This window comes from Pinus tabuliformis, chromosome 7, assembly GCF_031772625.1.
Source record: "Pinus tabuliformis cultivar Carrire ecotype Pingquan chromosome 7, CPIR1, whole genome shotgun sequence".
NCBI lineage: Eukaryota > Viridiplantae > Streptophyta > Pinopsida > Pinales > Pinaceae > Pinus > Pinus tabuliformis.
In genome coordinates, this window is record NC_142293.1 from 936,569,201 (window position 1) to 936,641,289 (window position 72,089).

Genomic DNA, 72,089 nt, shown 5'->3' on the forward strand with positions numbered 1-72,089 from the left:
ATTAAGAGTAGAAACCAAGTCTACTCCTTACTTTCACACATCCAGGCCAAAGATAGAGAAATACAAAAATCAGCTAGAATGGGTTGAGAATACCCTACAAGAGGCAGAAGAACAGCAGGTATCATCATCTACAGTGCAGACTCCTACCATGCAGGAGAAAATAGCCAAGAGAAGCAGAGAGGAAGATTCCCCTTTATGGACTGACATTTTCAATGAATGATTTAAGATAATGTATAGAAAGAAGACCAAGATTAGTTCTAAACTAAGCCTCAGCAAGGACTCAGAGCAGCAGACCATTATCACCACTAATGAGCCACTTGTTTCCTCATTAGTGGGTGATCATACCACACGGTCTACCACCACCTCCACGACTTCACAAGAGCAGCAGCAACTTATGTAGACCAACACATCTACTACAAGCTAGATAGAGAAGAGTATAATGGACATCTTCAAGGAGATAAAATTCAAGAATGAGGCCTTGAAGATTAATACCTACAACCAGTTCTGGAAGAAGACTTCCAGTGCTCAAAGCAAGTTGTTTTCAGCCTTTGATTCAGAAAAAGGAAAAATGAAAATCGCATTCCTCCAAGCACATGTTGCACGGCCCAAGGCACAATAAGAATAAAAGAAGACAACCTTTGACTTTGATGTAAAAGATATACATCCCATTAACCAAATGGATATGCATAAGAAAACTGGGGAAATAATATTTTCAACTATCACTAACACTATTATGAGTTTATCAAAACCACAGGTTACCTTAGTAAATGTGCAATCACAGGTGTGGATAAGGTCTCTGCACTTTCCAAAAACACCAGGATTAAAACCCTGGAGGACTTGGTAATCAAACTCGGTTATGACCCTTCAAACATCAATGCTGCAGAGGAACTTGTGAAGAAAAATAATTTAGACATAGCAGCATTAAGGAAGTAGTTAAAACTGCCATCTACAAAAGATCCTCTAGCCAAGGATATTGAAGAGACAGAGACACAAAAGGTAGATATGATGAAGCTCATCATGGAGTAGACTGCACAGCTGAAACAAATGGAGACAAATATGGAGAAGTTGATTAAAGAAAAGGAGAAAGCTGCTAAAAATATTGTTGTCCATTTGGAAGCACTTACTATCATATCCATTCCTACAGCCATATCTGCTAAAACAAGTACAAGAGATGTTGCAGATCAGTTGGCCAATGCAGTACAAAACTTGTCTGTCTGGACTGAAGAGATAAAAAGTTGCAGGATCAAGTGAAACTTCTAAAGGATCTTCAAAAGAAAATTGAGACTTTTCATGCAGTAGAGCTTCAAATAGCTCAAAATTAGATAGAGGCATGGAAGAATTCAGCAGTTGAGTATTCTATTGGCTCTCCACTGTGTCATGTTAAAGAAATCATTTGGAATAATATTATTGAAGAAATAGATGAAATCTAGACATGTATCTAGTCTATTTTTTGGCAAAAGGAACTCATGGAGAAATCAAAGCAACTATCAATGCTCAACTGGGAGAAATTCCTGCTATAGCCAACAACATCATAAAGTTCCTTAATTCGAAAAACAGATATGAGCTAGATGATCGAGGAGTGGATGAGAGAGCAGAAACCATCCTAGAGGTGAAGAAAGTTCTAGCAAAGAAGAACTTAGTTGTACAGCTGATAAAGAAGTGTCACACTCTAGAGGTAGCTGTTAACACATTTTTCACTAGGATTGATGCATTGAACCAAAAAGGTTTTCCTTCATTGTTTGTAATTAATGAAAAATTAATGACCAAGGAAGACTACATGAAGAAGCTTTAGGACATTGCCAAGGATACAGCTACGTCCTCCAACATCAATGGTTCTATGACAGGAAGAGTTTTTTACGAATCCATCAACAACATAAGTTTTATTCAACATGAGATAAAACACATTTTTACTGTAAAACCCAATTTTTCTCAGTATACTGAGGTAGATGAAATCTACCGCAAGGTAACCAAGATCGTTATTCTAGATGAAGAGTGGTGGGATAAGTTGTGTGAATTTAAAGATTAAAGGACAGATCAGCTTCACCAATGCAGCACCTGAATAGTGGCCACTCAGCAACTGTTCTCCTTCAAAGCAGGGCCATATGTTCAAATTCACTCATTTTGATCGAATTACTTCTTTTCTGTTAATTTTGAGTTAATAATAGAATGTTGTGTCACTTAGGCATTTATTGTAATATTTTTGTGATTTTTTTTAAATACTTCATTCTGTCGAAGTATTCAGGGTTGAACCCTTGAACCAGCTATCAAGCAGATTTGTACTACACTGGAGCATTTTGAGATAATAAAAGATTATGAATTTTCCTCATATTGTTTGTCTCTCAGTGAGTTGTTTTCATCTTATTTTTCATTATGTCTTCTTCATATAAATTAATTATTTTACAGTCATCCGATTTAAAATTTAATTGAATATCAGTTTTATTTTGAATTTGTTGTGAAGTTGTAATTTAAATAAGAGATTAATCTGCATAACTATTTGTTATTGTAAATTCCTCTTTGAAAGTAAATTACACTAGATTTCTGCAATAGTTTAATTATATTATGTTGATCAAGGAAACACTGCTTTCTTGATTTCTTCTTATAAATGATTATATACTCAGTTTGAATATTAAATCACTTATACCTCTACACATTCTTCTTATCCATCCACATAAAATCAAAATAAACATGTGTATGTAATGAAAAACCTTTTATTTTATTAAGAATATTTCTAAGTTTAAATCACTTGTTTATAAATAGTTCATTGGTCATCCAATCATTAAAATCAACAAAACATTATAGATGCTTTGGCATAACCAATTGACCTTAGGTTATCTCAAAGGACAACATCAGATTGGCGTCATTGTCGGGGAGTGAAGAATTGAAAGCTAAATTTTCCCTAGGGCAACGATTCTCCCTTTCCTTTAAGGTGAATAAAGGATAAGGATATATGTCAAAATATGTCACCTGTTGATTCCACTGGTCCAAGATGGCGGATTTTAAGCACACTAGATCTCGTTTTGCTTCTGAGATTGTTAAACCTCTACTGAACCCAAAAAGACTTATTAGAGGAGCCTCTTTAAGGAGAAGACATAGAAGACCTTCTTCTTCTTCAACTTTAAACCCCGAAGACATCTCATTTGTAGATCCTTTTACTTTTGTACCATCCATCCTGATTAGAGTGAACTACCTCCTAGGGTTTTTGAACTCCATTCTAGAGGAATATATCTTCAATCATCCTTTTTAATACAGTCACTTGAGTCATATCAAGTCCCTTCCATTCCTATCAAATCACATCTGAGGAAAAATTTGGTTTGCATTTACCCGAATTCAAGCCTCAAGATTTCATTACTCCAACTCCTTATTCTATTCCATCAACCTTTACTCATCTTGAAGAGACATTTTCTATCTATTTGAATCCTTTGTTTGAAAATAAGGAATACTTTCCACCAGAAATTCAGAAGTTGGTTATTAAAACCCCTTTGAGATCCTCAAAAAGGTATCCTCCCTCTTTCTCTCCTCCACATACTAATACCCCTATGGATTCATCTTCATCTCCTAAATCTTCATCTTCATCATCCTCCTCTTCTTCATCATCATCCACTCAGTCACCCCATACTCCTACTGTAATGGGCTTTCGACCCATTGTACAAGCAAGGTATGCTGCTTTAGTTCTCCCTGCAAACTTGGGAAATTTTTCTGATGGATATCTAAAACATCTACCAAGATTTAATGGAGAAATAGGTCCCTCAGCAGAAGATCATGTATCATCTTTCCTAGACTTTGCTGACAATATGAACATAGAAGAGGAAAATGTTTACATGAGATTATTTGTACAATCTTTAGAAGGAAATGTTAGGATTTGGTTTAGGCAACTCAGAGCTAACTCTATTAGAACATGGAATGAGTTCATAACTATCTTTAAAAACCAATGGGGGGTAAATAAAGATCCTGTCTACTTTCTCACTAAATTTGAATAATTGGAGAGAAACCCCAGTGAACTAGTTGTTGAATTCATCAAAATATTTAACAACATATATCATAAAATGCCTATTGATTATAAACCACCAGTAGCAGCTGCAAAGGTCATATTTTCCAAAGCATTTGATAATGACTTTGTAGTCATGATAAGGGAAAGGGTTTCTAATACATTGAAATACATGCAGACAAATGCTATAGAGGTAGAAGCCAATAGGTCAAATTTTGGCAAACTCAAAGCTAAAGCAAAGAAAGAAGAAAGAAAACTAAAAGCTAGGGTTAATGACTCATCCTCTTCCAAATCTAAACTTGAATATCAAAAAATTGATGAAATTGCATCTTTAATTATAAAATTTTCTAATAGGATTTCTAAAATTGAAACACAACCTAGAAATGTTCAACAAAATGCTGTCAGACCTCAAGCTCAAACTCAATTTTGAAGAACTCCTCAAATGAAAATTCTTCAGAGACCACGTTCTGATCAAAACATTCAACCACCTTTGTTGATTCATGATCAATGGCCACAGGATATAAGCCCTTTAATCACTGAAGATATCAATAATATTGATTCTTCAACAGTACAAATGGCAATAGTTCCTTCACCTCAGTCTTTTGAACAAGAACGAGGATATGCTCAACTTTCAAAATACCTAGCATTATCTAACTTTTTGATTGTAGAATTGAATAAGAGATATGATCTAAGACCCAGATCAGGTCCTGGTAGACCTCCAAAATCTACCACCATAATTGAACCTGCAATGAAAACCATTCAATCACGAACTTTGGCACCTCAGACTACAGATTCATCCACTGAAACCTCTTCATCTGACAAGACTATTTTGACAACTTTTAATATTGAAAAGGAATTGGAAAGGGTCAAAATTCCTATACCTTTAGCTAAAATTTCCAAAAACCCTGGTTATAAAAATCAAGTGTCTAAATGGATTCAATATTCTAGTGTAGATGTTGAGGGAGATGTTATTAGTTTGCAAGATGAAAATCCCTCGGTTGTATTGGGCCCTAGTTCTGATATGATCAATGAAATTGTTCCACCATTTTATGTAACTTTAAAGGCTCATGACTTTCTTTTGTATAACTGCATGTTGGATTTTGGAGCTTCTCATAACCTTATGCCAAAGGTAATTATGGATCAGCTTCAGTTACAAGTTACCCATTCTTATCATGAGCTTTACACATTTGATTCCAAGAAAGTACCATGCCTAGGATTGATCAAAGACCTACTTGTGACCTTAGCTCAAATACATGTCAAGAGTATAGTTTTAGACATAGTTGTCATTGATATTCCTGCCAAGTTTGGCATGCTCCTATCTAGATCATGTTGTGCTAAACTTGGAGGATGACCTTAGCTCAAATACATGTCAAGAGTATAGTTTTAGACATAGTTGTCACTAATATTCCTGCCAAGTTTGGCATGCTCCTATCTAGATCATGTTGTGCTAAACTTGGAGGATCACTTCAGATGGACATGCCTTTTGCTACTATTCTAGTCTATGGAGGTGAACATTTAAGGTTATATAGGGAAGTCAGATTCCTTCATACTATTTGTAGATCTGATCAAGCAAAAAAATACCCTATCTATGCAGTAGATCAGGATTTTGGTTGCTTTCAGTTATCTTCACAAAATGCATAAAACACTCAACTTGCTATTGAAAATATAGTTTCCATACCTAAAGTTGTAGAATTAGATATCTGGAAACTTTATTTTGATGGATCTTTCTCAAAAGAAGGAGCAGGAGTAGGAATTGTTTTAATTTCACCAAATAAAGAAAACATAACTCAGTCATGTAAACTTGAATTTGAGGTCACCAATAATGTGGATGAGTATGAGGCTTTTCCTCTTGGTGTTGAGCTAGCTAGGAGTTTAAAGGTTCAAAACTTGAGTGTCTTTTCTGATTCTGAGCTTATAGTGAACTAGGTTAGAGATATTTGCCAAATGAAACACCTAAGGCTTAGGTCCTATAGAAATGAAGCTTGGGACACAATTGAAAATTTCTTTCAAGGATTTAACATAACTTCTATTCTTAGAGATGAAAATATGCATGCTGACTCACTAGCTATATCAGAAAACTCTTTCAAAATCCCTCAGCCAGTATTGTTAGAATACCAAATTCAAGTCAAGTATAGACCATCAATCCTTGATAACCTTAAACACTAGCAGATTTTTGAAGATGATGAACAATTAAAATCTTTTCTTCAAGTCATTGATGAATTCTCAAATATGCAAATTGAAGGAGATCAAAATGACATTCAAGAATTAAATCAACAAAATCCAGAAACTTCATTCAGTCCAAAAATTCTTGACCATGATATCATCCAATTACCTAATAATTTTATCCCTAAAGGATTGGTTTTGTTGGAAAAAATATTTGACAATAATGATGTCTCTAAAATTCCCTTGTTTAACCCACTTGAAGAAGAAATCGAAGAATGAAATATTGGGACTTTGGATGATGTGAAAAATATTAAATTGTCATAAACCTTTCCTTCAGATGTAAAAATAAAATAATTGAATCTTCTTAAAAATTATAAAGATGTTTTTGCCTAGTCTCATAATGAGTTAAAAACTTATGATACATCTTTGATTGAGCATAAGATTCCTTTGAAACCAGAAGAAAAACCCTTTCAGCAAAAATTAAGAAGAATCAATCCCATAATAGTCCGGTAAATGCAATGATAGTCGATCTCTGTAAAGAAAACATCTTTATCTAAAATCTGCATCCATATAATAAAATTCCACCAGTTCATATTTCCGCAAGCTTGTTGTGTCATTTATCGTTGTAGAGGTCCTGTAGAAATGGTATCAGAGCCAAGTATTGTTTGAGTGGATTTTGATGTGAGATATTGTTTGAGTGGATTGCGAATTCGCTTGAGTCCTGAATAGCGTTTGAGCCCGTTGTTGCCGGTGTTGCCGTTGAAGGGTGTTGAAGACGTTGGACGAGAATTCATACTTCGGTATGCGAGGAAGCCGCAATTTCTCTTTCAGAAGAAAGCCGCAATTCTGCTTTCATCATTTTCTGCAAGTCTTTGAACGGGTATTTATCTTTCTTAAATCTACAATGGATGCATCTAGAAATTCATCTGCTGAATCTTCTGAGTCTATGGGAATGTTTGGAACAAAGCATTTTAAATCTATAAAGACTGAAGAAGAACTAAGATCTGGTTTAGAAGGTTTATGTCGATCTGAATCTACTTCTGGTAATTCTGCAATAATTGAGCAAGAAGAAACAGACCCTACTGTAAACTGGAAACTTCCACCAGTCTCTCCTCAGGATGTTTATCGAGGACTTTCCTCTTTTAATTTTTGTGCCCTCATCCAGATAAAAATCAAAGAAAAATCCATTAAAGCTGATTTAACATTGAATGCTATGTTGACCATCTCTCTCTTAGAAGCCAAACATATCAAAGCAGCTCTCAAATCTGGTTATCAGTACGCCCATCTGGGGATGGTGAGGATAGGACTGAATGCATTGCATAGAAAAGGCCAAAAAGCCTATGTATTCTCAACCCTATTTGATAATCGATGGACTACATTTACACAAGCCATGATAGGTGGCATTGAGACAAGCCTTGCTGAAGGCCCTGTACAATATGATGTTTTTCCAGACTTTTCTGTTGCATTAGATGACCCAAATGTCCTGCAATGCCTAACATTAGGTATTCAGACTGCAGGATATGAAAACTTCAAAACAAAATCAAAAAAATTGGCCATCTTTTATATTACTTGCGTCCGATTTTATAATACCACAATTCCTGCTGTGTTACACACCCGTGACAAAGATGAAGTCCGAGTCACTCTCATCTAGTATGAATCATCCTGTAATCCTATAGCACCAGTCTATGTTTCCCGCAACTATTTGTGTCCTCCCGACGACTGGGTAACCAATTGGGGGAAACCCATAAAAAAACCTGTTGCTGCAGCACAGTCAATCATTACAGAGATTGACGGTAAAGTTACCACAAGATTTCCCAATGTTAACGCAGTTCAGCATGGTGGACCCTCTGCTTCTGTCTCTTCAGTTCCAACCACAATTAGCCAATTACATCCTGCTCAAACCTCTGCACCTCCGCAATTTGTAATTGACCAAGTAGTATATGATTCCATCAGAAGATTATTTTCACAGCCAGGCCCATCTCAGCCATTCAGCTCAGTTTGTGATCATCCACACTACTCAAAAACATTTTGCCAATTCTCCTCAGAGCCGCCTACACCACATGGTGAGTCATCAGACCGTCACAGGATCAATATGATCAGATTCACTCCTCCGTCTGATTCCTCCGAGGAAAGTTACAAAAAAGTGGTATTCTTTAACCCAAAAGAAGAACTACTTGTACACAGAGTTTCTAGTTCTTCCACTTATGGTTTGGGTTATGTTGATTCTTCACCTATTCCTGAATACAGAAGAAATCCTATTGATAGGAGTCCAAAGCATGTAGAAATTCCTTCTGATTCAGAGATAGTTGGTTTTTTAAAGATTTTTAAAGGTATCAGTCCATATGATCCAGAAGATCAATGGAAAAAGAAAATGTTCAATTGGGATATGTTTACACATGAAAAAGAACATTTGTACTTCGAGGAAGTAATGCTTCTTCCAAGAGATGATCACCCTGCCTTCAACAGACAAAATGTTGAGAAATGGAAAAAATGGATGAAGGCAGAAAACCAATGGATATCATTCTATGAATGGTATTATCCTTCTGCAAATATAATAGAGCAATCCTTGATAAAACAATTCAGAAATCAGGCCAAGCAAAAAAGAATCAAGGATCCAGAAAAGTTTGTAGAAGAAAAATTGAAAGAAAATCCAGTAGTAATTCCTCCTCCTTTGAAATCCCATATTTTTCAGCCAAAAATTCAGAGCATGATGAATAAGCCAAATATTCCTAGATCTTTGATTACTGTTCAAATTGAAGGATAAAAATTACTAAGAAAAATTTGTTCCCAGCTCCATGTAAATATGATACGAACTGGAACACCAAATAAACATAAGTGGGAACTTCTTGATGGAAACCTTTTGGAAACAGATACATAATTTCCCCCTTGGAAAATTTTTGTGATAAGGAGTCAAGATGGAAAATTGTACAAACTACTTCCATCTCATGCTGATGACCCTTCATTAGCAGCAAGAGACTTAGTTGCTACTACCAACTGGACCAATCTAGCTCTGTCTAGTCTTGAGAAATTTGTCAGTTCTAAATTTGAGAGTATTGAAATTGCTAATTATGAAATGAGGAGTATGCTTGAAAGTATTTTAAGGAAACAAGATTATAACACAGTTTGCTTGAATAACAGTGTAACTACTCTAGCAGAAAATGATAAAGCTCTTGCTAAGAGCCTTGACAGGTTGCCTTTTACAGATAGGATAGATAGAAAAGAAGACCCATGAAGCTACCTCTACTCATGGAAAAGAAATAGTGAAGATCAGTAATTCCCTAGATATTGTCAAAAAACAAGTCTGGGAAGTATCTCAAGGAATTGAATCTTTGAAAAAGAAGCCTAGGGTCGAAGCTTATAAATCTGCAACTATATTTTCAGAACCCAAGACTTCTGTCCCTTATTCTATTACTCCCTCTGTGGAAAGCCTCATCAGGACACCCAGTTCTATAACCTTTCCACCTCCTACTTCCTCTCATCCATATTCTTTGTTTGTAAATCCCAATTTCTTTAGCCCACATCCTGACACAAAACAATCCAAAGAAACTGAAGAATCAAGCAAGCCTGAATCCTCTAATTTCATGTTTGAATATTCATCCACTAATGATGAAAAATAAAGTTTTGATACAAGTATTCATAAGATAGAAGCATCATTGTTTGACATGAGTCTTCATAAGATAGAAGCATAACCACAAATTGAAGATCTTGAAATCTGTATCAATAACTTCTCTGTGACAGACCAAGAACAATCTGATAATGATAAGATCAGGTCAATGCTACATCTTCCAGATCGAGATGGGAGACTACATGGAATCCTGCTCCTGACCGTAAAGACCTTATGAAATCAAAATACCATAAGGATTGGTCTGCAAATTCTACCTACTCATGGAATATTGAAAATTGCACTGAAGCTGAAATCATGTCTGTATTACATTCCATGCTTGTTTGCTATAGGACTTATCTTGCAGATGATATAGGTCCTACTAATGCCATGAGAAGGATAATTGGAGGATTTGAGGGTACATTAGATTCTTGGCTAAAAGCTAAGACATTAAAAGAGCCAAGTCTCCTTGCTGATTGGGAACAAGTTGTTGTCCTAAATGAGGATGACACTACTCACATAGACCCTGTCACTCATATGCATGTCAGCAATATGATAGGAAAACTCCTCTATGCCATTACTGTCAATTTCATTGGTTTCCCCCAGATAACCAATAATATTACGACCATTACTCTGCTGGCCATGAAATTTCATAATATGCAGCACTTTGATGAATACTTTAATGAATTCCTTCACAGATTGCACACATTGACTCCAGATCTCATTCTTGAGCCAAAATAGAAGGAAATTTTTGTTGCATCCCTTCCCCAATGGGTTTCTTCTGTTATTGTCAATAAATTACCAGGGAAGGTTGGTGATTATAAATTTGGTATAATCAGACAAGCTGTAAAGGCTATCATTGATGAATTATGTTCAAAAATGAAGATCGCTAGAGCAGCTACTAATCCTAAAAAGCCTCATGGTTACCAGCAGCTCTGTAAGCAATGACACCTTGGTAAAGCTGGAAATTCTGAGGGGCATAAGAGAAGAAAGAAAAGAAATTTCAAAAAGAATTACCAGATTTCCCAAGAAAAACCAAAAGGAAAACATCACAAAGCAAAACCTTATAAGCATACAAAAATGTTTTCCAAAGACAGAGAAATAATTTGTTACAATTGTAACAAAAAAGGCCACACAGCTCCAAACTATCCAAACAAAAAGAAGGATTCATCTAAGAAGAAAGTTCAGTATAGAAATAAGAAAGGAAAGATAAATTCTTTTGATCTTCCTAGCAGCTGTGATGAGCTTGTATCTTCTGATTCTGGGTTTGAAAATGATTTTAACTTTGTTGACTCAGAAGAGTCATCTGATGAAGAATTTTGTAATGACCCACATTGTACAGAATGTAAATATTGTGACTGTGATGATCCTGATGTTTGTACATGTAATGCAGTCAGAATGATGAAGACTGATTATGATGAGACCAACAAAAATATTTTTGCACAGATGATGGTTGCTACTGATCCACAGATGAAAGATATGTACAGATCTTTGCTAACAGAACATTTGAAGAAAACACCTTCTAGTCTGAAGAATTCTCCAAATAAAGGGTATGTACCTCCTGCTACTCTTTTCTCAGTAGAGGCCTTAACCAAACAATTTAGAAATGAAGATTTTGGAGAAGATCTTCCACAGACTTTGCCTGCAGTTCATCAGGCAATTAAGGAATTGAGAAAAACAATCAAGGAGAACAGGAGACTGTGTGTTGAAAAACACAATGAACTAAGTCTAAGGATATTGAATGCACAGGCATATCCTGCCTCTTCATCACAAGGCCCTGTTTCAGGAAAAACAGAAAACTGGACTTATCATCCAGGACAAGTTCAACAGCAGTACAGCCGGGAAGAAGGAGAAGAAGAGGAAAAGGCAAGAACAGATTTTGGATGCAATAGCATGAATAGAGATGTCATGTATTGTGTCAAAATGAAGGTAAATATTGGAAACCAGTATGAGTTCTGGAAAGTTCTTATGGATACTGGTTCTAGCTTAAATATTGTAAGTGATACTGTAGTTGGTATGCATCATCGAAGGCCAACAACATGTCCGAGAGTGATTACTACAAGTTGTGATATCCCCACTAAGTATGAAGCAGAAATAGATGTTCTGCTTACAGAAAAGATCGAAGTTCATTTGGTTTGCCCTGTTGTCCCAGGACTAGATTGTGCAATGTACCTTGGGACCCCATTTTTTCAGAATTTTAGCATGCATGGAGAAAAATTTGATACAAAAACCCAGAGGTATGGATATTTTATCAGCCTTGAGAATAAGGAAGTCTTTTTTCAATTTATTAATTCTAATTCTCCAATTATGATTAAAAGACTGGAGAGAATGGAAAATCTTCTGGCAAAAATGGAAGTAAAAAGAGAAGTATTAAAAACAGAAGAACATTTAGATAATGGAAAATATGCCTCTGAAATAGCAAATCTCATTGCTAAATTCAAAGAGTGTTGTTCAGACGATCCAAATTCTTTCTGGCATATTAAGAAACAGGAAGTAGAGCTTCCTCTCAAAAAAGATTTCAGTGGAAAATTAAGGAGATCCAAAGCAGTGGCAATGAATGAAGAACAGATGAAGCTTTGCAGACAAGAGATAAAGGATCTCTTAAAGAAAGGGCTTATCAGGAAAAGTAAGAGCCCCATAGCATGTTTTGCATTTTATGTTAATAAGCATGCTGAAATTGCCAGAGGTAAGCCAAGGCTAGTTGTGAATTACAAACCTCTAAATAGTATTTTGGATTATGATGCATACCCTTTGCCCAAGCCATCCTCCATACTTGCCCAGATATCAAAATAAAAAATATTCTCCAAATTTGATCTCAAATCTGGTTTTTGGCAAGTAGGAATCAAAGAGGAAGACAAATGGAAGACAACATTCTCTGTACCTGAAGGGCATTATGAATGGAATATCATGCCATTCGGCCTAATCAACACTCCTTCAGCCTTCCAGAGAATAATGGATGAAACTTTTGAAGGAATGGAGGAATTCCTGAAAAAGTATATTGATGATTTACTGATTCATTCTGATAATATTGCTGACCATGTTAAACATTTGAAAATCTTTCTCCACAGGATCAAAGAAATGGGAATAGTATTATCAGAATCCAAAATGAAGTTGTTCCGACCAATGATAGATTTCTTGGGTTACAATATACAATATGGATCCTATATTGTAATCCAAAGAAGTTTGAATTTTGTTGATCACTTCCCTGATGAAATTAAGGATAAAACACAGTTGCAAAGATTTTTGGGAAGTTTGAATTATATTTCTAAGTTTCTGAAGCATTGTGCACAAGAAAGAAAGCTATTAAATAAAAGGCTTCAGAAGGATCCAATTCCATGGAATGATGACTGCACACAGGTAGTCAGAGCAATAAAAGAGAAAGTCAGAAATATTCAGCCTCTCTCCCCTATCAGAGAAGAATGGGAGAAAATCATTATGACAGATGCCAGTTATGAAGGATGGGGAGCAGTTTTGTGCCAAAAGAACCCCAGCAGCAAAAGTGAGATTGAAATCTTTTTATATGCATCTGGATTATAGGCCAAAATCAATTGAATTGGTCAAGTCTGAAGAAAGAACTTAGAGAATTTTGTTTGGGAATAGAAAAATTCAGGGACTTTGTTATCTACACCAAATTCACTGTTAAAACAGACTGCCAGGCATTAAAATTTGCCATTCACAAATGTGATTTTGAAGACGCTGCTATGGTAAGATGGATTATGCAGCTTAGCCAGTATAATTTTGATGTTGAATTTGTTAAGGGTGATAAGAACAATTTTGCAGACATGTTGAGTAGGGAATTTCTGTCCGAACATTCAATACTAAGTCTACATTGCAATTATATCAGGAGAAGAGAAAGCACTGTTGAAATAGAAACACCAAATGGTTGGGTAAGTTATATGCTTGAAATTCCAGTACTTATCCATGATGTAGATTGGTACCCGATCAAAGAGATTAGGCACCGAGAAGATATTCCCTATCTATGGACAGAAACAATGCAAGATGAAATGAATCAAGAATCAGTGGAAGCTTTAGAGTATCTGGAACACATTGGCAGTATACTCTATACTCTTGAAAGAGATGATGAGGATGATGATCGAATGACAAGTTGCCACATCACACTTCGAAGGTTTGATAACCATCTTCATCGGGAAAATTATAACCCCGACAGACAAAAGGAATCCTTCTTTACAACTATGAACCTCCAAAATTGCTCAACCAACTTATTTTATTCTATACAGTCCTCATTCCTATTTGAAGGTATGACAACAGAAGCCTTAGAACGAGAAGACCCCACGCTAGATTGGTTCATTGAGTGGTGGAAAATATATGGACTCTCGGCCTTGGTCATTAAGCCGTATACACTACACATGCTTAAAATTCCTGGTTTTAGTGAACCAAGATCCCACATGAATGGTATAGTATACAAGATTGTCAAAGACATTGCTGACATAAATAGTTTTTCTTTCTTGCAAGCAATCCGACGTTGTGGTCACATTAGATGGTTTGTCACAAACCAATACAAGGCAAGGACGATATCTTCCAGTACCAATTATGAAGATTTCCACCATCAGGTTGATATCTCATCAAATCCTTTCCAGCCCATCAACTTTTTGGAACCACCTAATAGAAACAGTTCGCAAATGTGGGAATCAGAGAAAGAAATAAGAGTGCAGTACTTTAATAATTCCGTGGTTGAAAGGTTCAGATATCAGCATTACACACATACACAAATAGAATATTACACAATGGATTAAGTGTTGTCTTTCTGGCCGACTGTGGTGTCGGACGAGCTTTCGTGGATTCCCTCGCCCTGGAATCTCCACTTTGTACAAACTGAGATTTGCATATCTCGTCCTTTAGTCATTTCAGTCTTTCGAGGGTTCTCGTTTGTAAACATCCTCTGTGTAAATAATGTGTGTACAAAGATTCGGTCCCCACATGCCTACGACTCTCTGTAAAAGAGTAGGGACGAGATAACATAGGATGATATTGTCCTATGCCCGAATCTTGTTTTCGGCAGACAAGTCCAGACCTGTCCAATTTTTCCACTTTTGAGTCATCAGTCTGTACATAGTCCATTCATGGATGTTTGTTCCCTTCCAGCTTATAAATAAGAGCTAGCTGCGAAGTAAGATTCATTCGTGTTTGGAAGGAGTCTTGAGTCTTGTGTTTAGAGTTCGTAGTTTTGAGTCGAGGGATTTTCCTGCTCTGCATCTGTGGACCATAGTGTCTGATCTGCTTGCATCATGAAATATTCACTCAGGTCTTATAGGTTTGGTTTGGAAGCCTACGCATCAGTGTGCTCGGCACTGGTGAGAACCTAAAGTGGCTGAACCAATAAGAAAATTCTGTAAATCTGTGAGTCTGTGAAATTTCTGAGGCAGAGTCTGTTTATTTCCAGGTAGCCTCTAGTAATACTTGTTCCTTGCGGACGGTAGAAAGTCCGGTAAATGCAATGACAGTCGATCTCTGTAAAGAAAACATCTTTATGTAAAATCTGCATCCATATAATAAAATTCCACCAGTTCATATTTCCGCAAGCTTGCTGTGTCATTTATCGCTGTAGAGGTCCTGTAGAAATGGTATCAATACTTCCAACCATTGAGAAAGAACATAAAAAGATGCTTGATTCTCATATCATTGTGCCTTTAAGGTATTCTAATTGGGTATCCAACCTAGTTCTTGTCAGAAAGAAAAATGGTCAGATTAGGCTATGTGTAGACTTCTGAAATCTAAACAAATCATCTTTAAAGGATAATTATCCGTTACCCAAAATGGATCATCTACTTCAGAAAGTTTCAGGTGCAAATAGGATTTCTATGCTAGATGGATTTTCTGGTTACAACCAAATCATGGTAAGTCAAGCTGACCAAGACAAAATTTCTTTCACCACACCTTGGGGTACATTTATATATGCCAGAATGCCATTTGGGTTAACCAATGCTAGAGCCACTTTCTAGAGAGCCATGGATCTAGCATTTGTAGGTAAAACATTTGAATTTACTGTCATTTATTTAGATGATTTAACTGTTTTCTCTGATTCTAATGAAAATAATTTAAAACACTTAAGCAAGGTTTTTGAGAGGAGTAAGAAATTCGACATATCCATTAATCCGAAAAAATCCTTATTTGTTGTAAAGGAGAGAAATTACTAGGGCATATAATCTCCAAGGAGGGAGTTATAATTGACCCAAAGAGAGTTTCAGCTATTCAAACCCTATCTCTACCAAGGAATAAGAAAGAGATACAAACCTTCCTTGGAAAGATCAATTTTCTTAGGAGGTTCATCCCAAATTATGCTGAGATAGTTAAAGATATAATAGATATGTTGAAGAAAAACAATGAAGTGAAATGGATAGTTCGTGCTAGATATGATTTTGATCAGGTAAAAAAGGATTAATCTAAGGCCCCTACCTTAGCTAGCCCTGATTATTCTTCACCTTTAGTATATTTTCTTTTGCATCTGAGACAACCTTAGCTACTGTAATTTTACAGAAGAACACAAATGGTGATGACCAGCCTATAGCCTTCTTTTCCAAAGTTATGAGGGATGTTGAACTTAAGTATGATATTATTCAAAAACAAGATTATGCCTTAATCCAAGCCCTCAAAGCTTTTAGAAACTATGTCTTGCATTCACACATTACAGCTTATGTCCCTAATCATGTTGTTAAAACTATTTTGACCCAACCTGATACTGATGGAAGAAGAGGGAGATGGATTGCTAAAATCCTTGAATTTGACCTTGAAATTAAAACCACAGAGCTAGTAAAAGGCCAAGGCTTGGCCAAATTGTTGGCTGAATCCCACTGTAAGGTATTAGGAATAAATCTGGTTTCTAAAATTTCATCAAGGGAGAATCCACAAGAACCTTCCTTAACATTAGGGGAGAATCCACAAGAACCTTCCTTGATATCTGAGGGGAATCCACAAGAATCTCCTCCTCTTAGAGAAGTCGAGAATCCACAACCTCTTTCTTCCGATAAATCCATTCTTGTTCACATAGATCAGAAATACCTACTCTTTGATTGGTACTCTGATATTGTGCAATTTCTTAGGGATTTTCAATGTCTAGCTAATCTTAACTTGAAGTAGTGAAAAGCCCTGAAGATTAAAGCAGTGAAATATTGCATTATCTATGTTAATCTATACTGGAAAGACCCTCTTAATATCCTTCTTCTTTGTTTAATTGAAATGAAATGGAGGAAATTATAGATCAGTTCCATGCAGGGTTTTTTGGTGAACACTATGCCTGGAGAGCAACAACCTACAGAATTTTAAAAGCAGGTTTCTATTGGCCCACACTTTTCAAAGAAGTTGGAGCAAGAGTAAGAAGTTGAAAACCATGCCAATTATTTGTAGGAAAACAAAAACTATCAGCACTTCCTTTGGTTCTAGTGTTAGTTCATGTTCCTTTTCTACAATGGGGATTGGACTTTATAGGGGGAATTCATCCACAATCAAGTAATCAACACAAACGGATTTTAATTGCTACATACTGTTTTACAAAGTGGGTAGAAGCCATACCTGTTAAAAATACAACTGATATTGTTGTGATTAAATTTCTTGAAGAAAACATCCTGTCAAGATTTGGGTGTCCTCAACAGATTGTTACAGATAATGCAGCAACTTTCAAGAGGGTTAAAATGATTGAACTCTGTCAAAAGTATTCAATCCTATTACACCATTCTACACCATACTATCTACAAGGTAATGGCCTAGTAGAGTCTTCCAACAAGAGCTTAGTTGAGGTCATTAAGAAGACTCTTGAAGACCATAAAAAGAGTTTGGACAACCATCTAATCCATGCAATTTGGGAAAACAGAGTTTCTCCTAAGAGATCAACAGGCAAGTCTCCTTTCTAGTTAGTTTATGGCAAGGAAGAATTTTTTCCTACTCATTTAGCTTTACCTGTTATGAGATTCCTTCAGGAATCCTATGAAGAAAAAGATGATTTCTCAAGAAGGATTAATCAAATTATTGAGTTGAATGAAGACATGGATGACATTCAGTATAATCTAAGGAAATACCAAAACAAGATGAAAGAAATGTTCGACAGAAAGGCTAGAGAAAGAAATTTCAAGAAAGGTGACCTAGTGCTTAAATGGGATACAAGGAGAGAAGATAAAGGCAAGCGAACCTATTCCTCTGCAGATGAGCCTTAGACCTGTGCGAGACAAAAACCAAGATAGGAGAGTGTCTCATCATTGTTTTTAAATGAGGTATAGTACACTTGTATTTATAGCCTTCCAAGGTGGTCCACTTTGCCTTAGGGCTAACCTTATCAAATATGCACATGTGGGATTTTCTTCATAAGTACACTTTCCTTTATCTGAGTGGAGTGATATTTAGGTCGATTTTGGTCCTCTCGAAAAGAGGAATCCAATGAAATAATTATATCCATCAAGTGAGTTTTCCAAAGTGAAATTTTACCATAATTGCATAATTTTAACAAAAAGAGCTCGTAATTATTGCTCTTATAGGACTACAAAATTCTTGGAGTGCTTTTGCATCAAGAATTAATAGTTGGAAGGATACTCCAACATTTGAACAAATGTGGAATGTATGTTGTCAAGAATAAGCCTAAATATCATTAGTAAACAACAAGAAGGAAGAAGAAGAAGAAAATACCTCTAATGCCTATTTTTCTCATCACAAGAAAAAGGGAACCTTCAGGAAGTTCAAAGGACCAAATAGGAAAGTTGACCTATCAAAAATTGAATGTTACAACTATAATAATATGGGTCATTACAAGAATAAATGTCCTGAGAATCGAAGGAATAATAAGAGAGATAGGGAACAAGCAAATATTTCCAATGGAGCTCCACCTAGGAAGAACAAGACTAAGAAATCGTAAGTCAAGGACTTATACTACTAAGTCCTCTCCTAAACATCCTTCTTAGTATTATATTGTTTTCCTTTATGTTTTGGTTTCTATAGTTTGTAGGTCTAACATGTCTTGTTAGAACATTTTTGAATGATTTTGATAAGTTGTAGGTATCCCTCAAGATTGGATTAAGAGGGAGCCTCCGCCTTTTCTTACCAAAAATATAAGTATTTTGTTCTTTGTCTCATCTTTTCATGTTTGTCTTCCTCGTCATATTAAGATTTTCTTGTATTGTATGCTAATAACCTTTTTCTTTATATTTTCCTTGGTTAGGAAATCTTGTTGGATGCTCAAAGGTTATGGAGGAGACTTCAAAGGATAGACTTGAATCGTGGAAGAAGTTTTGTTGCAAAGGAAGCCCTTCAATAATTGATGTCCTACAAGGTTTGTTAAGGAAAAAATCAAGGTAACTCTTAGACTATAAATTTTGGTCTAAAGTTCTCTTCATGTAAAAGGTACGATCATTCTTCTTTTGAAATTTTCTTTACATTATTGACATCATTATGTCTAGGGTTTCGAATCTTAAATTTTCTTGTTAGGGTGATTAATCATTAGATTAAATCTACCCTTGTCATACTATCATTTTGATAATTATTGTGAAACCCTAACCTTTATGGTTCACTATAAAACCCTAGCCTCTTGATGCTAAGGGTATGTAAGTAATGTTGAAACCCTAGTCCTCTTAGGGTTGTTGATAAAGTCTATAAATCCTATTATTTTTATATTTAAATTTTTGGTATTGTTATGATAGAAACACTATATATTTAGGGTTTGGCGAATTAGGGTTTATGAAAAAAACCCCTGTAATATTTATAGTAAGATCCTAAGAATAAAACCCTAGGTGTATATTCATATGTATGATCGAAACCCTAGCTTGAAGAAATTTTTTTTCTATCTAAGTTCGATGTATTGATAAGAAATGCCAGTGCATGAAATCATAGAAATATATATGCGAGTATGCTAACCTAATTGTTGATACTCATGTTCTATTTTGTGAATTATAGGGTTTGTAACAAAGCCCTAGTAGAGATTGATATTCTAGGATATGATGATATTGTTTTCAATATAATTTAGTTTTGATGATAAAAGCTAGGGTTTGCAACAAATCCTAGTAGGTTTTGACGTGTAATCCCAAAAGCATATTGTTGAAACCTTAGATGTATAGTACTATGATTGGATTTTTATTTGATATAAGGCTTTGTGTCTTGAAGATGGAGTCTAGGGTTTATGACAAAACCCTAGAAAATTGTTAAGGTCTAGATTATAAAAGGATGTAACCTTTGTTTATTATGAACCCAACTAGGTTTAGGTATTTGATGTTTAAAGTCTAAGTGCTTCCATTATAGTAACATGATAATGATATAGTTAACTTCATTCTTTTGTATGTTTGTATTTGGTTGTACTTGCTATTAAATTTTTGCAAGTACATAATCTTCAAGATGATGGAGATGTTCATTTGATAATAATAAGAATGATGAAGGAAGTTATATGAATGATGATGATCAAGATGACCTTGATGCCATGAAGCTATGAAAGGTTCTTCGATATTATAGAAGAAGCAAGTGGTTGATCTCCCTAAGTTGAGAGGGAGGGCATATTATGACAGTGAATACCTTGAAGTAAGCACAATTACTACAGATGAATGTTCATGAAGTTTGTGATGGTCATTTTTTTAGTGTTCCTTATGGCATGGTGAGGATGGACTTTTAGGGTTGGAGGCAGACAAGTCACAGGTGCAGGTTTACGTCACTAGCGAGCCTAGTGACTTTTGGAGATGTTTTATGGGGTCTGGAGGAATTCACTTGCCATCTTCCATCATCGGGATTTCTTCCACACAACTCACTTCTCGTTCCATTGCATTTTTATCATTCCAATAAAACTAGGTTATTATTGTGCCTAACTCAATTAATTATTCTCAAGGTGGCATTCTAGGAGGAATACTTGATGGAACACCTTAGTGTAATAGCTCGTTGGAACTGGAACGAGAATATATACAAGATGAGATTATTAGTGGGGACTTTTAGTGGCCTGAGGAGGCATGATAGACAATTGACCATTTTCCCACTTTAAAAATATATTTTAATTGAGGGAATTGTGCTCAATGATTAAAATAATGATAAAATAGGGGCTTCTAGAGGGGTTCATCGGATATATAAAAGAAGAGGAGGCCATTAGAGGAAATCTTGGATTTGATCTTTCTTCTTGCATGAAAGGTTTGAGAACCTAGTTCTCTACCTCAGTGTAGCCCCAGGATGGAAACACTCGGGTGATTTAGTGATATTGGGTGAGTACCCATCTCCCTTGGTGAATTCACCCAAAATTCACAGGAGAGATTAGCAGTGGCAGTTCAGTTCAGTCTTGGTGGAGGGCCCATGCAGCATGATAGCATATTTTTGAAACCTATTCTATCTCAGTTATATCAATTGTTTTCAGCATGTAAAACCTCAGTTTATATATTATAAATAAAGTTATGATTATTTCTGCTCATTATTGTTATTTGTAGTCCTATGTTGCTAAATTTTACATGGCACTCTTTTGTTTAATAAATGGAAATTTTATTTGAAGTATTTTTGAGTAAAAATTTTGAGAAACCCCTAAATTTTTGCATTTGGTATATTACGGTGGTATCAAAGTTGGTCTTCTTGCCAACTTGAGGGTTTATTGCAAAAGATCAGGGTTTATCAAGATCAATGATTGCAAATTTGCTGCATTTGTAGTAATTTCTCTATAAAATCATGAAAAAATTGTTGTTGGCACAATCAATGTTTGATAAATTTGAATAAGATGTTATTCAAATTATTAAGGAACCTGACTCCTATTATTTATTTTAAAGTGGGAGTCATAGTTCATTCTAGAAGGGCTGAATGTTAGATCTTTTAAAAGGGTCATGAATTTATATAAATTCCTTGATAGAAAATCAAGGTGAAATTATAAAAAGGTCGCATTATTTGGGGAGCGTGGAGTATTATTAAACTTTTAAAAGGGGCCAAGTTATAAATTATTAGAACATTGTGGCAATAGAGTCGGAGCCGAATTTTATTTGGTGAAAGCCAAAATCTGTATAATTTCCAACACCCATGAACATCATTTTAGAGCATAATAATTCAGGTCAAATTCTTATCATTCAGCAAATGCGCGAGGCAAGGAGGAAATTATTATCAAATGTGAGAGCCAAGGGGGAATATTTTATAATGACTGAGAAAGGTGGAGCACAAGGATTGAAGGGTCGATTCTAAAAAAAATTCTCAAGCAACAAACCCTTAAGCCGAGATTCAATTCTAGAGAGGAACAAAATATCAAAGGCCAAATTCTTCATCTTGGCACTGTTAGGTTCCTATACCAATAGGAGTCATAATTTTTGAATTTCTGAGATTAAACCCGTAATATGTACATACCTTTGCTTTCTGCAAATGTTTTCCATATTCAAAAAAATTAAAAAATGTAAAGAGGGTATGTCCTAAAAGAAAAATCAAAGAGGCTCAGAGCATTTCTCTGACTTTTGGAGGGGTCGGACCCTCGGCTCAATGACTTATAGGCAATAAGTACTAAAAACCCCCTCATAAAATTCATCCCCCCCTTCACTTCATTCGTTTTCCCTAATAATACTCCTTTCCTAAGGTTAAAATAATTTTACCTAGGAAAAGTATTTATTCCCCCACATAAATCATTTTCATATCAAAAACCCACAAAAACATCATATTCTAAGTATTTATGTTATTATGGGAAAAGCATTAAAAGATGAAAAACATTTACTTAGGGTATGGCGCCCCTTTCTGCTCATTTTATTAATTACTAATTTTATTTATTAAATCACGTAAATAAAAACCCTTTTCCCCATATATATTTAACTCCCACATATTAACTAGCCCTATACCTTAGTTTAAATATAAACTATGATGTTCTACCCAAATTCCGACAAACCCACTAACTAATTGATCCATGATTAAGTTAGGTAAAAACCCAATTAATCCCTCTGTTAATTACCCCAATGCCTTAACCCTGCTTTAATCCCTCATTAATCAAAAAAGCATCGCACTTAAGCACTCGCCGGGCCCCCCACTACCCTCCGTGCAACTTCCCCACTCGATCACCATACGATTGCTCCCCTTCACATCTGACAGCCCTTATCCATTTCGAGCGGGACTGATGTCCGAACATTACCTGCCTGAAAAAGTTGTTTTTTGCTGGTCCCCCGATGCTACATGTCGCTCAATGTATGGAATCGGGCAGCCTCCCCCCCAATACCACCGAGCACCCAAAAGCGGTGCGATGGAAACCACTTACTGCCCGCTCGCTACACGCCAAAATAGTTGTTGTTCACCTCGCTACATGACAAAATGACCACTGTTCACCCGTACCCGCCAAAATTGACTTTCGCACATAAAGCCAAAAAACCCCAAATCATTTGTTTTTATTGTTTTTTCAACTGTAAACCCCCATGCATGCACCTGTGAACATCGAAGTTGTCAACCTACATCCAATTGCACCCTAAAGATTACACAAAGCATCTAGTTCACCTTCCAGCCTACACAGAGCCTTTTCGACCGTTCGTAGTTACCAACCAACCTGTTCAAAGCTAGTTTTCCTTAAGTTCCAGGTATTTAAGCCATAATTCACTAGAATCCTGTCAATTTTAGAACCAGTTACTGAGTTTTATTAGTTAAAGTAAAAAATTAATTAAAGAAACTCCGGCAACTCAAACCTACTCTGCACTGAACCACCATTGCCCTAAAAAACTAAAAATCACGTCCCCCACTTTCAAATCCACAAGAACTGAGAATGGCTGCCCCAATTGCCATGGATGTTATACCTATTTCCACTCCTCATCTGGACCTAGACCACCTCCCCCTGGCTGATAAGGATTTCTAGATAAAGGACACCTCTGTCCATGAATCCCCTCTCAAACTATACTACCGATACAAAGACCAATACCTGAACCATGCTAATAAAATTGGTTTTTGGGAGTCCAATTTGCCCAAGTAATAATTCCCTAAAGTTCACATTTTCCCAGAAATAGTCCATTACTACCATGCAAATTATATCCCTAGTCAAAGAGTAGTGATGTCCCCTAACCAAACCATACTTTTCACCATCACTGTTGAATCAATCAATGAAATGCTACAAATCCAGCATAGCCAAAACTTGACTCCCCTCTCCATTAGAGATCTGTTGGACTTATTTCCCAAGCTCAGCCCTGCTAGATTGGCCCAAATAATCCAAACCTTCATTGAACAATAAAAGTATACCCCGAAATAACCCCCTCCATATGTGTATACCATATTTTCCCCATTTGGCCAAGAAATTGTAGCAATGATATTTGATGTCCTAGGTTATACTACCAGTGAGTATATAGATGAAATCATCTTGGATTTTATGTCCATATACACTCTAGGACAGCCTCCTACTATTATTTATGATTATTCCAAGTTTATAGCCGATAGGATGCATGACCAGTTTCTCAGAATGAGCAATGAGAGAGTCTTCAAATACTCCTTTGTTTTGTACCACCTTTTTCTATATTTCCAGTTAGACAAGTTTCCATTCACCTTGTAGAAGCTTGATACAAAAGGTCAACCCAGATCAGTGATTTTCTGGACTCCATTGATCCATAAATATCACTCCCCATATTCATATAAAAACTTCATAGACTTATTTGTACATCCCATTGTGACAATGCTGATAGGAAGCCCTCCTCCAAGAATCAGTTCAGATATAAAGAGAATCTTGCAACTCTTAAAACAATCCAAAGTGGGTGATTGGTACTTGTACCAAAACCACACTAAGATCAGGATTTATGGCTGTGAGATGGCCCCATAAAAACTACCTAAATACCTCCCAATGAGGTTATTTACTTTGGAGTACTATAGGCGGCTAATAAATCTAGATGAGGTACACTTTTTTAAAGCCAAAAAGAAAGCCCAACTCAAGATGAAATACCAATTAGGTCCTTTTATTTGTAATAGAAGAGAAGTTGGAAAGGAGGCAGACCTAATCATTCAAAGGTTAAATCTAAAACAGAGCTTCATATGGAGATATGATCCCTTGGACTTCATCTGCAAAAGAAGGCAGAAAAACAAGATGGCTCCCTATATTCATCACTACATCCCTGAAATAGAAAAGTATGCCATCCAATAGTAATGAGTGGAAAATACTTTAGAGGACATGGATAGTACTAAAGTTGTTGTGGAAAACACATTTATTGACCTAGAGAAACAACTCGATGAGGGTTCTTTCCTACAAGTGCCAGAATGATCACAGGTACCAGAAGAATTAGAAGTATTAGAAGAATTAGAAGTACCAGAGCAATCAGAGAAAACAGATAGAACAGAGGCCACCATGAGTACCCCCCTAGTCTTACAGACTCCTTTAAATGAGGTGAAAAGCCTCAAGAGAAATAAGGAAGGGACCACTACTTTAGAAAGAGAAACATCACAAGCCTATGCAGAGACAAGCCAGGTTAAGAGACAAAGAGTCAATCCTATCTCTGAATAGGAATATACAAAGGAGAGAGCTGAGGTTACAAGCACAGAAAGAGATGGGAGTAGGCTTGCCAATCCATCTAGAGGCACCCTAGAACCTTCCACATCACACACTCAGATGTTGGAAAGGTAGCAAAGTGTTGAGGTATCCTCTTTCAGAATGCCAGTAGATAAAGACCAAGACATCAAAGAGAGATACAGAGAAATAAAAGCTAGAAATGAGAGGCTGAAAGCCAAACCTATGCACAGTATCTAAAAATGACCCCTACCAATAAAACAAGGCTTATGTTAGCCTATGATGTTAAAGAATGGAAAATTCAGATGACCTTCATCAAGTCGACCACTCAGCAGCCAAGGACAACAACAGATTTTAAAAGAGTGGATTTTGAAGTACTGGCAAGGGATATTCATCCCATTGACCAGATTGAGCTGCATAAGCAAACAAGTGAAATGATTTATTCTACATTGACAGGGAAAGCCATAATAGCCGACCAATTGCAGAACTCTTTAAACAATATGTCAGCTCAATTTTAGTTGGAGAAAGCCTCCTCGCAGGCCAAAGATACAAGAATCAAGTCCTTAGAGGACTTAGTGATAGGGTTGGGGCATGATCCCAAGGATGTGAAAGCAACAGAGAAGCTGATTAAAAAGAATAATGAAGACATTGTTGCACTGAAGAAGCAGCTCAAAATTCCCCAGCTGCATCACCCTCAAACAATGGAAGTCCCAGAAGCACAAAAAGGACATGAAGAGATTATAGACCTAGTCTTAAAACTAAATTATCAGCTTAAAGAAATAGAGAAGGAGTTGGACACTTTGATTCAGTACAAGCAAAGTGACTTGGCCACAACTTCCACAACTTCCATCCCCACAATGACAATAGAAAATCCTGCCACAATGGAAACATCATTGGCACCTACAACTCCACCTGCCATAGCACTACCAATTACAATTGAGTCCACTACAGTGGAAGATATTTCAACTAAGAAAATAGCATAACTGGTAAAAGTTATGGAGGAGATGTCCAGCCAAGCTATAGAGCTCAAAATATTAAAGGAGAAAGTGGCAAGTTTAGAAACTGACTATAAACTTGCCCAAATTCAGCAAAGAGAAGAAACACATAAATCCCTAAGGATGGGTGAGAAAATCAAAGTCTGAGAGAAAGATTTGACACTGCAGAAGCCACTAGGAAAGACTAAAGAGATGATCTAGGCCAATATCATTGACTCTATCAATGATATTTGGCCTTCAATCCAAGTCATATTTGAGCAGATGGAATTGGTGAAGGTAGCCACTGAAGCTATCTAGAAAGTAAGGGAAGAATTAGGAGATAAACCTGAGGATGCAAATCGACTCATCCACCTCCTGAACAGTAAGAACAGATATGAGCTCCATGAGCTTGGCATAGAGGATAGGACTGAAGCCATCCTAGAAATTAAAAAGGTTCTTTCCAAAAGAAACCTCATGCTTAACTTAGAAGAAAAATGCCATAACATGCAGGTAGCCACTGACAGATTCATGGCTAAATTTCAAATTTTGAGGGACAAAGGCCTTCCCAGTCCTATGGTCATTAATGATAAACTCATGACCCAATTGGACTATAGTGATAGACTCAGGAGGTTGGCTAAGGAACAAGCCAGCTCTTCAGGCATTAAAGCCCTGCCAACTGGAAAAGTATTGTATGATACGTTGGAGAACCTGTTTTTCCTAGAACATGAGGTGAAATACTTGTTTATCACCAAACCAAAATTTTAAAAATACACAGAGGCAGATGAAATTTACAGAAGAATGTTGAAAATGAGATTGCCTGAGATAGAATGGTGGGAGAAAATGACAGATTTACTATGAAAAGTTTTACATCAGAAAGTTACCACAGTAAATCTGAAGGTAGGTGAAATAGGTAAAAGATAGATCAGCAGGGTCAAAGGGTAATAGAGTCAAAGAGTATCAGTAAAAGATCAAAGTAAAGAAGATTCCAGTGTAGAAATACCACAACTATCATCCAACTTAAAGGGCTCCAACTCAACAGAAACAACCAACAACACCATAATAAAAGGGATAACAAGAAGCAGTTTTACATCTGTCTCTATCTTTATGCAAGAAGATATTCATATTCCCTAGATTAAGTCTCAAGTTGTTTTGAGATATTTTGTAAATATTTTTGTATAAACACTTCAAATTTCGAAGTATGTAGTGTGGATTCCAAGACATTTCTATAGACTTTTTCTCTCAAATCAAAATTCTAGTGTATCAATGACTGGATTGGCTTGCTAGATCAAGGAATAAAGATCAGATATTTTACAGGATTCTTATGTAAAGCGAAATACAAATAAGTATTCTCTCATGTTTATTTTTGTTTTCTCTTATGTTTCTTCATAATCTTATTTGTTTCTCTAAAATCTAAATGTATAACAAGGAATGATATTTCAGAAATTGCTTGAATGCACTCTGCTTTGACTGTTTTACATTCTGAATGTTTTCTCCTAAACTATCTTAGCTAAGGAATTCTTAATTGCTCCTTAGCTTCCGTAGTTTCTCCTCTGGTCTATAACAAAGGATTCTTAATTTCCCTTTGTTCATGATCACCCTCTATTCTTCATTTTGATCCCGGTCCAAGGATTCTTAAGTGCCCTTTCACCCTGGTTAGAATCATTTCATCCATTACACCTGAAGCTTTGTCTTTTGCTTTGCTAGCCTACCCTGTGAAAATTCCCTTTAATGATCTGGTCCAGTTATGCTAGCCATTTATTGACTACATAGCCCAATGGCTTGAAGACCTAGGTCTATCCATCTGCTCTAAGAATTCCACCACCCAACCTTCAATTCAAAACAAAACCCCATGAACACTAAGAACTAGCCTAAAATCCCATAAAAACAAAGCTAAATTATAAAGAGAGAGCCCTCTCTGGACTTAGGTTGGCTAGAACCTAAGCCTAAAAGATTGGTTTGTGGTTACCTCGAATGATTCCTTCTTTTGATAACTTCTAGGGAAAAATTCTGAGTGATAACATAGTGGCAACCATATTGGGGATTTCAAACCCTCAATCTTAATAAACCTTTGAGAAAATTTCAAATATTTATTTCAATTCTCTTGAAGGGTTTATTAGAAGTTATTTACAAAATTTCACAAAAAGAAACTAATTAGAAAATCTCGAAACTCTAGCTTCAAGGAGAACTCACTATACTAGGGCCAATCCAGATCCAAACCCTGCCCCAGTAGTGGATAATCCCAACTTGATTTCGAGAAGATCCAAAAGACAAGAGAATTTAGTCAGTCCAACACCTTCAATCAAAGTAGATTCATGCCCTAATGAGTGGTTGCTTTTAGAATATCTCCCCTTTTATGAGTCATTTGACCTTTCCCTATTTAGAACCAGGTCTGAAAGTGCACTTGATGACATAGTTATAGATCCAGAGTTTATTGCAGGCCTCGAAGTCCAAAAGGCAAACCAGTCAATTGATGAGTATATTATAAAGTCCCCTTAGTCATCCCTTACTACTGCTAAGATCCCTGAACCTTTTGAACCAGTGTCAACTAGCCTTAGTTCACCATTATTCCCTTCCACCTTTGAAGTTTATTCCTCACCTCCATTTATACCTTCACTTCCCTACCAACCTATCATTACCCATCAATCACCTATTACTCCTAGTTATCCATCAACTATTGTATCATCTCTTGGTACCCCAACCCCACTTCTTAGCCCTGCCAAACTTAGAGGCATGACAAATAGATATGCTCCTCTTATGTTACCTGCCCCACTTGGTGCCATGCCACAAGATTACCAAAATAAAATTGTCCAATTTGATGGTATAGGACCTTATACAACACAACATCATGTAAACAAAATGACAGACTACTTTGAATTGCATGAAATTGATATTGGAGATGTTCAGATGAGAATTTTTGCTCAGACTCTAGTTGGTGATGTGAGGAAATGGTTTAGGTCGTTACCTGCTAATAACATAGATAGTTTAGATATATTTTATTAGCAATTTTTAATTAGATGGGAAAAGAAAAAGAACCCTCTGCAGATCCTTTCAGAATACGAAAACATCAGGAGGGGATCAAATGAAACAATCCAGGATTACTGTACCAGATTTAACAATATATACAATGCAATACCAGTCAATCTTAGACCCCCACCTGACTTAGAACTGATAAATTTTCTTGATGGGTTTGATACTGATATGTCCTTCCAACTCAGAGAGAGAAATCCTCCAACTTTAGAAGACATGCAGAGTGTAGCAGTTAGTGCAGAAGCCAACTTGCTAGCAAAAAGAGCTAAGGTTAGGAATGAAATGAGAGGACCTACCAAAGATGAAGCCTCGCCCTCTAACCTCAAAATAGATGTTCTAACCAAGGGTATGAAAAAACTGATGGATAGGATAGAAAACATTAAGAGGAAGCCTCAACGGGATAATCAACAAGCACATCCTGTGAGAAATCCAAACTTTAGAAAGACTCAGAATCAAAATACTGGAAATAATCGACCTGATCAGAATATTAGGCATCCATTTCAAGAAAACTATGTTGAAACATCCCATTCAGATGATCTCAAGAAGACACACATATTAACTTGATGGGATTAGATGATGAGGAAACTGTCTTCTTGACCCAAGATGAGCAAGCACTGCATATGTTGCACCAATTGCAGACCCAATCCAGGGAATCATTTGATTATAAACAAGGGTATGATTCTGCCATTTTTGAAGTACACAAACAACAATTTAAGGAGTAAAAAAAATTTTGATACTCCTGACCAAACAAGGAAAACATTGCCAAATCAACCCAAGAAGATCCAAGCAACTCCAGTTACTAAAACTCTTCAAATTCTCCCTAGACCAAATCAGAATTCTCCTAGTCCCACCATTGTAGATATAACCCATGACCAACCCCCTAATGATCAACCATCCACTTCAATCCCCTCCACGGAAACAGTGGAGAAATCTCCAGACACCATATTAGAAAATCCACAGAAAATTACCTCAAATGCAGAAAAAGAAGAGCAACCTACTCCAATTCCTGCTATAAAAATTCCAAGCACTCAAATAGAGAAAGCCCCTTTGCCTTTCAATTTGGGAGCAGAGGTAGCTAAACTGAAAATTTCAGTTCCCTTAACAGAGCTGATTAAAAGTGAAACCTATAAGTCTCAAATAAACAAAACCTTAAACTTTGTTGAGAATGAAGACTTTGTCAACTTGTTTGATGATCAGCCTGAGCTTATATTCGGTCCTGATGTTAATGGAAAACCATTAGAAGGAGGGATACCACCCTTTTATATTAGCCTTAGCATTCATGATAAAATCTTACATAATGCAATGTTATATTTAGGAGCTTCACATAATTTAATGCCTAAATCGGTTATGGAAAAATTAAACTTGGACATTACTAGACCTTACAAGGACTTATTTTCATTTGACTCAAGTCAAGTAAAATATCTAGGGTTAATCAAAGACCTATGTGTTTCTTGTATAGTATCCTGATAAGACCATTCTCATGGATATAGTAGTCCCTGACATCCCACCTAAATATGGCATGCTTTTGTCTAGATCATGGGAGGCTAAACTCCAAGGGTCTTTACAACTTGACATGTCATATGCAACTATCTCAGTCTTTGGACAACCTAAAAAGTTATACAGAGAGACCCTAATGAAATATGTGGTGAGTAGCCGGGATAGACCTCAAAACTTTCCTATCTACTCCCTACATTCTGACATTGATTCTTTTATTTTGTATAATGTTGAACAAACACAACAAACCACTTCAAACAATATTATTTCAGAACCAAAAGAAATTGCAGTTACAGCTAAAAAAGAAACTGTCCAAACTCAAGAGATTTCCAATAAACAAGATAATCAAAATGCAGCAAACAAGGAAAATTTTCTTCCCCCTGACAGTGAAAATTATGAACATGAGATATTGTGGCACCTTGAATTTGATGGATCAGTGAATAAGTTAGGAGCAGGAGCAGGAGTGTGGATATATAATCTGGAGAATGATCACTCAGAGGGCCATGCTTACAGACTGAATTTTAAATGCACTAACAACATGGCTGAGTATGAAGCACTTCTTTTAGGTCTTAAATTAGTTAGGAAGCTAGGAGCTATAAGAGTTTCTATCATAGGAGACTCTAAATTAGTGATAAAACAGATTAAATCTCTATATATGACGAAAGACCCTAGATAAATTTGTTACAGAGGAACCATTATAGAAATACTAAACACTTCCCTAGAAACCAAAGTTGTTGTAATTCCTAGGAAGCATACTAAGTAGGCTCATAGTTTAGCAATGTTTGTCAGCACTTGTAAGTTACCATTTCAACCTAACCATCAGTACATTGCTAAGGTCAGGCACAGACCTACTATCCCAGATAACTTGAAAAACTCGCAAGTATTTTCCAATGACCAATAGATAAACAATTTTTTAACCTTAGAGGAAGAATTTGTAAATAGTAATATAGATACTGACATAACATTAGATCCTGATTTTAAAGATAAAATAGAAATTAATGAAATAGAAGATGAAAAGATAGATAGATTCCGTCCTACTAAATTTACAAAATTTGATGTACAAAACCTAAAACAAGTTGAAATTGATGAGATAATTAACGAAGACCCTGAAATCATTAATCTCAAAGACAACTTTTTGCCCAAAGGATTAACCCCTTTGGAAGACTTTCTGATTCAAATGATGTCCCTAGAAAACCAAAGATGGAACCCTTAAAATCTGATATAGAGGAGTGTAATATAGGAGTGAAATACCTTGAACTATTAAAGAAATTCCAATATGTCTTTGCTTGGAATTATGAGGACCTCAAATCCTATGACACCAGCATCATACAACACACTATCCCCATAAAAGAAAACTAGAAACCTTTCAAGCAGAAGCTTAGGAGGAGCAATCCCATCCTATTGCTTTCTATTGAAAAGGAAATCAGAAGGATGTATGAGTCCAAGATAACAACAGCAATTAGATTCTCTTATTGGGTTTCAAATTTGGTGCCAAAAAGGAAGAAAACTGGTGAGATCAGACTTTGTGTTGATCTCATGAATCTTAATAAAGTTTAACTCAAAGAAAATTACCCTCTCCCTAAAAGGGATCATATCTTACAAACGGTAGTAGCGTCAACCAGAATCTCATTATTAGATGGGTTTTCTGGTTACAATCAGATTTTAGTTCACCCAGATGACTAGGCTAAAACTGTCTTTACAACTCCTTAGGGCACATTCATGTATGTGAAGATGCCTTTTGGATTAAAGAATGTAGGAGCCACTTTCCAAAGATCCATGGACATAGATTTTGCTAAGGAAATTCATGACTTCCTATTAGTATATTTAGATGACATCACTGTATTCTCAAAATCTGATAAACAACACTTTGATAATCTAAGGCAGGTTTTCATCAAATGTAGGAAGTATGGAATTTATTTGAATCCCAAAAAATCTTTATTTGGGTTAGAAGAGGGAAAGTTATTAGGCCATATAATCTCTAAAGATGGTATCTGAATAGATCCTACAAGAATTGAAGCCATCTTATAGATACAACATCCTAGGAGCATTAGGCAATTACAAGCCTTTTTAGGAAAATTAACTTTCTTAGGATATTTATTTCTAACTTAGCAGAATTAGCAAAATTAATTAGGTCATTAAACAATACGTTGAAAAAAGATTCGACCATAAAATGGACCACTGAGGCTAAGAAATCCTTTGAAGATATTAAGCTAGCCTTAACTAAAACACCAGTTCTGATTAGTCCAAAGTTTGATAGAGATTTCATTATATTTTCCTTTGCCTCAAAACACACAATTGTTGCAGTTCTACTGCAAAAGAATGATGAGGGCTATGAACAACCTATTGCCTTTTTTAGCAAAGCCCTGAGAGATGCCCCTTTAGAATACAATATAATGGAAAAGCAAGCCTTTGCTTTGGTCAAAGCTATCAAAGATTTTAGAGTTTACATTTTATATTCTCATATAATATCCTATGTCCCAATTCAGTAGTCAAGGATATCCTAACTCAGGATGGTCCAAAAGGAAAGAGAGGGAAATGGATTGCTACTATATTAGAATATGACCTAGAAATCACACCAACAAAGTTAATCAATGGCCAAGGTTTAGCCAAGCTCATGGCTGAATCGAACTGTCAGTCCTTAGATATAAATTTTATTGCAGAAATGGATAATGGAGAGGAGATGGTGACTCCACCAATCAGCCAGGCCTTTATTGAATCACCATGGTATGCTGACATCATATATGTTTAACAAAATCTACAAGCTCCTCCTAAATTATCCAGAACCAAAAGCAGATTTTTAAAAATGAAATCCTTAAAATTTTTCATATTTGACAATGCTTTGTTTTGGAGGAATCATGAAGGTATCCTTCTTAACTGTTTATTAAAAGAAGAGTCTGACAAAGTGTTACAAGAGTTTCATGCAGGTGACTATGGAGGATATCTTTACTAGAAAACCACTGCTGACAAGATTCTTAGAGCCGGTTTCTATTGTCCTAGTTTGTTTTCTGATGTAAAGAAATTTGTAACCTCATGTCATAAATGTAAAATTTTTGAAGGAAAGAAAAAGATTTTACCCCTGCCCCTAAAACCAATACCTTCTAAAGAACCTTTTCACAATGGGGTCTTGACTTCATTGGTGAAATCCAACCACCTTCCTCTGCCTAACACAAATGATCCTCACTACTACAGATTATTTTACCAAATGGATAGAAGCCATACCATCAAGGCAAGCCACTGACATTGTTATAATAACCTTCCTTGAGTCAAATATCCTATCAAGATTTGGGTGCCCAACCAAAATCATCATTGATAATGTAGCAGCTTTCAAATCTAGAAGAATGATTGATTCTGTAATAAGTATCATATAACCTTGGGCCACTCCATAGCCTATTACCCTCAAGGAAATGGACTAGCAGAGTCCTCAAACAAAAGTCTGGTAAATATAATCAAAAATTGTTAGATGATAACAAGAAAACATGCAACAAAAAGCTAGTAAATGCCTTATGGCCAGACAGGATAACCACAAAGAAATCCATGGGTACTCATCATTATCAATTAGTTTATGGAATGGAAGTTTTTTTCCCATCTTCCTTGAAAACACCTGTGATGAAGCTGCTCCAAGAGTTGCAGGTTGAACCAAATGACATCCAAAGAAGAATCAACCAAATAATTTGTTGGAAATGAGAGGGGGGGTGAATCAGTATTATCAAATCAATATGACTTTTTCATTTTCATACTCATATTCATATACACTACTTCAGTTAAGACAAATCATGTGTATACGCAACTGTATGTAATGCAACAAGCGTATATCAAGTAAACTTATGATTCAATTAGTTGATCCTTAATGAGTGAATCAGAACATTATTAACCGTATGAATAGTAAACAGAAGTAGTATAATAGAACAAATCATCACACATAAGCAACACACATGAACACCATGATATAAGGTGGAAACCCAATGTGGGTGAAAACCACCTACTGCAATTTGGCTCTTTCTTCCTTTAATAAGAAACTTCCTTTTACAATATTTATGTACTGGTGCAGTCTTATACCAGTACACAGGCTTCTACCTGTAGAAGGTTACAACCTTCTCTCTTTCCCAGACTCTCCCAGAAGGGAGCTCCAACCCCCTTAGCTCTTGTACTAACTGAAGCACTAGTACGTAGGTGCTGGCCTACCGAAGGCTATAACCTTCTCTTTTCTTCCAGGGACCATGTTTCATAAATTTTCAGACTGGATCCATAAATAAAAAATAATCACCACTGCAATACAATCATCAACTTATACCTGTATCATCTGAATCACCCAAAACTGAATCATTGAAATCCTGTCATCAAAACACAGTTACCAGAACACAGACCAGAGCCCAAAACTCTGCACCAACCACTAGAACCAACAACAACCTGAAACATCAAATCTCATAAAGTATACGCTACTTGACTGTGTCAAAACCGTGTGTACACGCACTTTCACTAGAGATAACCCACGTACATATCTAAAGATAATTACTTATACCTTCACTGCCATTTCCAACTTGATTCAGATCGAGCCAAGCATCACAAACCCATAACCAGCATACTAGATCTTCACACTTCGTCAAACCTTCATTCCATTCTCTTGGCCTAACGATCTTCTCCTTATATAGGTTTAGGCTTCGCTCAATACCATGGTCCAAAACCATGTAGAAACAATACCTTGGACCCAATACTTGGGATCAACACTTCGGACCAACTACCATGGACCAATACCAAAATACCATGGACCAAATACCACGGACCAAAACTTAGTTTTCCAACATGTACGTGCCTTTCATTCCGTGAACCTGCGTGTGTACGCATATGTGCCTTTTGTTCTTCTCACCCGCGTGTATACGCGCTTTCATCAAGGTTAACCTGCGTATATCTCTCTCTTGACCTGATGTACTAAGATCTTTCATTTGATTGAGTTGCCATCACCTGTATCATACCTCTGAGTGAGTTGCCATCAAGGACAACACTTGTATCATAATGCCAACAATCTTCCCCTTTGGACTTGATGGAAACCACCACACCAAGTCACTCTCCCCCTTTGACATCAAGGGCAAAGGGCAGACCAAGAAGTTCTCTCCCTCTGCTGTCCATACTCCCCCTGAGTACCTGCTGAAATCTCTGATTGGGCTCCCCCTTTGTATATGCCAAGATGTACCAAGCCATCCATGCTCCCCCTGAGCACATGCAAGGTCTCCATTCAAGACCATGATAGTCATTAGCCACTATCATACACCATATATGATCTGCACCATAAGCATCAGCATCCAGTTCTGTAACCTGCAATACCATTCTTTTGATCAAACAACAAGATGTATCATTTAGCCACATAAGCATCATCACCAAAGACTTCTAACCATAATGCCAACAATGCATTATTTGAAGTATATGCTCCCCCTGAGCCTGTGCCAACCATCATATACCATGACTAAACCATTTCTTGAGTCTGTTCTGCTACCTTTTTCTTCTGAGCTCCATATACGTGACTCTGCAGCCTCTAGATCGCGTATATACGCGACTTATATTCATTATATCAGTGTATGAAAAATGGAATACTGAAGGTCTTCAATTTCAGTTTCCCCTGTGTCTGTTATGTCAGCTAACTGAGTTATGTCACACCTTTCTGTCTCTAATTTTGTCTTCTTCAATACTTGTAATTGTGACGATGTATAATCCTCTTGCTTTGGAGTTTGAATTTTGCTCCTACATTCCCTTGCTTTATGTCCAAACTTGTTACATGCATAACATCTTACATGATTTATGTTCCTTCTATTGCAATCAATTGCTTTGTGGCCAAACATATTACATGCAAAACAATATCCTTTGAAGTACCTGGAATGAGATGATCTTGAGTGATGGTCTCGAACCATTCTACTTCTGCATCTAGCTGCAACATGTCCAAGATTATGACATACATAACATTCAACATTAGTCAATGGAGGAAATAATTGTCTTTCACTTCCATATTTAGGAGTAAAGGATTTTCTTTGGGGAATTTCTTTCCTTGGCTGTTGATGAGGTTGTCCTCTCATCTCCTTGTTGAGCATTTCAGAATTCTTATAGAGTTCCTTGCCTCACCTTGTGAGCTAGATTCACCTTCAACAGATTCATAAAAGCTAAGACCAGTTTTGATAGTAGGGGATCTTTGACTACCAAGAATGTCATCCAAAATCTTAGTAATATCTTGAAATCGTAACAGTTTATCCTTTTCTTCTAATTTACTTTTTAAGATATTTACCTCAACCTGATGTTGTTCTTCCTTTTCCAGATACTGCTTCCTTATGTTTTCTTCTTCTTTTCTTCATTCTTCCACTTGTTGCCTTAATTCGATTACTTCATGTTCTTGTTCTTCAAGAGCTTCTTCATTCTGCTTCTTTGATTCTTTAAGATCTTCTTTGAGAGAGACGATATTTGATTCAAGTCTCTGAATTGTTATGCTCTAATATTTTACTATATCCTGCAATTACTCCCTTACCCTGGTTACTGACGCCAACTGTTCTTTTAATCTAGTAACTTCTTCTGATTCTACGTTCTTATTTTCATATTCCATGAGAAGTCTAATATATTCATCACTATTGGATGAGTCATTACTTTTATCATGGATATAATAACTTCTATCCGACATCTTTCCTTTGTTATGAGGGCATCTAGCAGCGTAGTGACCAACTTTACCACATGAAAAGCATTTGAAAGGTAGCTTACCTTTGAACCTTCCAGATCCCTGTTCAAGATTCTTGACAAAATTTACCTCGTCTTCTCCTTCTGAAATGTATCCTGATTCATTTGCTGACACTTCTAATGCAGCTTCTCTCATATTTTATGGTCCTCCTTTTCTCATCTCAAAAGCAGTTAAGATCCCATGAAGCTACGTCATAGTGATTTTCTGCAGATCCTCCTTTTCTTCTATGGAAAAAAATTTGGAATCAAATTTAGCAGACATGGATCTTAAAACCTTTTCAACTAAGACAACTTCCTTAAATTTTTCACCCAGATTCCTCATACAATTGACAGTCTCATCTATACGCAGAAAGTAATTAGCTATGCTTTCATTACTATGCATTTTAAGATTTTCATACTGTATTCTGAGAGTTTGAAGCTTTGCTCGTTTTACCTGTTCATCTCCTTTGTAGCTTAGAATTATTTCGTCCCAAATTTCTTTGGCTGATTTGAAATACATGACCTTCATAAATTCTGATTGTGACAAACTTCCCAATAAGACAGTAACAGCTTTGGCATTGAGTTCATATTGCTTTCTCTCTGCTGTATCTGTAGGAATTGCTGATGGATATGTGTATCCTCCTTCCACGATTCCCCAAACATCTGTTCCAAGTGATTGTAGATATGTTGTGGTTCTTATCTTCCAGTGGACAAAGTTTCTCCCATCAAAGATTGGTGGCCTGATGGATGCCTCTCTTTCTTGATTACTCATTCTGATGGATCTTTCCTTCAAGCGATCAAGCTTCTTCTAAAGGACCTTCTCTGATACCAATTGTTGGAAATAATACTGAGAGGTGGGGGAGGGGGGTGAATCAGTATTATCAAATCAATATGACTTTTTCATTTTCATACTCAGATTCATATATGCTACTTCAGTTAAGACAAACCACGTGTATACGCAACTATATGTAATGCAACAAGCGTATATCAAGTAAACTTATGATTCAGTTAGTTGATCCTTAATGAGTGCATCAGAACACTATTAACCATATGAGTAGTAAACAGAGGCAGTATAGTAGAACAGATCATCACACATAAGCAACACACATGAACACCATGATATAAGGTGGAAACCCAATGTGGGTGAAAACCACCTGCTGCAATTCATCTCTTTCTTCCTTTAATAAGAAACTTCTTTTTACAATATTTCTGTACTAGTGCAGTCTTATACCAGTACGCAGGATTCTACCTGCAAAAGTCTACAACCTTCTCTCGTTCTCCAGACTCTCCTGGAAGGGAGCTCCAACCTCCTTAGCTCTTGTACTAGTTGAAGTACTAGTATGCAGGTGCTGGCCTACAGAAGGCTACAACCTTCTCTTTTCTTCCAGTGACCATGTTTCATAAATTTTCAGACTGGATCCATAAATACAAAATAATCACCACTGCAATACAATCATCAACTTATACTTGTATCATCTGAATCACCCAAAACTGAATCACTGAAATCCTGTCATCAAGACACAGTTACTAGAACACAGACCAAAGCCCAAAACTCTGCAACAACCACTAGAACCAACAGCAACCTAAAACATCAAATCTCATAGAGTATACGCTACTTGACTGTGTCAAAACCACATGTACATACACTTTCACCAGAGATAACCCACGTACATAGCTAAAGATAATTACTTATACCTTCGCTGCCATTTCCAACTTGATTCAGATCAAGCCAAGCATCACAAACCAATAACCAGCATACTAGATCTTCACACTTCGTCAGACCTTCATTCCATTCTCTTGGCCTAATGATATTCTCCTTATATAGGTTTAGGCTTCCCTCAATACCATGGTCCAAAACCATGTAGAAACAATACCTTGGACCCAATACATGGGATCAACACTTCAGACCAAATACCACGGACCAATACCAAAATACCATGGACCAAAACTTAGTTTTCCAACATGTACGCACCTTTCCTTCTGTGAACCTACGTGTGTACTCATACGCGCCTTTTGTTCTTCTCACCCGTGTGTATACGCGCTTTCATCAAGGTTAACCTGCGTATATCTCTCTCTTGACCTGTGGTGGGCTCCAGTATTGTAGCAATAATGCTACAACTCATGGAGCTTCCTTCTCTAATTTTATCAACCCGGTAGTTCGTAACAAACTTGGAAGTGACGGTGCTGTATGCACAAGTACTAGCTCTTGCCGCAGCTGTCACTTGGTCAGCTGGCACAAGTCTGCTAGGGGCTCAAGCCAACTTCTATGAGCTCTTAGAAGAAGCTTTTTAACTGATGGACGAAAGCTAACTCAAAGGAAGCTAATCTACTTGCGGAAAGAAACTGAAAGCCAAAACGAAACACAAACCCTAGCAAACCCTAATTCTACCAGCTAGTCCTACCGATGCAAAGGAGAGCATGAAAACTACCGAAAGAGATGCCATTACTTCTAAGAAGGTAAAATGCATGTGTCTAAGTTATCACTATCTGAAGAAAACATCTTTTTGTATTTTTGTTTAAGTTATTAGAATTATCATGCATGTGCTTTTAACCGGCTTTTCACTGTGCAGGGATGGATCAAGGAGGAGGAATGCTTGGAAAAGGTTGGGATGGTACAGAGAGGGTCTAAGGGATCCCTAACATTCTTTCCGAGAGTTTCACAAAGTCTGGATGCTATGCAACCGAGGTTATGGACTTCTACAGGAAGTCTGCAGGGGTTTCTACAGGAAGTTCTGTAATTCTTCTACAGGATGTTTCGTGATTGGGTTTTTGACTGATAGGTGAGTGGGAGAGAATGCATGAATGGGTAGGGAGGTAGGGTAGGGGCCTGGAATGACCCAATGGCTGAGGGATGAGGTGATGAGAGGGTGTGGAAGTCTAGCTTGCATCAAAGAAGGTTTAGGCAATGGAAAGGCAAGAAGGTAGGGTTACGTGGCAAAAGAGCAGATGGGAGATGAGGAAACAGACTTGGTGATGGAGGAGCTGATCTGGACGAGGCTCAGATGAACGAGGAGGTGATGAAGGTGCCTTGCATAGTGTTTACCTGATCAAACCAACTATGTCTTGCATACAATCAAAATATTAGATGATCTATCTAACAATTTAATGAGATCAGTGAACATCAACCTTATTCATGACAAGAATCATGTACAACATGTGAACAAAACATTATCAAAGAGATATAAACACATGACTAACTCCTACCAATCCATCCTAAACATAAAAAGCTACTTCAACCATCAAAAGCAACCTAAGTAACAAAGCACGAGTTAAATCTAAAGAGCAGACTTTATTTTAAGAATGCAGCGAACACACATAAAGATAAACAAGGGAGGTATTGGGCGCTTGAGATGGGCCCAACCCCAAGAGCTACAGCCTCCCAAGAGAGATTTAGAGCTGGTGCAAAGCTGGATTCATCTTTATAAATCGAGAATGAAGAGTTACATCAAAACTGTCCACAAGGAGAGCTTGAGAATGAGCTGAAAGCAAAGCTAATCTATTGCCTACAAATCGAATTACAAAATGACTACAACAAGGCTATGAAATGACTAACTACTAGCTACTATCTAATGGCTAACTAGCTAACATCCACTGGCTAACAAAATGACTAACTGGCTAACCAAAATGAGGCCCTAAACCTTCTTATTTATACAAATTGAGGACCCAACAGTCCTCCTAAACTTTAGGGACTCGGCTGCCCAAAACTTGGAGTTAACAGCAGTCCTACTTGACTTGCTTGGCTGCCCTTGTGCTGATTGATTCGGTGGCCCTTGAACTCCGAGCTGATGGTGGAGAATTCGAGGTAAGGGCCCATAAATGAAGGGGACACCTTCCTACAAATCCTCTCCCTTGTCTTCCCACGAATTTGGCTGCCAAGTGCTCATTAAGACCTTCAATTTTGTCTCCAAATTGACCAAAAAGGCTACACAAAGCACCCATTAGACTTGTTGGCATAATGACTAACCAAATTCACTCTATTAACATAAATATAATCAAAAACATGCAATAAACTAATGAGAATGGTGGATTAAGTCAAATTAGGAGGTTGAATGAGCCCAAATAATTGTCCATTTTTGGGGCTCATCATCACCCCCCTACTGAAAGTGTTGCTCATCCTCTGAGCAACCAATCTCTCTCCTCATCTTTGATGGCCCTGGTGGCTTCTTTGGCTAACATCTCGGCCGATTCCTCCTTTGGCTTCCCTCTTTTCAAACTTCCTGTAGAAACAGTTCGCTGGCTTCCTGTAGAAACAGTCTGCTAACTTCCTGTAGAACCAATTTTCTCTGACTTTGCTTGCTTGGCTGGGGGTGCCTTCTCCTTGAACTGTGCTGCTGCCTGAAAGCTGACGAATCCAACACAAATGGCAAGTCTAATGTATTATAAAAGCACACAAGTACAATGAACTGCCCGAGAATAGATATTGCATGCCAAAGTTGGATGGGAAAAAGTGTTTCCAGGTCTTTAACTGAATCAAATGTCATTCTTAATCTTGGATTTGAACTCTGCTAAGAATTGATAACAGAAGCAGAAAAGAACATAAGATAGATCAAGGGCAGAGAAAATATGACTTGCTCACATATCACTGCTATGAATCAGCATTTCCCTTCAATCTGAAATTGCTTCAAAACAGGCCAAAAATGAGAATTCCCAAGTTTTGTTTCAAGTTGCTGTATAACTAGGAGTAGAGAAAAACTTCATACCGAATCACACTTTTAAGAATTCTTTCACATGGAATAATCTGGCTATTGCAAAAGACCTTGTGAACCCCTTGGAAAGTATTGAAATAAACAAATCTAACCAGAACAACACCAGAACTTTCCAGTTTGTTTCATGGTAGATTCACTTCATGCAAAATCATTGTTTTTCCATTAGTTAACTTTAATTCAAATTTCTGTTCCTAACATGACAATACTTTCCGACTGCGGCAGCTTTCTCTTCTTCATTTGAAGATGTTGAAATAAGTTTTGCTAAACATTTCATATATTTTTCTCCAAGATGTTCTGCTAATTTTCTTTTATCTCCATCTTGAGACAAGATAAACAACAGTTTCACAGCATAAGCTCGCATTTCAGAGTATGTAGCTTCACAAAAAGGGAAGCAATACTTGAATTGCTCCTCCCTCTCTTAAATTTTTCCTTGCCTCAACAGCCGCTGGTACACAACAAATGGCATGGAATGCTCGAACAATGCTTCCATGTATTGAAGGTGGTGTCAAATTTATTAAAGATAATAGCTGGTATATGATCTCATCAGATTCCAATAATGCAGCTGTTGTGTCATTTGTTCTTTGGGGCAATGTTGTAGACATAGCAAGGTTTGCATAGGTATTAGCAGCTTTTTCTCTCAAAACCAATACAATTGACAGTGGTGTGCATAGAAGGTCCAAGATGGGTCGGACCACCCCATCTTTGATCATTTGTAAAGCATTCTCAGGTAAACTTGAAAGATTCTGAAGTGCCCCAATGGCTGCTAATTTTGACTTCAAATTAGCATTTGAAATCATTTCAAGAAGTGGAAATACAACTCCCTCTTTGAGCAATGCAGCGTTGTTTTGATATGTTAAACCTATCTCTGACAACTTACTTGCCATAACAATTTTCATTGTGTCAGACCCTTCTCTCAGGTTCTGTATCAAAGGCTTGAAATAGTTCGCCTGTGCCATTTGCACTACATTATGCTCACTGTATGGGAGATTCTCCAGAACTTCGTTTGCATCCTTAGCAGCTTTAGGATTGTCACTATTTGACATTGTTACAAGGAGGAGGATACAACCTTGTACCTTGCCAATCTGTTCACACACATCCATATCCTTTGAAAGCTCTAAAAGAAATTCCACAGCTTTCATACCCTCTGCAATATCACGTGCAAGTGAACGAACAATAAAATCAATAGCATGATCCACCTCAGCTATTTTCACCTTTCTTCAAGCTCCAAACTTGATGAAGAAAAACTCAGGCTTCTCTGCTCTGGAAGACTCTGCTGTATTTTCCTGTAAAACGTCTTCCTGTAGAATGCTAGCCGGATGCCATAGGATGTCTCTGCGCCTCTGCACGATCTTGGTATGTGGAAGAATTTTCAACAGGCCAAAAAAAATCAGCGAAGGATGATAGGTTAAGCTGATTGTGGAAGCAGAGGATGTATACTTTAGTTTAACATGATGCAAGTGCAAGTTGACTAACAGTTTATGAATTTCAGCTGAGCGCTCATTAATTCTGCGTGATTTTTGGTGGAGTGAGGTGGCAAAAACGTGTGCTGGCCCATATGAACTACTGTGCTATCATGAACTGCATGTCTTCTTCTATTTGTTAATCAATTGATGCCCTGTGCACTGAAGTTCAACAAATCTTCCATTGCCTGTGTTTCTCAACTTCCACGTGAATGACTATCCACGCATGCTGCATGATTTCTCGTGAGTGCTAGAGAACTGGATGTCTTGCTACATTCATGGCTTAATTTCACCATTCCATTCGTTCATGCAATGCTTAGACTAGATTCATGCAATAGATGAACAAGGTTTAGTCACGTACCTGAAGTCAAACGGCTGCTTGTGAAGCTTTTTGCTGCTGCATGCTCATGTTCTGCTGCTGCATGCTTGGATCCTTTGGTTGCATGAGGGCTTGGCTGACGATTTTTGATTGCTTTTCCTTGTGCAGGTGTCCTCTGACCAGATCTAAGCTGCATGCATTTGTTTCCACGTTCAAATCTGCACCTTCAAGCTGCTGCTGCTGCAATGTCATAGAACCAGAACTTGTTTTCGCCATTTCTCCCAAACGGTAAAGCGGATCGATCTGAAACTTGCTGAGCATGTTTCTATCATCATGATGCACCTCCCATGGCAAAATCGTGATCAATGGATGCACGGATTTCGAGAAAAATGGAAAATGGCTGAAGATTTCAGAGATCGATTTCTCAGAAACCGTGCATCGGAATCGGCTGAAACTGCTTGGGTAGGCTACTATCACCCATGTGCATCTCCCCATGAAACAGGTTTTAAAACGGAAGCACGGATATGGAGAAAATGCAAAAATGGCTGATGGTGATGGAGGCTGATTTCTTGGAAACCGTGCACCGGAACGGCATGAAACTGCTCAGGCATGTTGTCATCACCCTTGTACAATTCCCCATAAAACGGTTTTTCAAATGGATGCATGGTTTTCAAGTTATGGCAAAAACAAATTTTGTTCTAGGTATTTTTGCTTCAAGGCCTTTTGCAAGTGTTTGCATGGAAGGAAAAACTGAGCTTGGGCTGTGATGCAGGTATGGAGATGATGGAGGAGGAGTTGGAAGATTGCATGAGGACTTCTGAACCCTTGAGGAAGCTACCATGTTCGCCAAACCACTTTTTGAAATCCATGTCTAGTTTCCCACAATTTCTACAGGAAGTTCCTGTAGAAGCACAATGAGAAGCACAAGGAGGTGGAAAAAAAATGATGGATAAAGGCAAGGGATGGACACACAAGTGCTTCTAGGCCTAATCAACAGATTCCCACCATTAGATTCACTTTTGAAATTGGATTTGGCTCGTCCAAAGGTTCTATAGGATGTTTCATATAGAAATACAGAGCTTCCTGTAGAAGGCACAAGAAAAATTCCTTTGATCTTGATTTGAGTGCTCCTGTCATGAAACGTCCTTCTTGCAACCTGCAATTAGCCAATGGAAATTAGTTTTATTTTTCTTTTTCTTTTTCTCTTTTTTTTTGTAAAACAACTAGGGCGCCTCATGGAGGTTTTCACCCTAATTGCCTGCCTTGGGCGCCTCCAAGGGAGGTTTTCACCCAAAGATCTTATTCTCTTTTCTCTTTTTTTTTTCCCAACCCATTGACCGCCTCATGGAGGTTTTCAATCAATGAGCCAATCTAAGGCACCTCCGAGGAGGTTTTCACCTTAGATTTTTATTCTCTTCTTATTTTCATTTTTTTTCTTTTTCTTTTTTCTCTTTTTTCTTTTTCTTTTTTTTCATTTTTCTATCCTACCCTACTTGAAAAACAAACTCGTTCTCAAGTATAAGAATACTTCCAATGGAGCCATGTGCACATCGAGATTAGAGACAAAATGATGTGAAGGCTCGAAATGCATGCTTTGACAACTATCCAGATCTCAGAGACAAAATGATCTGACTTTGAAGGGATCAAACATAGCTGAAGAAGAGAGTACTGCTGCAACTTAGTGACTGTCTGGAACCATGTCTCAATATAGCTTTGATATCCTTGGTCCTTTTGCTGATCTGGATCATTCTTCATGTCACCTTCTATCATGACTTTCTCATCTTCCTCCTTTTGCTGATCTTTCTCTTGAATACATGGAAGATTTGATGGTAACTGTGATGAAGCTTTCTCGATCTCTGATTCTGATCTCTTCTCTTCATCAAGTGCAGCCCATGGTTCTTTGATCTCTTCTTTTGAATCTTCTTTTGATGGATGTGATCCTTCAATGCTTTCAAGATGATCTCTTTTTTGCAATGCTTTTCCTGAGCTATGGTGAAGATCATTGAGCTCAAGAGGAGTCATTTGGATATGTTGTGCCTTAGCTTTGCAATTGGGTTGAGCTGCTCCATTGTATGGTTTTGGAAATGGTGGTACGGGTAGTTGAGTGGAGGTGTGTAAATGAGATGGATGTGGATGGGGTTGTGGTTAAGCAGGCATTTGGGGTTGCCTTGATGGAGGAGGAGGCGATGGTTGTGGATGAGCAGGTGGTGGAGGGAAAGAAGCGGGAGGAGTGTTGTATTGGGGCCTCCACCCCTGATGAGGTGCATTCCACTGAGGTTGTGGCTGAGCAAGAGTGAAATGAATGAGCAGCTGGTTGGGCATAATATGGATCTATGAAGGAATAAGGAGGAGGTGTGAACCATGAAGGATGAGTAGGGGGACCCCAAGAAGGCATGGAAGTGGCTTGATAGGGGTCATAATAGGTCTCGGATGTCCCTTGCACTTCCTGCTGATAAGATCTAGGTTCATGTGGCCTCCTTTGGTTCATATAATAGAGTGATTCAGTGGCTCCTTTAACTCTTTGATATGCAACTTTAAGTCCAGGCAAGGAAGGGCACTGATTCGTAGGATGGTATTCTTCACAGATAAAACACACTTCTAGGGAGTGCATTGGACATTTGTGGTTAGGATGCTTTCTAGTGCACCTAGGACCAAAAATGGCCAAAGCCCTCTTGGCTTCTTCTTGCTTCTTTTGGATCCGCAAGGTATCCAGTTGCATGGAAAGAAACTACCTCATATCACTCTTGAAATCTTCCAGCTGATTTGCAAATTCATGTTGGGACAAGGTACTACTCCCAATATTCCTGCTTGTAGCCATTTGCTCCAGAGGAATGGTTTCTTCTTCTTCTTCTTCCCTAGAGGTTCTTTAAATATGCCTTGATGTCCATCCAAGGGTTCTTCTTAGTCACAGCCATCGAAGAAGAGGGAAGGTTGGCTGTGTGAAGCAATGGGGGGTGTTGTGAAATCATTTTTCTAACTTATCTCTACTCCTACAAGGCATGAAAGGAAATCTTTTTGATTGATTTTTGTATTTTTCTTCTTGTACCTGCAAAACTAAAATAGATTGAACTGCAACTAACTATCTTGCTGAAATGAAAATGCGGAATTGAAATGGAATCAGGAAATGACTAATCTATTTTGCTCAAATGAAATTGCAGGAATGAAATGCTAGGCTACGCTTGCAGAATTGAAATGCTAATCTACGCTTGCAGAAATGAAATTGCAGAATTGAAATGCTAATCTATGAAAGCGAGAAATGCTAATCTATGAAAGCGGGAAATGCTAATCTACTTTTGCATAAACGAAATTGCATAATGGAAATGAAATAAACTACTTAGCAGAAGATTGTAGTGGAGAATAGAAGAAAAGCAGCAATCACCAATACTCTGACGCTTCCCCGGCAACGGCGCCAAAAAGATGGTGGGTTCCAGTATTGTAGCAATAATGCTACAACTCCTGGAGCTTCCTTCTCTAATTTTATCAACCCGGTAGTTCATAACAAACTTGGAAGCGACGGTGCTGTATGCACAAGTACTAGCTCTTGCCGCAGTTGTCACTTGGTCAGCTGGCACAAGTCCGCTAGGGGCTCAAGCCAACTTCTATGAGCTCTTAGAAGAAGCTTTTTAACTGATGGACGAAAGCTAACTCAAAGGAAGCTAATATACTTGCGGAAAGAAACTGAAAGCCAAAACGAAACACAAACCCTAGCAAACCCTAATTCTACCAGCTAGTCCTACCGATGCAAAGGAGAGCATGCAAACTACCGAAAGAGATGCCATTACTTCTAAGAAGGTAAAATGCATGTGTCTAAGTTATCACTATCTGAAGAAAACATCTTTTTGTATTTTTGTTTAAGTTATTAGAATTATCATGCATGTGCTTTTAACCGGCTTTTCACTGTGCAGGGATGGATCAAGGAGGAGGAATGCTTGGAAAAGGTTGGGATGGTACAGAGAGGGTCTAAGGGATCCCTAACATTCTTTCCGAGAGTTTCACAAAGTCTGGATGCTATGCAACCGAGGTTATGGACTTCTACAGGAAGTCTGCAGGGGTTTCTACAGGAAGTTCTGTAATTCTTCTACAGGATGTTTCGTGATTGGGTTTTTGACTGATAGGTGAGTGGGAGAGAATGCATGAATGGGTAGGGAGGTAGGGTAGGGGCCTGGAATGACCCAATGGCTGAGGGATGAGGTGATGAGAGGGTGTGGAAGTCTAGCTTGCATCAAAGAAGGTTTAGGCAATGGAAAGGCAAGAAGGTAGGATTACGTGGCAAAAGAGCAGATGGGAGATGAGGAAACAGACTTGGTGATGGAGGAGCTGATCTGGACGAGGCTCAGATGAACGAGGAGGTGATGAAGGTGCCCTGCATAGTGTTTACCTGATCAAACCAACTACGTCTTGCATACAATCAAAATATTAGATGATCTATCTAACAGTTTAATGAGATCAGTGAACAACAACCTTATTCATGACAAGAATCACGTACAGCATGTGAACAAAACATTATCAAAGAGATATAAACGCATGACTAACTCCTACCAATCCATCCTAAACATAAAAAGCTACTTCAACCATCAAAAGCAACCTAAGTAACAAAGCACGAGTTAAATCTAAAGAGTAGACTTTATTTTAAGAATGTAGCGAACACACATAAAGATAAACAAGGGAGGTACTGGGCGCTTGAGATGGGCCCAACCCCAAGAGCTACAGCCTCCCAAGAGAGATTTAGAGCTGGTGCAAAGCTGGATTCATCTTTATAAATCAAGAATGAAGAGTTACATCAAAACTGTCCACAAGGAGAGCTTGAGAATGAGCTGAAAGCAAAGCTAATCTATTGCCTACAAATCGAATTACAAAATGACTACAACAAGGCTATGAAATGACTAACTACTAGCTACTATCTACTGGCTAACTAGCTAACATCCACTGGCTAACAAAATGACTAACTGGCTAACCAAAATGAGGCCCTAAGCCTTCTTATTTATACAAATTGAGGACCCAACAGTCCTCCTAAACTTTAGGGACTCGGCTGCCCAAAACTTGGAGTTAACAGCAATCCTACTTGACTTGCTTGGCTGCCCTTGTGCTGATTGATTCAGTGGCCCTTGAACTCCGAGCTGATGGTGGATAATTCGAGGTAAGGGCCCATAAATGAAGGGGACACCTTCCTACAAATCCTCTCCCTTGTCTTCCCACGAATTTGGCTGCCAAGTGCTCATTAAGACCTTCAATTTTGTCTCCAAATTGACCAAAAAGGCTACACAAAGCACCCATTAGACTTGTTGGCATAATGACTAACCAAATTCACTCTATTAACATAAATATAATAAAAAACATGCAATAAACTAATGAGAATGGTGGATTAAGTCAAATTAGGAGGTTGAATGAGCCCAAATAATTGTCCATTTTTGGGGCTCATCGACCTGCTGTACTAAGATATGTCCTCTGATTGAGTTGCCATCACCTGTATCATACCTCTGATTGAGTTGCCATCACCTGTATCATACCTCTGAGTGAGTTGCCATCAAGGACAACACTTGCATCATAATGCCAACACAATTCACTTACAGTAAACAAGGGAAGAAGTGTATATCAATCTCAAGTTGTGTAGCAAAGGATCAAGAAGACTTTTGATAAAAGGGCTAAGGTAGAAGATTTTTACCTAGGGGACAAAGTTCTAAAATGGGATTCAAGGAGAGAGGATAAAGGAAAACATGGGAAATTTGATTTCCTATGGAAAGTCCCATATATCATTTATGCTTTCCGACGTAATAATGCTTTCTTCCTCAAAAAAATGGATGGTTCAGAAGCAGAAGGAGGACCAGTGAATGGTCTAATGCTCAAACAATATATTGAACCTAGTTATTGATTTCACTGATCAGTTGTACATACTTTAATTTCAAAAGTCTAGAGTTGACTGGATGGTGATTTTTGAAGTTGAAGCCCGAAGAGAAGGCCCTAAGCTTCAAATTTTTACTGTCATAAATAGTAATAATGCAGAAACATGAAAAGGAAAAGTTGCAGGGTAACATCACAGCAATTTAGAAGGCCATTGGTCTACAAAGTTCTTTACATTTCACTAGGAAATGCCATCGACAAGTTTAGCCACTGTTAGGTTCCTATACCAATAGGAGTCATAATTTTTGAATGTCTGAGATTAAACCTGTAATATGTACATACCTTTGCTTTCTGCAAATGTTTTTCATATTCAAAAAAATTAAAAAATGTAAAGAGGGTATGTCCTAAAAGAAAAATGAAAGGACAAAAAGAATAAGAAAAGGTCAAAAAAGATGAAAAATATGAACCCCAAGAAAAGGAAAAAGACCATGAAAGTGAGCAAGCCAAAATGCCACTACTATTTACTTTTATGCATAATAATGATTGTGTGCAGCTTGTTATTCATGACACAATCCATCGTAATCAAACTATTTAATCTTTATTATGCCATGCTTTAAATTTCATGTTAATAGTTAGAGAATAAAAATTTGGCCAAACAGTGTAACCTTGGCAGAGATAGGTAGAGTAAATAAAAGGAGCTCAACTGTTTAATCTGAGCCCTTGGATGTAATAAGGTTAGATTTAGTTAGTTTACTATTGTAAAAAGAAAGAAAAATGTTTGATAAGGGTTTGCTAGCTCAAATGCACCCTAATAAAGAGAAGTAAAAATGGTAGGATGAGTAGATGGGTAAGTAGAAGAAAGGTTGCAGAAGTATGGTGATTGGTTAGACAAAAGCATGTTTATCATCTTTTCCATCATAAAAGTTCCAGATATCAATGAACAATCAAGCATGCAAGTGATTTACAAAGTCAATTAATTAACTTCCCTCATTCATTTTACCCCTTTACTTAACTAATTTCCCACAATAAAGTTAAAAGTACTTAAAAACCCTAAGTCAAAGAGGCTCAAAGCATTTCTCTGACTTTTGGAGGGACCGGACCCTCAGCTAAATGACTTATAGGCAATAACTACTATAAACCCCCTCATAAAAATTCATCCCCCCCTTCACTTCATTCATTTTCCCTAATAATACTCCTTTCCTAAGGTTAAAATACTTTTACCTAGGAAAAGTATTTATTCCCCCACATAAATCATTTTCATATCAAAAACCCACAAAAACACCATATCCTAAGTATTTATGTTATTATGGGAAAAGCCTTAAAACACGAAAAACATATACTTAGGATATGGCGCCCCTTTTCTCTTATTTCATTAATTACTAATTTTATTTATTAAATCCCATAAATAAAAGCCCTTTTTCCCTTTATATATTTAACTCCTGCATATTAACTAGCCCTATACCTTAGTTTAAATATAAACTATGATGTTCCACCCAAATCCCGACAAACCCACTAACTAATTGATCTGCGATTAAGTTAGATAAAAACCCAATTAATCCCTCCGCTAATGACCTCGACACCTTAACCCTGCTTTAATCCCTCATTAATCCAAAAACCCACCAGACTCCCCACTACCCTCCATGCAACTTCCCCACCCAATCACCATATGATCGCTCCCCTTCACATCTGATGGCCCTTATCCATTTCAGGCGGGCCCGATGTCTGAACATTACCCACCGAAAAAGTTTTTTTAGGTTGGGCCCCCGATGCTACATGTCACTCAATGTATGGAATCGGGTGGCCTCCCCCCAATACCACCAAGTGCCCAAAAACGACATGATGGAAAGCACTTATCGCCCACCCACTACACGCCAAAATGGTTACTGTTCACCCACTATATGACAAAATGATCATTGTTCACCTGTACCCGCCAAAATTGACTTTCGTGCACAAAGCCAAAAAGCCCCAAATCATTTGTTTTTATTGTTTTTTCAATTGTAAACCTCCATGCACACACCTGCGAATGTCGAAGCTATCAACCTACATCCAATTTCACCCTAAAGATGCAACAAAGCATCCAGTTCACCTTCCAACCTACACAAAGCCTTTTCGATCATTCACAGTTGCCAACCGACCTATTCAGAGCTAGTTTTCCTTAAATTCTAGGTATTTAAGCCATAATTCACTGGAAACCTGTCAATTTCAGAGCTAGTTACTGAGTTTTATTAGTTAAAGTAAAAAATTAATTAAAGAAACTCCAGCAACTCAAACCTACTCTGCACTGAACCACATTGCCCTAAAAAACTGAAAATCAACTCCTCCACTCTCAAATCCACAAGAATTGAGAATGGTTGCCCCAATTGCCATGGATGTTAGACCTATTTCCACTCCTCATCTGGACCTAGACCACCTCCCCTTGGTTGATAAGGATTTCCAGATAAAGGACACCTCTGTCCATGAATGACCTCTCAAACTATATTGTCAATACAAAGACCAATACCTGAACCATGCTGATAAAATTGGTTTTTGGGAGTCCAATTTTCCCAAGTACCAATTCCCTGAAGTTCATATTTTCCTAGAAATTGTCCATTACTGCCATGCAAATTATATCCCCAGTCAAAGAGCAGTGATGTCCCCTAACCAAACCATACTTTTCACCATCACTGCTGAATCAATCAATGAAATGCTACAAATCTAGCCTAGCCAAAACTTGACTCCCCTCTCCATTGGAGATTTGTTGGACTTATTTCCCAAGCTCAACCCTGCTAGATTGGCCCAAATAATCCAAACCTTCATTGTAGAAGAAAAGCATACCCCTAAAGAACCCCCTACAAATGTTTATACTATATTTTCCCCATTTGGCCAAGACATTGTAGAAATGATATCCAGTGTCCTAGGTTATACTACCAGTGAGTATATAGATGAAATCATCCTGGCTTTTATGTCCATATACACTCTAGGACAACCTCCTGCTGTTATTTATGATTATGCCAAGTTTATAGCCGATAGGATGCATGAATAGTTTCTCAGAATGAGCAATGAGAGAGTCTTCAAATACTCCTCTGTTTTGTACCACCTTTTCCTATATTTCCAGTCAGACAAGTTTCCATTCACCTTGCAGAAGCTTGATACAAAAGGTCAACCCAGATCAGTGATTTTCTGGACTCCATTGATCCATAAATATCACTCCCCATATTCATATATAGACTTCATAGACCTATTTGTACATCCCATTGTGACAATGATGATAGGAAACCCTCCTCCAAGAATCAATTCAGATATAAAGAGAATCCTGCAACTCTCAAAACAATCCAAAGTGGGTGATTGGTACTTGTACTAAAACCACACTGAGATCAGGATTTATGGCTGTGAGCTGACCCCATACAAACTACCTAAATACCTCCTAATGAGGTTATTTTCTTTGGAGTATTATAGGCATATAATAAATTTAGATGAGGTACACTTTGTTAAATCCAAAAAGAAAGCCCATCTCGAGATCAAAGACCAATTAGGTCCCTTTATTTGTAATAGCAGAGAAGTTGGAAAGGAGGCATAACTAATCCTTTAAAAATTAAATCTAAAACAAAGCTTCATATGGAGATATTATCCCTTGGACTTCATCTGCAAAAGAAGACAGAAAAACAAGATGGCTCCCTATATTCAACACCACATCCTTGAAATAGAAAAGTATGCCAACCAATTGCAATGGGTGGAAAATACTTTAGAGGATAGGGATAGTACTAAAGTTTTTGTGGAAAACACATTGATTGACCTAGAGAAACAACTTGATGAAGGTTCTTTCCTATAGGTGCTACAATGATCACAGGTACCAGAAGAATCAGAAGTACCAGAGCAATAAGAGAAAATAGATAGATCAGAGGCCACCATGAGTACCCCCCCAGTCTTACAGATTCCTCTAAATGAGGAGAAAAGCCTAAAGAGAAACAGGGAAGGGGCTACTACTTCAGAAAGAGAAACATCACAAGCCTATGCAGAGACAAGCCAGGCTAAGAGATAAAGAGTCAATCTTGTCTCTGAACAGGAATATACAGAGGAGACAGCTGAGGTTACAAGCATAGAAAGAGATGTGAGTAGGCTTGCCACTCCATCTGGAGGCACTCTAGAACCTTCCACATCACACACTCAGATGTTGGAAAGGCAACAAAGTGTTGAGGTATCCTCTTTCAGAATGCCAACAGATAAATACCAAGACATCAAAGAGAGATACAAAGAAATAAAGGCTAGAAATGAGAGGCTGAAAGCCCAAACCTATGCATAGTATCTGAAATTGACCCCTACCAATCAAACAAAGCTATGTTAGCCTATGATGTTAAAGAAGGGAAAATGTAGATGACCTTCATCAAGTCGACCACTCAGTAGCCAAGGACAACAACATATTTTAAAAGAGTGGATTTTGAAGTACTGGCAAGGGATATTCATCCCATTGACTAGATTGAGCTGCATAAGCAAACAGTCGATATGATTTATTCTACATTGGCAGGGAAAGCCATAACGGCCCACCAATTATAGAACTCTTTAAACAATATGTCATCTCAGTTTCAGTTGGAGAAGGCCTCCTCGTAGGCCAAAGATACAAGAATCAAGTCCTTAAAGGACTTAGTGATAGAGTTGGGGCATGATCCCAAGGATGTGAAAGCAATAGAGCAGCTAATTAAAAAGAAGAATGGTGACATTGTTGCACTGAAGAAGCAGCTCAAAATTCCCCAACTGCGTCACCCTCAAACAATGGAAGTCCTAAAAGCACAAAAAGGACATGAAGAGCTTATGGACCTAGTCCTAAAACTAAATGATCATCTTAAAGAAACATAGAAGGAGTTGGACACTTTGATTCAGTCCAAGCAAAGTGACCTGGCCACAACTTCCACAACTTCCATCCCCATAGTAACAACAACAGTTCCTTCCACAATGGTAGCATAATTGGCACCTACAGCTCCACTTGCCACAACACTGCCAATTACAACTGAGTCCACTACAACATAAGGTAATTCAACTAAGAAAACAACAGAACTTGTAAAAGTTATGGAGGAGATGTCCATCCAAGCAACAGAGCTCAAAATATTAAAGGAGAAAGTGGCAAGTTTAGAATCTGACTATAAACTTTCCCAAATTCAGCAAAGAGAAGAAACATAGAAAGCCCTAAGGATGGGTGACAAAATCAAAGTCCTAGAGAAAGATTTGACAATGCAGAAGCCACTAGGATAGACTAAAGAGATGCTTTGGGCTAATATCATTGACTCTATCAATAATATTTGGCCCTCAATCCAAATCATATTTGAGCAGACAGAATTGGTGAAGGTAGCCACTAAAGCTATCTAGAAAGTAAGGGAAGAATTAGGAGATAAACCTGAGGATGCAAATCGACTCATCCACCTCCTGAACAGTAAGAATAGATATGAGCTACATGAGCTTGGCATAGAGGATAGGAATGAAGCCATCCTAGAAATTAAAAAGGTTATTTCCAAAAGAAACCACATGCTCAACTTAGAAGAAAAATTCCATAACATGCAGGTAGCCATTGACAGATTCATGGTTAAATTTCAAATTTTGAGGGACAAAGGCCTTCCCAGTCCTATGGTCATCAATGATAAACTCATGACCCAATTGGACTATAGTGATAGACTCAGGAGGTTGGCTAAGGAATAAGGCAGCTCTTCAGGCATTAAAGTGCCGCCAACTGGAAAAGTATTGTATGATACTTTGGAGAACCTGTTTTTCCTAGAACATGAGATGAAACACTTTTTTCTCACCAAACCAAATTTTGCAAAATACACAAAGGCAGACGAAATTTATAGAAGAATGTTGAAAATGAGATTGCATGAGATAGAATGGTGGGAGAAAATGACAGATTTACTATGAAAAAGTTTTACATCAGAAAGTTACCACAGTAAATCTGAAGGCAGGTGAAATAGGTAAAAGACAGATCAGCAGGGTCAAAGGGTAACAGATTCAAAGAGTATCAGTAAAAAATCAAAGTGAAGAAGATTCCAACATAGAAATACCAAAACTATCAGCCATCTTAAAGGGCTCCAACTCAACAGAAATAACCAGCAACACCATAATAAAAGGGACAGCAAGAAGTAGTTTTACATCTGTCTTTATCTTTATGCAAGAAGATATTTATATTCCCTAGATTAAGTCTCAAGTTGTCTTGAGATATTTTGTAAATATTTTTGTATAAATACTTCATATTTCGAAGTATGTAGTGTGGATTCCAAGATATTTCTATAGACGTTTTCTCTCAAATCAAAATTCTATTGTATCAATAACTGGATTGGCTTGTTGGATCAAAGAATAAAGATTAGATATTTTACTTGATTCTTATGTAAAGCGAAATACAAATAAGTATTCTCTCATGTTTATTTTTGTTTTCTCTTATGTTTCTTCATAATATTATTTGTTTCTCTAAAATCTAAATGTATAACAAGGAATTATATTTCAGAAGTTGCTTGAATGCACTATGTCTTGACTGTTTTACATTCTGAATGTTTTCTCATAAACTATCTTAGCTAAGGAATCCTTCATTGCTCCTTAGCTTCTGTAGTTTCTCCTTTGGTCTATAACAAAGGATTCTTAATTACCCTTTGTTCATGATCACCCTCTATTCTTCATTTTGATCTCGGTCCAAGGATACTTAAGTGCCCTTTCACCCTAGTTAGAACCATTTCATCCATTAGACCTGAAGATTTTCCTTTTGCTTTGCTAACCTACCTTTTGAACATTCCCTTTAATGATTTGGTCCATTTATGCTATCCATTTATTGACTCCGTTGCCCAATGGCTTGAATACCTAGCTCTATCCATCTGCTCTAAGAATTCCACCACCCAACCTTCAATTCAAAACAAAACCCCATGAACACTAAGAACTAGCCTAAAATCCCATAAAAACAAAGACTTAGGTTGGCTAGAACCTAAGCCTAAAAGATTGGTTTGTGATTACCTCGAATGATTCCTTCTTTTGATAACTTCTAGGGAAAACTTTTGAGTGATCACAAGCACCATAAGAGATGTGAACTAGAGAGACCAAAATCGGATGTCAAATTTAGCAATTGACTTGGAGATTCACTGACCCAACTTGTGGCTAAAATTATTCCTCATATAGATCAGGGGATAGATGCCATTCTTCCCTAATTTTCTCATAGTTTGGCGATGTGCACAAGGAGAACATACAAATTGCTCATGCTTCAAGATCGGATTATTTGGTATAACAACAGTGGATTCTAGGGACAAAATTTTGATATCACCTTGCGGGGTCGTTTGCTTGCAATTCATCCAAGAATCAAAAACTTATTGGGCCACAATACTGTGTTTAGTAGATTTGTCGCTCCACTACTGTAGCAATTTGTTTCTCTTGGTTTCTTAAGGGAACGAGTACATTGGAGTGGATTAATTGGTTATCCAAGTTCGAAGTTCCCCTTAGAAGACACATTATTTGTGCCTATAACAACTCATCTGGAGAGGTCTGAGTTGGTTGAAGGGTATTTTGAGTCAAATCCTTTGCTAGATCTTGCTCTACTTACGCTATAATCTCATCATTTTCTAGTTTAGCACATTATCACTCTATATAGGAGGCCAATATTACCTATTGACTGGGTTGTGTATCATTACAGTGGGGCATGGGAACAGTGGGATTATTGTTTCTTTGGAGACTTGTTAGCAATTGAAATAAGTGTGGAGAATATTTTTGTATTTTCTTGATGCCTCGTGAGTTTTCTTGTTGTTGTATGTGTATTATGGACTATATTGAAGGTTGAAACAGTGGCTAGTTTATATGGTATAGTAGAAGGCACATGCCTGGAATGCATTGTTGAAACTACCCTGAACTTGATCATTGTACCGAATGATGTCTTGCTAGTTTATTTACCAGGTTCTGTCACCCTCATTTTCTCACTATCTATTCATTTTTAAGAGTGGAAAAGGATTGCCTAAGCTGGTATTAGGAAAGGGAAAACTAACTATTTGACTAAACTTCCCAAAGAAAATATATCAAACACACTCAGAAATTATTGAGAGAATATTGAATTGTTAGCATACTTCTAGGGACATGCTGAGGGAAATTATCATCTATGTTTCTGATATTTTTATAGCTTAAAAACCTTGTAATAATTGTTTGTTAGTTATAGGTCTTATTGTTAAGGATCTAATTGAAAAAAGTCCATTGCTAGTGTTTTTTGTCATATTTGAGGGAGAAAATTCTTAATAGAGTATGTCAAATAATTTTGCATGGTCACTATAGTAATTGAGAAGTTGAAATTTATTTGATGTCAAGCTAATGTCTTGAAGTGTTCTTATTACATAAAAATCCTAGGCACATTCAAAAGGGGGGAATATTCTAGTAGGTTGAAACCATTTTGATGTCATCCTTTGAGGGCAGATTCTCTTGCATGACAGAGTCTAGTTGACAAAGTCTTTAGGTTGGGTCAGATTCTTGAATTTAAGTGACTTCCAGGTTTGATATATGTGACCAAGAACTAAATTTGTGTTGATATATGCATCTAACATTTTGCTAAGTGCACTAGTGCAGTATGGAGTATTTAAAGCGCCTCATGAATAAGCACAATAGTACCTCAATGGACTTGATATACACCATAAAACCAAGCATAATAGTAGGCCTTTCTCAAAAGGTCTTTATGCCATATTAAAAAAGAATAGCCAAGGGATCTGCAGAAAGAAATGGAAATTGGAAAAAACAATCTTTGCACTTGGGACAAATTTGAAGGACATGAGAGTTAAATTAAGATCCCTTTCCAAATTAGAAGAATTAGACATACTCCTTTCTGAGATAAACTAGTTAGAGGGGAAGAATTTGATGTGGGATTTGAAACCCGCCATGCTAGCTTTAATACAACCCAAGTTTTTGGAGTACCCTTGTGAAGGGGTCACCCTTCCAGTTGCCTCTTGTCTTAGTAGCATCATGATGCTAACCACCCCTATAGCTCCTTACAATGATGATGTCATGAGGAGAGTCTTCAAGCTAATGGTAGAAACCTTGTGAGATTTGGATAACTTTATGGGTCCTACATTTGAGAAGAATCTTCAGGTTTTGGGAGTTATGGTCATGACTAGGACTTATGAAATCATGTTTGATCTAGAATGTGATGACTTGATCTTGCAAATGTTCCATTGATTCTTCAACATTAGGAAACATCATCCTGACTAAGTCAAAACACACATGCAGTCATCTTGTCATCATGTATGAGAGGTCGTGATGCCATTTGCTAGAAATTACAGTCTCTACTATTGTCTATTTGGAGGAGAGAACAATTGGTCTCATATGTTGCTTACGAACTAGTTGATCTGTTTACGAGACAATTGACCAAAAATGAGTTGTGGAGGATTTTTGGTGACGAACCATGCAACAAGAATGATTTGAGGAGGAAGGGTCTTTGCTTAATCTAAAAGGAACCTTGGGTATTTGACCACTTGTGCATGAGTGACATTGAGGAGATGACAAGGGTAGATCGGGAGGAGATTCCTTCTGACTTTCAGGATTAGGATTCCTCTTCTAAAGTTGAGTCCATGAACACCTTTGAGGAGCATGAGTAGTTAAGGGGAGTTGTTGGTAGCAAGAACAATTGGTCTCATATGCTGCTTACGAACTAGTTGATCTTTTTACGAGACAATTGACCAAAAAGGAGTTGTGGAGGATTTTCGGTGACGAACCATGCAACAAGAATGAGTTGAGGAGGAAGGGTCTTTGCTTCATCTAAAAGGAACCTTGGGTATTTGACCACTTGTGCATGAGTGACATTGAGGAGATGACAAGGGTAGATCGGGAGGAGATTCCTTCTGACTTTCAGGATTAGGATTCCTCTTCTAAAGTTGAGTCCATGAACACCTTTGAGGATTATGAGTAGTTAAGGGGAGATGTTGGTAGCAACTCAGAGATGCAACCATGTTTGGTAGAGGAGATTGATCAGAAGCAACTTGTTCCCATTTAGAATGAGCAACACATAGTGGAGCACAGTGTGCATGATGGGTCATCATTGGAGAGTCAGATGGTGGCTCATGTTGAGCACATGAAGGAGGAGGATGAGAAGACATCCTTTGGGCCATCCATTGATGAGGAGTAGGCATATGTATAGAAAACCCCCAGGGAAGTAGTATTTGCATACATGGGTCATCCTAAGGTGTTGGGACTTGAAAAGAGAGTTTTGTAGGTGATGAGTGGACCTATGGAGCATTGAGTTTTCAGTCAGATGAGGGAGTATGTTTTGGATATTGTGGTGCATCCATCTTTGGGTCTACCTATTGACGAGGTGCAAGTAGATGTAGTGGTATCTAGTAAAGTTTCAATATTTCTAGGGAGTAACCCTCTCCAAGAGTACATAGACAAGGTGTGCAACACGAGTTTCCCACTTATAGGGAGAGAGGCATGGATTCCTAAACATATTTGGTTGACTGGGTGGACAAAGTTGCATGAGTTGAGCATGGTGCAACATAGTTGAATTGTACCATATATAGGTGCACATACATCTGATCCTTCCCAAATGATGGATTTGTGGGATATCATGAGTTGTTACGTGGTTGATGCAACAACATTCATAGTCGAAGCTATAGCATAGTGGGAGACATGGAAATTGATTCTTGTTCTTGGTGGCATTGGGATCCAAGAGGATTTTTTTATTATAAGTTTATTCAGATATTTCTCTAGGACCTGAGCATTGAGGGGTCCGTTCATGGTGTGTTGACACAGAGGCATATCATCACCCAGTGGTTTGTATGGGATTCGGGCATTGGGTCTCAATTGAATTGGGCTACTAGATTGGTCCATATGTTTGGATTGCTTGAGGGCAAGCAATATTGGGGTGCGAGGATTTGTGATGTTCTTTTTTTTGTTGTTCCTTATGGCATGGTTGGGATGGACTTTCACGGTTGGAGGCAGATAGGTTACAGGTGTATGTTTACGTCATTAGCAGGTACATGGACTTTTGGAGATGTTTTATGGGGTTTGGACGAGTTCACTTTCCATATTCCATCATTAGGATTGATTCCACACAAATTGCTTCTCATTCCATTGCATTCTAATCATTCCCATAATGTGGGGTTATTATTGTGCCTAACTCAATTAATTATGCTTCAGGTGGCATTCTGGGAGGAATACTTGATGGAACACCTTAGTGTAATAGCTCATTGGAACCAGAACAATAAGATCTATAGGATGAGATGGTTAGTGGGATTTTTAGTGGCTTGAGAAGGCATGGTCACCAATTTACCATTTTCCAACATTAAAAATATATTTTAATTGAGGGAAATGTGCTCAATATTTAAAATAATAATAAAATATGAGCTTCTAGAGGGGTCCATTGGATATATAAAAGAGGATGAGGGAAATAGAGGACATCTTAGATTTTCTTTTTCTTCTTACATGAGAGATTTGAGAATCCAGTTCTCTACTTCATTGTAGCCCCGGGATGGAAACCCTCAGGTGATTTAGGGAGATTAGGTGAGTACCCATTTCCCCTTGGTGAATTCACCCAGAATTCATTGGAGAGCTTACCAGTGGAAGTTCAATTTAGTTTTGGTGGAGGGAACATGCAATATGAGAGAAGATTCTTGAGGCCCATTCTATCTCACCTATATCAATTTTTTTCAGCATGTAAAACCTCAGTTTATATTTTATAAATAAAGTTGAGATTATTTTTGCTCATTATTGTTATTTGCAATTTTATGTTGCTAAATTTTATATGGAAATATTTTGTTTATAATGGAAATTTTATTTGAAGTATTTTTGAGTTAAAATTTCGAGAAACCCATAGATTTTTGCATTTGGTATATTAAAAAGTTTCAAACAAAAGACTTGGGAAGATCTAAGGATGTATTTGGTGTTGCTGAAGAAATGAAATAAGAGGAAAGCTTCCAACAAATTGTATATGGATAACTAGATGATGAAAGTAGCATCAAAATGATTTAGGACCCTGAAGGTTTGTGTTTACTTATATTTGAAAATCTATTACTAAATGGGGTTTGTGTTTATCCAAGTAAATCTCTCCATAAAAAGGTTGAACACTCTAGAAGCATGCTTAGACAAATGGATATATTTGATTTAGTTGATAGGGAGAGATGACGCATCTTATGGCAAGATAATTGTGAGGACATCTGGTCGGCCTATGTGTTGATGTCTAGATCCTGAAGAGGGAGGGTGGCGTTGTCCATGAAGCTCTTACTTTGGACATGCACCTAGATCCCTGGGTTGGTGGTAGAGATTAAAATCTTGACGGTACCTAGAGTGGCTAAAGCTTAAGTCCCCTTAGTCCCACCTGGACAGAATAACCTTCTTAGGTATCTAGTCCACAACACTGAGTGTGTTATGACTCTTCATAGAGCATATCATTTTGAGATATTCCATGTGCCTTTGTATATATGTAATCATGAATACCTCCCTAGTTAAGAGGGAGTGTTGAAGAATGTAACTAGTGGCGGTCTTCAAAATTATATATGAGTCATGATGTAATGTATTTTTCAAAAGAAAAAAAATTATTATTAAAGAAATTGACTTATTAAAGCATGGGTTTGATGCTTAAGTCAATTGTTTTTAGGTGAAATCCTCCATTGAAGGCTTCTAGGGTTTATGTTAAGTATCCTTTTCCATGTCATAATGTAAAATACCCTTCTTAGGCTCTATTTTTCAAGAAATAAATTTATTTTAATGTAAATTAGGTCTTCTAGGCCTCCTCCACCAAGTCAGCATCAAATTGGACAAGTTGGACTAAATAGGGGGCAAAAAATCCTATATAAAAGCAACAATTCGGCCTCATTTGGAGCACTCACTCATCAATTTTATCTGAAACTTTTGGGGCTAGAAAAAGTGTGATATTCAAGGGAAGAAGTGGAAAGGGCTACATAAGGAGAAGCGGGTCTCTATCAAGCACAAGAAGTCGAAATTCTCTCTCTCATGCACACATGTGTGGCTGCTAAGCTGCTAGAGGGGTCGAACTGCAATGTTGAAGCTGGGCCAAAATTCTAGAACTGCTAGGGGCCGAAATTTTGGGTTGTTGTTGGGTTGTATCTCTTGGACAAAAATATACTATTGAAGGTTGTTGAATCAAATTGGAAGGTGGACTTGGTGGGGGAGGAAGGTCTTTGGTCTAGGGTCTTGGTCTATCTCAACTTAAATCTTCTAGTGCAAGAGTTTGATTGGGTTTTCCCCTATAGAGGGGTTTTAGCCCTATAAAAGTGCCTACATCTGGTGTCTTTTCTCTTTCTTTTTTCTCTTTTGTTATTGTTTGATGAGAAAAAGTTAAAATAAGAGCATAAGAAAGTTAACAAGAAATCAAAGATATCACAAGTAATTATCAACATAAGAAAATATTTATACCTTTCTAATTTTATAACAAGTCTAACCCTCAACCACCCACAACTATACCTATGGTTTAGCAATTGTGCACTTAGTGTGCCTTGACACAAAGAGTGATCCACATTTTAATATGTTACTACTACTATATTTAATGAACCTGTTCACTTTTCACCTTCTATGGGTCCACCTCTAAGTCATCTCTTGCATCTATGGTGGCATAGGCCATTCGCTAAGTCCATGTCATGCATATAATGGGTACCACATATGACTATGTTGGCACATAAATATCGGGTTAATGGTGACTATGACAAATCATCGACTATAGTTACAACAATGCTTATGCCACTGGTGATGTATATGTATTTATGTTTGTCGGCCTTCCACTTTGTCACAGAGTTATTGCTTTGCCTTCCATGGATTTTATGATTACATCTATAGGATCGACCTCCATTGCTCAGTCTCTTAATGTTTCATGAAGTTATGGAGTTTACGGTGATATCTATATGTACGTCCTCTGCCACCTCACCCTCTCACTTTTTCACATAGTTGCAGAGTTTGCAATGGTATCTATACACTCATCCTCCCTATTATGTCAATGAGCTATGGTGTTATCTATATGCTTGGCTTCTAGCAACTTGACCTCCCAATATGTCATGAAGCTACGGTGCTCTCTATATGCTCGACTTCCACCAGCTTGACTTCCCATTATGTTATGGAGTTACTATGACAAAAATGTTCCCAATAGTGATCATTATATGCTCAACCTCTATCAGAGTTAATACAATAACATTGTGCTCATCCCTCGTAATAATGGTGATCACTATATGCTCGGCCTTCGTCGGGGCTTAATATGATAACAATGTGCTCACATCCATCACAATGGTTATCATTGTATGCTCATCATTCTCCACAGGATCAAATTTCTCATGCTATTAGATTATGGTCTTATGAATTTTATGCCTTCTCCACCAACTAACTCCAACTCCTTTTCTAAAGTCATTTAGGGCACCATTTTCTACAATGCCTCCATGACTAGTGGCAAGTCCTACAAATGCTAGTTCTATTATCCCTTAGTGGACTCCTACTTAGGGTGATTTTTGTGACACTCATTTTGGTGATATAGTTGGTTGCACTTAGATTTTTCTTCAAAAAAATATGAAACCATCATATCTTAGGTATTTCAATGAAGTGCCATAAACTAGCTCCTAGGCACCAATATCCCATAATGATTTTCCTTGATGTTGCTAAGATTTATGGGTTATGCCTCTTTCACATCAATAATATTGGTTGATAAAAGTTCCCAATGTTTATTTTGGCATCCCACAGCCCTAGAAACCTCCTCAATTTGTTGGATACACCTATCTAGTATTTATATGTATATATAGGACGTTTCCCAGACCTATGAGATATAAATTTCTCTCAATTTATTTTTCTAATAGTATGTTGGCAAGGATATAAGCATAAGGTCCAACTCACTTCAGATACTCTCCAATTATAGGTTACTACCATAGCATGGCGCAATGCATAGTCACATGTAGAGCACCACTCTTTTCAAATTTCAATTGAGCTACCAATCTCAAGTCTCCAATGACAAGAAGCATTTAGTTGTGATATATCGCCCAACAACTTGCCACCAAATATTTTTCTTCCTCCCACTTATAGAAATGTTGTTATGAAACCAGCTCACAAAAATATAGAAAAGATAGTTGAACGCCTTAGAATTCAGCCTCTTCGAGGGGCAACCTCATTTACATTACACAAATGAACAATTCTTGGATGATACAAATGAAAAGACTTCCTTTCTATATATAGAAGTCTAAGGGGTCATAATATAATCAAAGCTGACATAACAATAATAATGTAAGGGCACAATAATAACAATAGTGGGCTTATATGGGGCATAATAATAACAATATGGGGACTACATGGGCACAAAAATATAATAAGGGGGTTGTACTAATAAAAGTAAGGGGTTACACTAGTAGTATAGGGGCCTAACGTGACCCTTTCCTTCAAAAAGTGTTGTCCTCAATGCTTGAGTAGTTCTTGATGCTTCTGTATAAAATTCTTGTCCTCCCATGTGGAATCTTCAGCGGGTAAGTTCTTCCACTTGATGAGATAATCTGAAATTGATCGATTTCATAGTTGTCGGGTTCTTGTTTCTATGAATGCTCCAGGTTCCAATATGATCTTTACTTCCTCTTCAAGTTCTGGCAATATTGTTTGAATTGGGATCTTCTGCAACTTTTGAATGAGTGGCCACACTTATTCATCCTTCTTCCATTCATCCCTTACTTTGTTTATCCAATCTGGTTGGATAATAGAAATAGCACAAAACAATGCTTCCACATCCTCATCCTTTCTTGAGAGTGCATCTACAACAAAATTTTGCTTCCCTTTTCTATAGATGATGTCAAAGTCATAACCCAACATATTTGTGACCCATTTTTTCTATTCTTCTAAAGATAATAGTTGTTCTAAAAAGTATTTAAGACTATCATGATCCATTTTTACCTTGAAGTGTCTTCCCATTCGGTAAGGTTGCCATTTCTTAAGTGCATGTAGTATTGCCAACATTCCTTGTCATAAATAGCTTGCCTGAGATGTAGCAATAAAAATACCCAATCACTTACATCAAAACATTTTTCACTACGATGTTGATCTACCTGTTGTTTCATTCGATTTTTCATCAAAGTGGCGTTATCCTTTAAAAGCTGGAGAATTTGTTGTTGATGCTCGATGTGATCTTTCACTGCTTGAACCTTTTTCTTCTTGATATGTCCTTCTATCTTGAGAGTTTGAGGAGTGGTAATTTCTTCCAATGCTTTACAATATATGGTTGGATTCATTTCTTGATGCTTGATGTGATCTTTCACTTCTTAAACATTTTTTTTCTTGATATGTCCTTCTATTTGGATAGTTTGAGGAGTGGTAATTCCAGCCAATGCATTACAAGATATGGTTGGATACATTTCCTCATTCTTGATGTGATCTTTCACTTCTTGAACCTTTTTCTTCTTGATATGTCCTTCTATCTTGAGAGTTTGAGGAGTGGTAATTCTTGCCAATTCTTTACAAGATATGGTCGGATTCATTTCTTCTTTCTCTATGGTTGGGTCTTGGCATATACCCTCTTCTTTTGATGTTTCTTGATCCTTTTCTTCCTCCTCTTCATACTCTATGTAAAATAATCTATTCTCAGCACACTTATGACCTTTAGTGCATTTTCTATCACAATTGTAACAAAGCCCTTTTCCTCTTTTTTCTTCCAATTGTTGTGGTGTAACCCTTGTAGGTTGTGGAAGGCTAGGAGAAACAACACTTCCATCTTTATAGTTGTGAGGGGTAGAATTCCTTGTTTCTGTAATTTTTCTTTCCACTTTGTAACAAAGCCCTTTTTCTTTTTTTTCTTCCAATTGTTGTGGCGTTTCTCTAATGAAGGTGTTGCTCTTTGTATTCTCATAATGTGTTATAATTTCCTCCATGAAATTGACCATGTAACAAGTTCTTTACGAGAACAAAGCCCTTTATACCATAAAAATTGATCTTGTTCTAAATATGAAGATGCAATACATACCTTATGTAATAGTGGTGCACCATGTAGATCAAAATATTTCTCCATCTGTAGTATCCAATTTACTGGATCCTTGCCTCAAACTTCCTCATCTTGCTTTTTATTGATTTTAGGAGCTTGATCTTGAAACAACTGTAACTTTGTACTTTCAGATCTTTAAGTTCTAAAATTATGATCTATAGTAACCCTCTGCATCGTCTTTCCAATGCCAGCAGTTTGATCTAATTTAGATTCCCCAAGAAAGAGTTATGCACAATCTCCCAATATGACCTGACTATATACCTTTTCAGAAGAAAGAACTTGTATGAAGTGCCACGTGTCAGTGTTTTGACCTTAGGATCTGAAAAATATACACAGGCAACTACAGTCCATCCTCTTTCTGTAAATTCTTACGAAATTTCAATCTGATGCTCAAAACAAAAGTTATGACTATTTTCCCCAGGTCACCTGTTTGGAATGTAATTAGGGAGTCTGCAAAAATGCCAACTTCCTCATATCATATCTCCGCAAATATTGTACAAAAAGATCTGAAATTTGGACCCAAGGTTCAGAATGATTTCAACCCAAATGGGTTTTTTGTTTAACGTCTAAAGCGTCGCAAAAAAAAGATAACGAAAATTCCACGATGACCTGTTTGGAGCAGCGAAACCCTAGAATCCAAAGCTCTGATACCAAATGTTATGAAACCAGCTCACAAAAAGATAGAAAAGATAGTTGAACGCCTTATAATTCAGCCTCTTCGAGGGGGAAACCTCCTTTACATTACACAAATGAACAATTCTTGTATGATACAAATGAAAAGACTTCCTTTCTATATATAGGAGTCTAAGGGGTCATAATATAATCAGAGCCGGCATAACAATAATAATGTAAGGGCACAATAATAACAATAGTGGGATTCTATGGGGCACAATAATAAAAATATGGGGACTACATGGGCACAAAAATATAATAAGGGGGTTGTACTAATAACAATAAGGGGTTACACTAGTAGTATAGGGGCCTAACAATTGTTCATGTATTTAGTCAAGCTAACTACCTTAGTTGACCTACAATAGTAGCTTGGCGTATCCCACTGACATGATATCCTATTTCTAGAATATCATGCCAACATGATTTTAGTTAAATTTTATATAACAATAATCATCGACATAAGGGTAAATTCCCAACCCTTTATTTTCTATCCACATAGTTTCTAAATTGGTTTTAAAGCAAGCTACACAGGGAGTTCAATAAAGTAAACTTTCATACACAATTCTTTATCTTTGTTATGATGTTTCCTAATTGCATTGCTACTAATTTTGTACACATGGTTGGAAATGATGTCACACTAATATTGTGAGACCTAAGTATTTACACAATGGTGGGAAACCCCATTCGACAACTTGTGATCCAAATACTCAACATGTAATTTTTGAGACTCCCCTTAAAGTCATGCAAAATAAAGCAATCATAATACCTTCTAATGTAACTTTCATGGAGCACCCTACGAATTGGACATCTCATTATGATGGTTACCTTCTTGTGCCATATGATCTAATCCCTTGGTTATCTATCATCCTCTCATTAATGATTATCTTATTTATCTTTTGAATCATTGCAATGATCATGGTGTGAACCTTGTATCCAAGTATCTCATAATACCACCAATAAGCAACATGGGATGTAGTTCATGTGGAAATAGGATGGGAGTTGGTTCATAAAGATATGTTCAAGGATATAACTAATCAATTCTTTCTTTGTGTCTATGTGGGAACTAAAGCACTTTTTTTATGACACTTATGACAATGATATTTTCCATCCTCGACATCATCTCTCCCTTGAATCATGGAGCTGCGAAGATAGATTCATTGTTGCTATGGATATTCATCAGTTTGTTTGTTGGGTATGCCTCACCACATTTCTATAATAAGTTTATGAGAACTAGATGGAGAATCACGACATTTTCATGCCAACATTCTTGTTTCCAAGCATTGTTATTTTTTCCAACTATTTATTGTTTTCCTATTTTATTTGTTTGTGGAGTTTTTTTCTTACCTATTTTTTTAAGGTAAATTAAACCCCCATAAAAAATTAATATAAAAATTTCAAGTAATGACTTAGGAGCCGGATTTGATTTTTTTCATTTGCAATGGTACTTGTTTTCAAGGCCAGAGTTTTAATTAAGTCGTAATTTTGACTCTAGATTTTTTATGTTTTATCTTTTTTTAAGTACATTATTGGTAGCATTACTTTTCAATTCAATAGTTAGTTTTAATGTGTTTTTCTAGCTATCATGGATGGAATTTCAAACAAGTGACCATTTTAAACTCCCCACCCAAAAAGGGTGCTATTGGTAGCATCACTTTTTTATTTAGAGGTAAAAATAGTATCTAAATGAAACCTCTAAAAAGATGAGTACTTTGAAGAGTTATCCTTAAACTGGTAACTTTGTTTTTGTATTCCCATGACCCACCCAAATCTCTTGTCAATCCATTTCCAGGTTTCTCTTGAGGTCCTCACTCTTACCCTAACAACCTTTTATTATTTCAATCTTTATTATCCACAACTCCATTTAGGTCCATTTGCAATTATTATCACCACTTTCACATTTGTTTCAACAACAATAGTATCTTTAGCATCAAATCTATATATAAGAGTTCATTCCAATGCCTTATACTCTTGTGGCTTTCTCCTCCATCCTAATCACTTGTATTTGATTAGGATTTGGTTCCCTGGGCCCCATTTCCACCTAAGGAAGAAATTGTACACATTGTCTCAATCCCACCATCTCTTGTTTATTAGCAGAAATAACTATTTTTGGTGAGTTATCCAACCATATTTATAGGTATTTGGCATAATATTTATCTTAGGTGCACACACTTTACTTTCCTTGTTGCCTATACCTCACCTCTTCCTCGTGCATAGTGATTTGATGGATTTGTTCCAACAATTCACCTACCTTATCTTTTACCTTTTTAGTGTTATCAACTTCCACATAGGTTGAACTATCTCCACACAACAATAACACCATATTATCTCCCTATATAACTACATTTTTTATCACCTTCGTGTATTGTTCCCCACTTCCCTCATCACACTCAAAATTGATCTCATCTTTATTTGGATTAGTTTATGGTAATTCCTACAAGGTCTACTCAAATATATCTAACCTATTATTTCCAACCTTAACACCTATTCCATCCACCATTTCCACCACAACCACTACCCCATTCATTTCCAAATGCATATTCCCTCATCAATGTTCCAAGCTTAGTTCAAGAGTTGTTGGTATTGCTCATGAGAATAGATCATCACTTCCTTAGTTTCCGTCATCTTCACCTCCCACACACCTTTATCTTGCCACTAGGACATCTCCTATTGATACCTTTCTCATCCATGTCTAAGCAACACTAGGACCTTCTTTGGTTATTGGCTCCACCAAGTGGTCATTTTTCTATAAGAGTTACCCCTATGCATTTCCCCTTTTGTTGATCAGAGGGATCATGTCTGGTCATCCGTAGTACCTTCTCCAAAAGTTCCAACATCACCCACTTTCTTTATACCCAACATCAAATTTCTCATGCTATTGGATTATTCTCTTACGAATTTTATGCCTTCTCTACCAACTAGATCCAACTCCCTTTTAAAGTTGTTTAGGGTAGCATTTTCTACTATGCCTCCATGACTAATGGTAATTCCTACACTTGCTAGTTCTATTGTCCCTTGGTAGACTCCTACTTAGGGTGATTTTTGTGGCACTCATTTTGGTGATATAGTTGGTTGCATTAGGATTCTCCCTCAAACAACTTTGAAACCACCATATCTTAAGTATTTCAAAGAAGTTCCATAAACTATCTCCTAGGCACCAGTATCCCATAATGGTTTTCTTTTATATTGCTAATATTTATGGGTTATGCCTTTTTCCCATCAATAATATTGGTTGATAAAATATCTCTAAATTCTCATGGATATTCCATTGGATAGTTCGTCAAATTTTTTTTGATAAAATTAAAGTTAAAATTTCCAAAATATACACTATTACAGTTTTTTATCTCTTTATATTTATATATTTGTAGATTGTTGTTAATAGTGTATGCATGTGAATTAAAATTATGAAGAAAATAGATAATGGTGAAATAAAACCGAAAAAACACATTTGACACATGATATGACTTGGGAAACCCTTTCAGTAGAGAAACCCAGTTGGAAGCTGAGATCGCTTCGCTCTCCCTCTTCGAATGGAAATAAGTTGTGAGTACAAAGAAGTATGTCTTGTGGCTCGTGGTCTACTATAGTGACAAAAATCTCTCTATGTGTTCTATCTCCTATCCCTCTTGGCTATTTTTTATCAGCTATGGAACAAATTCACTCAAATGAATGTAACCCCTTTTCCTCCTAGTGGCCCTTTTATAACATAGCCCAATACCATGCTAGTGGTTAGGTTTGACTACCTCAACTCTTAAACAAAGTTACAATATAGACTCTTCTAGATTCTTCTTCATCATAATCACATGGATATCCCCTTTCCATGAATATGGGAGCTAACATGGCATCATCTCGAATTATGGTGGTGAAAACAAGATGGTCAACTTCTGAGTGGCATAAATTTCACATACAAACTCTGATTGACATGATTCTTGCACCATTGGAAAGGTATCTATTTGTACAATAGGAAAAAATGGTGCAGGGATAAAGTGACAAATTTTTACCCCAAAAAATTTCATTTGATGCCTCAAAACACTCATGGAAGGTTTTAGACCCCAATTTGCCAAACTGGATCCTACCGGTAAAAAGGGTCTTCTGAGTAGATTCCTCCATTTTTCTAATCCGGAAGCATTGAGCCTGGATGAAAAATATATAATGATCTAATTAGGATCAATGACAGTTCAAAATGTTTATTTTGGCATCCCATAATCCTAGAAACCTCATCAATTTGTTTGATGCACCTATCTAGTATTTTTGTGTGTCTATAGGTCCTTTCCCAAGCCTATGAGATGCAACCTTCTCTCAATTTTGTTTACATTAGTATTTTGGCAAGGATATAAACAGAAGGTCCAACATACTTTGAATACTCATCGATTATAGGGAACTACCATTGCATGACACACTTCATAATCACACATAGAGAACCACTCTTTTCAAATTGCAATTGAACTACCAATCTCAAGTCTCCAATAATGAGAAGCATTTAGTTGTGATATATCACCCAAAAACTTGCCACCAAATGGTTGTGTTCCTCCCACTTCTATAAATTTTCATGTATTTAGTCAATCTAAATACCTTAGTCGACCTATAATAGAAGCTTGGTCTATTCCGCCCACATGATATCATATTTCTAGAATATCATGCCAACATGCTTTTAGTTAAGTTTTATTTAACAATAATCATCAACACGAGGGTAAATTCCCAATCCATTATTTTCTATACACAAAGTTTCTAAATTGGTTTCAAAGCATGCTACACAAGGAGTTCAGTAAAGTAACCTTTCATCCACAATTATTTATCCTTGGTTCTCACATTTCATAATGGTGTTACTACTAATTTTGTACACATGATTGAAATTGATGTTACACTAAACATTGT

At 37.1% G+C, this 72,089-nt stretch overlaps 1 protein-coding gene across 1 annotated transcript; it reads right to left on the reverse strand.

Annotated features, from left to right (window-relative positions):
* Nucleotides 1-42,396: 42,396 nt before the first annotated feature.
* Nucleotides 42,397-43,062, reverse strand: LOC149250717 (uncharacterized). The gene has a single exon (XM_089453726.1). The coding sequence runs from the start codon at nucleotides 43,060-43,062 to the stop codon at nucleotides 42,397-42,399; it is 666 nt and encodes a 221-aa protein (XP_089309852.1).
* Nucleotides 43,063-72,089: the final 29,027 nt, after the last annotated feature.

Excerpts from the sequence above, each read along its gene's own strand:
- LOC149250717 (XM_089453726.1), bottom strand. The coding sequence starts at position 43,062 with ATGTCAAATAGTGACAATCCTAAAGCTGCTAAGGATGCAAACGAAGTT.